This window comes from Nicotiana sylvestris, chromosome 6 (genome assembly GCF_000393655.2).
Source record: "Nicotiana sylvestris chromosome 6, ASM39365v2, whole genome shotgun sequence".
Classification (NCBI taxonomy): domain Eukaryota; kingdom Viridiplantae; phylum Streptophyta; class Magnoliopsida; order Solanales; family Solanaceae; genus Nicotiana; species Nicotiana sylvestris.
In genome coordinates, this window is record NC_091062.1 from 188,683,001 (window position 1) to 188,755,089 (window position 72,089).

The following is a 72,089-nucleotide window of genomic DNA, read 5'->3' on the forward strand; positions in this document are numbered from 1 at the left end:
TGGGTATACTGAGCCCGAGGGGGCTCCTAGCTGGCCATCCTCAATCCTGATCTTTGACTGATATCGGTTGTGGACGTCCGACCAGGTTACGGTGGGATACTCGATCAAATTCTTTTTTAGCTACCTCGAGGTCATTGAGCTTTGTTCATTCAGGCCTTGAGTGAAGGCCTGCACTGCCTAGTCGTTGGAGACCGGGGGTAGTTCCATTCATTTTGTTTGGAAGCGAGATATGAATTCTCGCAGCATTTCATTTTCCCTATGCTTAATCTTGAATACGTCGGACTTTCTGGTTGCTACTTTGATGGCACCGGCGTGCGCCTTTATAAAGAAGTTTGCTAGCGTGGCGAATGAATCTATGGAGTTGGGAGCTAGGTTGTGATACCACCTCACGACCCCCCTTCGAGAGTGTTTCTACGAACCTCTTCGGTAAGACGGACCCGATCTTGTCATCTTTCATGTTGTTGCCCTTTACTGCACACGTATAGGCAGTGACGTGTCCGTTGGGATCTGAGGTCCCGTTGCATTTTGGGAGTTCTAGCATTTTAAACTTCTTTGGAATGGGTTTCGGAGCCGCTTTGTCTAGGAACGGCCGTTGCACGAACTTCTTCGAATCTACACCTTTCAGGACCGAGGGTGCACCCGGGATTTGGTCGACCCTGAAGTTATAGGTTTCGACCTTCTTGTCATTAGAAGCTATCATTTTCTCGCCCGACTCGATCCCTTTGGTAAGGTCCTCGAGCATTTTTACGATAGTAGGATCGGCTACCGATCCGTTGTTGCTCAACCTCTCTAGTACATGTTCGGCCGGGGGAGTAGCTTCTGGTGCTACCGTGCTGCGAGTCTTCAGGTGGTTTTACAGCTGAGCGATAGCCAACTGTTGTGCCTGCAACATTTCGAAAATAACATGAAGGCTAACTTCCCGTTCTTCCTAAGCTGGGGTTTTTCGGGCTTCCTGTTGTTCGCCATGTTATATGCTCATGTCGGTGTGTGAGGTTTCGTCGACCTGCTGTGTGTCTTGTGAACCCACCTCCGCTAGAATCGGTCCAGGCGCGTTGTCGGGGTTCTGTGGTGGTGCGCCAATAATTGGAACAGCCACACCGTTTTTCTCTATGGTCTTCAAGGTTGTCGTTCTCAACTCTGTTCACTGAACCAAACATTTTGACCTAAAATTGAATATCTTGGACAAGAAAAAGTGTGAAAGATAACTTGCGTTGTGTGACGAAACCAACAAAAAAATAATCACTATTATTTTTAGCCCCACGGTGGGCGCCAAACTATTTACCGTAAAAATGGTAATAACAATTAAATTTGTTGATGGGACTCTAAAAATATATGACCTATTTTTATACTAGTTGTTAAAGCAGTTGATGCTAGATATGTGAAGATAAGAGATAAAATGCGAGCTAAAATGGAACTATAATCGAATCGAGGGGTTAGCTATCCTGGCCTCGTACTGACCGATGAGGGGCCTCGAGGTCGATGCTTGGACTTGGGCTCGAGCTATCGGGGGTAATCGGGAGAGGGCTAATAGTTAGAATATAATTAAAGGAGGCTCTTTATGGCCAATAACAAGCAATAAATGAAGAACAAGTATGAAAGTAGTAAGGAATAGCAATAGTGTTGGGAGAATATGCTAGAGAGAAAAAAAAAGAGTTCTTGTATATTTTGTGTAGAATAGTTGGAGCAACAACATCCCTTGACAAAGTGATAAGGATACCCTTTATATAGGAGGGGAAATCCAGCATAGTACAAAATACATTAATTGTAAAGGTATGGAGATGGGACGGCTAGATGCGACACCTTGATATAGGCTCCGGATAGGCCGGCTTTGTCAGACTTAGCCGCATGTCTTGGGTATCCCCATTTTTACTCTAACCTCGATTGGCATCCCCTTTAGGTCGAGCTTCGAGGGAGGGAACTCGGCCATAGCTTCACGTCCTCGAAGCCTTGAGGTATTCTTCTGAAATGAATTAATAGCAAGAAATCGGCCACCCTGATTTTGCCACATACAAACTGCTTTCCCCATGAGGAATATACTGCACAAACAGGAATTATCAGGTAGATTAGCTAAATGGGCAATAGAATTCAGTGAGTATTGTTATCATATATCAGCCTAGAACTTCAACAAAATCGCAGGTTTTAGCAGATTTTGTAGCGGATTTTAGCACGAATTTAGTTCCTGAAGTAGAGAAGGAACTACAGGTGTTTACTAGAGCTAATCCGGGGACTTGGACCCTGTTTACCGATAGTTCCTCAAACGTTAAAGGAGCAAGTTTAGGAATTGTTCTAATTTTACCTTCAGGTGAATTCATAAGACAAGCAATTAAATATTATCCAATCACTAACAATGAGGCAGAGTACGAAGCTGTGATTGCAGGTTTAGAATTGGCACGCGAACTTGGTATCGAGCAAATTGTGATCAAAAGTGACTCCCAGTTGGTGGTTAACCAAATGCAGGGAACTTACGTGGCAAGATAGACACGAATGCAGCAATACCTAGATAAGGTATGAGAATTACTTAGATAATTCCAGACATGGAAAGCCGTGCAGATACCCAGGGAGGAAAATGCAGAAGCAGACGTGTTTGCAAATCTCGCATCTGTCGCGGATGTAACAAATTGTTCTTTTGAATTTTACTAACCATTTTAGATGATAGGCAAAATGCTGACCTATACCAAATGATAATTTTAAACCCGAAAGACACGCAAAAAACTAAATTATTCCCGGTCTAGGTTACAACTTTTCTAATGGAAAAAGAATTATGCAGTCATCATCTAAAATATTATCTCTGAGTCCCATTTGTATTTTTCTATTATAGGGAAAGGACCAAAAGAAAAGAGTTGATCCAGTGTTCGAGATTTCATACTTCAATGCTCCAACACTAGGAGGACTATGCATATAGAAGGTTACACAAGGAAGAATAATGTATACCAAGGGCATAGTTTAGCCTAGATCAAAACTTTGAAGAGACCCTTGAAAAGCTTTTAAAGGAGTTCAAACTCGCAAAAAGGATGCAAGATATTCCAACGAGCTCCTAGGTTAAGGCTATAAATTTAGTCGCGGGAAAGTAGACCCGAATTTGTAAACCTGCTACAATGAAAGCAGTTATGAATGTGTTGTATGAACAATTATGAAAATGATGTGCGAAATTTATTTGAAAGTTCAAAGCATAAAACTTCCTCAAATTATTTCTCTTTTTATGTCTACTTCAAGTTTCATATATTTGCACCAATATGAAGATGAGACGTCATCTTTATCTGTGTCATTAATATAAAAGGGCCCTCTTTTATAAAAATCCGTGTGTATCGAAGTCACGATTTATTAAAGCATTTTTAATTGCAAGTGAAAGCTCAAATATTTAAAGGGCAAAAATCATAATATGCGGCAAAAGCAATAAAGACATTTATATATATTAACCCTAAAGAAAAAGAGTGATATTTTTGTCATCTAACCCCAAAATGATAGGGTCAGGCAAAAACAAACCTTCCAAAAAGTTGTTAAAAGAAAAAAACATAAGGGAGTTCCAAGTAAAAGACAACAAAAGAGTATGGAAAAGGAGAAAAGCTAAAGAGCATCATCAACAGGAGAAGAGGGATCAACTTGGGGAGAAGAGGCGTGAACATCAGCTCCGCCAGGAACAAGTCCATCTCCATCACCCTTAGAACCTTTGTCTTCAGGTGTGGAAAAGCTTTGACGTTGCTAAGTTTCATAAATGCCTAAGTACTGTCAAGGAGAACCTATGTCATGTTGCTTAAGTCGGTGGAATTTTAGATAACTTAAGTCATGTTCATCACGAATGATGTTTCAAAAAAGTCAATGAAATATATTCGAAATCAAAATTAGCATTAATTTGCTAAAATATAAATGAATTTCATTAATTCACAAACCTAACATATTTAAAATGTTGGGTATAACTTAACAACCGTTTAGTATATTTAGATTAGCTATGGCTATGTAACTGAAAGGTTGAATAGCCAAATAGATATCCACAAATGATGTGTCATTAAAATTTTGACGTGGATGCTGATTGGTCATCCCAATGACTGTATTTGCGCTTCAAGCGTTAAACGCTAATTTTGAACAGGTACGGATGTTTGAATACCATAATGGAATATTCGATCAATCAATATTTCTAGAATTTGAAAAAAACGTTAGAAAAAAATAATTCGATCTCTTATTTGATTCTCGAACAGAGAGATTCATGAATCAGAATCCTAATGGATAAAGATATGTATACGGTAAAAAACGGGTTAGCCCTTTGTGTGACTAATCGAGACTGGAATATGATAGGTCAAGGTTTGACCTCGTGCTATATCGAACTATTTGAGTTGTGTAACGGCTTTACTTGCAAATTATGTGATTCAACTATTTATTTGTTAATTGACTAATTCGTAAGTATAAGTTCGGTCAGGACCCACAGTTGTGGACCAAGCGGGGTGCCTAAAACCTTCCCCACGAGGTCATTTCGAGCCCTTACCCTAATCTATGGTAATCCAAACCAATCCAAGAGTTAATCTCTCTAGGTACCCTAACGTACCATAATCCGTTAGGTGGCGACTCTTCAAATACCGAAGTCCCAAAAGGAAGTGAGTTATTACCCCTCATGAATGTCGAAACCCGGACTTTCCCCGCGAGGGAAAAAAGGGGGTGCAACACTTAGCTTAAGGGATTAAGAGTCGTGTCCTATTTGCTACGTGTTAATTGTTGAGTACGACGTATAGGCATGGTGACGAGTATCTATACGTTGGTATCAATCATGCCCGTGAGTCTTATATGATGATTAATGTGATTCTATTTGTATTGTTCATGCTTTATGTGATGATTTCTATTGTTGAGCAAGACTTGTGGAAGTAATATTGGTATTTGAACATTGAAGAGCGTTGGCTCAAGTTATAAAGTGATTTGTGGAAGTATAATTAGCAATTGAACTTATAGAGCATTGGCTCAAATTGTGAATTGAGTGTGAAGTAAATGTGAAAAGAAAAGAGGATTATGAAATTGTCTCCCTTGCCGGGATGATTGTTGTTTAATGTTGTCTCCCTTGCCGGGATGCTATTATTGATATTGTTTCCCTTGCCGGGATATGACTGTTGTACTATTGTTCCCTTTCCGGGATTTAATTGTAAATTTGTTGATTCCCTTGCCCTTATTTCTTTGTGATTGTTGTTTGGGTGAGGAAGAGTGTTAAAACACGAAGGGTAATGCCATGCATTGTTTTGGTGAGAGAGTGTTAACGCACGAAGGGTGATGTCGTGTATGATTTTGTGAGGAAGAGTGTAAAAGCATGAAGGGTGATGTTGTGCCGCACGATGTACAATTTCGTGCTGATTATATTGATTTTATGGTGAGGACGAGAGTAAAAGCACGAAGGGTAATGTCGTGCAGATTATATTGATTCTTATGGTGAGGACGAGAGTAAAAGCACGAAGGGTGATGCCGTGCACTTGTTTGATTTCTGATTCTTGTTGATAATTGAGTTATGGTGTTCCTTATATTTACGTGTTGTCCTTCTGTTATCATTTGATGTTTCCCGTATCATGTTTCCCCCTCCCAGTCTTAACTGTACATTCCTGCTTTTATTTTCCGCTGTATATGATTTAACTGCACAGGTTTATTTGGTAGTCTGGTCATAGCCTTGTCACTACTTCGCCGAGGTTAGGCTAGGCACTTACCAGCACATGGGGTCGGTTGTGCTAATACTACACTCTGTACTTTATGCAGATCCCGGTGTAGCAGCTTTCAGACCTTAGCTTTGGGGTTGATGCCTTCAGTCTATTCGGAGATCCGAGGTAGTCCTGAAGGCGTACGCAGGCCCTGACGTCTCCTTCTATCCTTTTATTCTATTTTTTTATATATATCAGAGACAGTGTTGTAATAACTCTTTCGGACCTTTATTTGTAGTATTCCTAGACAGTCTGTAAAATTGTGACATCAGTCTTGGGTAGTTTATGTATGGATTGGTATTGGCATCTTTATTAATATATTCCATTTCAGTCTTCCGCTTTTAATTTCCGCTATTTTTATAACATTGGCTCTTAATTGTTAAAGGATTAAAAAAGGGGAAAAAGGTAAATAATTCAAATGGTTGGCTTGCCTAGCTTTCACTAGTAGGCTCCATCACGACTCTCGAGGGTGGAAAATCCGGGTCGTGACAAGTTGGGCACGCGGGTCGAGTTGAGCACAACATTTCATCCTCAGACAAATGGGCAGTCCGAGCGTACTATTCAGATTTTGGAGGATATGCTTTGAGCTTGTGTCATTGACTTTGGAGGCTCGTGGGATCAGTTTTTGCCTTTAGTAGAGTTTGCCTACAACAACAGCTACCAGTCGAGCATCCAGATGGCTCTTTATGAGGCTTTATATGGTAGGTGGTATCGGTCGCCGGTTGGATGGTTTGAGCCGAGAGAGGCTCGATTGTTAGGTAGGATCTAGTACAGGATGCCTTGGACAAGGTCAGGATCATTCAGGATAGGCTTCGTACAGCTCAGTCCAAGCAAAAGAGTTATGCCGACCGTAAGGTTCATGATTTGGCATTCATGGTCGGTGAGCGGGTATTACTTTGGGTGTCTCCTATGAAGGGCGTGATGAGATTTGGGAAGAGGGGCAAGCTTATCCCTAGGTTCATTGGCCCGTTTGAGATTCTTGATTGAGTGGGAAAGGTGGCTTACAGACTTGCGTTGCCGCCGAGCTTATCAGTCGTGCATCCACTGTTTTATGTGTTCATGCTTCGGAAGTATCACGGCGATCCATACCACGTTTTAGATTTCAACACTATCCAGTTAGACAAGGACTTGTCCTATGAGGAGGAGACAATAGCTATTCTAGACCATCAGGTTCGTCAATTGAGATCGAAGAGTTTCCCTTCTGTTTTTGTTCAGTGGAGAGGTCAGCCTGTTGAGGCATCGACCTGGGAGTCCGAGTGCGATAGGCGGAGCCGTTATCCCCATCTTTTCTCCGACTCACGTACTTTCTTCTTATGTCCGTTCGAGGACGAACGGTTGTTTTAGAGGTGGAGAATGTGATGATCCAACAGGTCATCACTTGTTTTAGAAATAAATTTTGTGTTTCGAGGCCTTAAAAACCTCTTTTTGTCTCACCTCGATTTTCTGCACAGTTCGGGTGCGTATCCGGAAAGCCATTATGTAAAAATCTGTGAAAAATGATAAATTTGCTTTTAAAATGAATTTAAGTTGACTTCGGGCAACATTTTGGGTAAACGAACCCAGACCCGTGATTGACGGTCCCAGAGGGTTTGTAGGAAAATATGAGACTTTGCCATATGCCCGGATCTGAATTCCAAGGTCCCAAGCTCGAGGAATGAATTTTTAAAGAAAATTATTTTCTGAAATATATATGAATTTTTCGAAATGAAATATGTTTGGAATTTGATGGTATCGGGCCCGTATTTTGGTTCCGGAGCCTGGTACAGGTCTTATATGTGATTTAAGTCGAGCCTATAAAATTTGGTAAGAAACGGAGGTCATATGACGTGATTTGGAGCCTTAGTTGTAAAATTTGAAACTTTGAAAGTTCTTGAGATTTTCTTTGATTTTGATGCTAAATTCATAGTTGTTGAGGTTATTTTGGTGATTTGATTGCACGATCAAGTCCATATGATGTTTTTGGGTTAGTGTGCATATTTGGTTTGGAGCCCCAAGGGCTCGGGGTGAGTTTTGGATAGGCCACGGAGTGAAATTTGGACTTAGGAAAATTCTGGTGTGTTGCAGGCTTCGCATCTGCGAAGCATAGCTCGCAAATGCGAACAATGTGTCATAAATGCGAATTTTGGCCTCGGCTGCCTTGGTCGCAAATGCGATGTATTTATCGCAAATGCGACATCAGCATCGCAAATGCGAAGAGGACTGGAATCCTCAGGGTTCACAAATGCGAGGTTAGCAGGTTCTGAATTGCGAACCCTGTCGCAATTGCGATATCTGCGACCTGCAAAATTCATGACTTAACCGAAAATATTTCATTTTTCAAACTCTTTCAAAACATAAACTCTCTTGGGCGATTTTCTAAAGAAACGTTCTTCTCCAAATCGATTGTAAGTCATTTTTAACTCGTTTTCTTCAATCTTTAACATCTTTTCACATTATTTCAACTCAAAATCAAGGGTTTTCATGGGAAGATTAGGTATTTTGGGTAGAACCTAGGTTTTTCAAATTTTGGGGATTTGGACCTTGATTGAAGGTCCGATTTCAAAACAAATTATATATTTGGGTTCGTGGGGGAATGGGTAATCGGGTTTTGGTTTGAACCTCGGGTTTTGACCATGTGGGCCCGGGGGCGATTTTTGACTTTTTAGGAAAAACTTTAGAAAACCTATTTTCATGCATTAGAATTGATTCATTAAGCATTTATTGATATAGTTAGGTAACTTGTGGCTAGATACGAGCGAGTTGGTGGTGGAATCAAGAGGTAAAGCGGTAGTTGAGGCTTGAATTGTGTTCGCGACATCGAGGTAAGTGTTTGGTCTAACCTTAGCTTGAGGGATTAGGAGTCATGTCCTATTTGCTACGTGTTAATTGTTGAGTACGACGTATAGGCATGGTGACGAGTATCTATTCGTTGGTGTCAAGCATGCCCGTTAGTCTTATATGATGATTAATGTGATTCCGTTTGTATTGTTCATGCTTTATGTGATGATTTCTATTATTAAGCAAGACTTGTGGAAGTAATATTGGTATTTGAACATTGAAGAGCGTTGGCTCAAGTTGTAAAGTGATTTGTGGAAGTATAATTGGCAATTGAACCTTATAGAGCATTGGCTCAAATTGTGAATTGAGTGTGAAGTAAATGTGAAAAAGAAAAGAGGATTATGAAATTGTCTCCCTTGCCGGGATGATTGTTGTTTAATGTTGTCTCCCTTGCCGGGATGCTATTTTTGATATTGTTTCCCTTGCCGGGATATGACTGTTGTACTATTGTTCCCTTGTCGGGATTTAATTGTAAATTTGTTGATTCCCTTGCCCTTATTGCTTTGTGATCGTTGTTTGGGTGAGGAAGAGTATTAAAGGATGAAGGGTGATGCCGTGCATTATTTGGTGAGAGAGTGTTAAAGCACGAAGGGTGATCCCGTGTATGATTTTGTGAGGAAGAGTGTAAAAGCATGAAGGGTGATGCCATGCTGCACGATGTACAATTCTGTGCCAATTATATTGATTTTATGGTGAGGAGAGTAAAAACACGAAGGATGATGCCGTGCAGATTATATTGATTATTATAGTGAGGACGAGAGTAAAAGCACGAAGAGTGATGCCGTGCACTTGTTTGATTTCTGATTCTTGTTGATGACTGAGTTATGGTGTTCCTTATATTTACCTGTTGTTCTATTATCATTTGATGTTTCCCCGCAGCATGTTTCCCTCTCCTAGTCTTAACTGTACATTCCTGCTTTTATTTTCCGTTGTATATGATTTAACTGCACAGGTTTATTTGGTAGTCTGGTCCTAGCCACGTCACTACTTCGCCGAAGTTAGGCTAGGCACTTACCAGTACATGGGGTCGGTTGTGCTAATACTACACTCTGCACTGTGTGCATATCCTGGTGCAGCAACTTTCAGACCTTAGCTTTGGGGTTGCTGCCTTCTGTCCATTCAGATATCCGAGGTAGTCCTGCAGGCGTCCGCAGGCCCTAGCGTCTCCTTCTATCCTTTTATTCTATTTCTTTTATGTATATCAGAGATAGTGTTGTAATAACTCTTTCGGACCTTTATTTGTAATATTCCTAGACAGTCTGTGAAATTGTGACACCAGTATTGAGTAGTTTATGTATGGATTGGTATTGGTATCTTTATTAATATATTATGTTTCAGTCTTCCGCTTTTAATTTCCGTTGTTTTTATAACGTTGACTCTTAATTGTTAAAGGATTAAAAAGGTGAAAAAGGTAAATTATTCAAATGATTGGCTTGCCTAGCTTTCACTAGTAGGCGCCATCACGACTCCCGAGAGTGAAAAATTTGGGTCGTGACAGGAAATTAGGAATAAGTACATGAGCGATTGGCTCTAGCGCAAGTGGGAGATTGTTAGGAATATATTAGGTATGCCCTAGATCCAATCTCATATTTGATGATTTGAACATATTTTTTGTAAATGTTATTTGATATAAAAATATATGGCATTTGATATTCGTTTATCATATTTATTATTAATTGCTTGATTAGCTTAATAAGGTCCTTGATCAAATTTTAAAACTTGTCATAATGATGGAGATCATGATAATGAGAGTAAAGTCTCTTATAATTTAATCTAAATTTATTCTTGATTGTAGGATTATTAATTTGGACACTAGTAATCTGGTTAGATAAGTATTTATTTGATCGTTTTTATGGGATAAATATTAATTGATCTTATTAACTAAATCAAATAAATAGATGATGCATATAGAGATATGATCATTGAACCGATTCATTGGATAATTTCTGATGGTTAAAATTACCATAAACTGTCAATAAGATATTTTCTTGAAAAATGTAATGTAAGAGTTTCCTTTGACCTGATATCATCATAGTAATTAATAAGTTATTTATTGTGCTTTGATACTAGACACTTATGGCCCTAGGGAGATAGTTGAAAGGATATTGGGTACGATTAAATACTTGTAGAATTAGTGCTTGATCAAGATAGAATCTATCAACTCTTGGTAATGAGTTTAAGCTTTATGTTGTCAAAAATTATAACCGACCAAATTAAGACCTTGGCCAAGGCGATTGAATGAAAGAAGAAAAGAGTTTCTTAGGTTAGTCAATGATCGATTATATTTGACATGAATACATAGTTGATCGCCTATTAGGATTTGACAGTTGAACCACATCCTAGGATGACCCAGAGCTATAAGGACTTAATATATTATTCTTCTACCGGTTCGTCAGAGTAAATTGTATAATTCATGATATCCGGTCATTAAGGAGTGTTGCTAGACGCCACTCTTGATTAGTATATTGATGTATTCAATTTACTACGGGCTTAGTATTGAACCTATGAGGTCGCACACTAACGAGTGTTCTGATCTGTGCTAAAGAATTAATTACTTTATTATTTAGATAATTAAATTAAAGAATTTAATTTAGTCAAATAAATTTAGTTATTAGTCCAAATAAAATATTATTATATTCTTTGCTAGCACAAAGGATAAATTAATATTGTGGACAAGTTGAAGTTTTCTATTTGAAATAGAAATTTAAATTATATCTCTTGGTTAAAATATTTATGTGATATATATAATTAATAGTTATTTATATAATGGATATATATATATATATATATATATATATATATATATATATATATATATATATATATATATATATATATTATTAAAGACTTGATTGTGAAAATTTAATTAGGAATTGAAATATTTCTAAAGCTAGAATCCAAGTTTGAATTGGATTAGGTATCTGAAAGCTCATAAAGGAGAATTCCAATTGGAATTGGATTTCATAAAGAGTTCGGCAAATTCAACTCATTGAGATGGGATTTGAATTTTATAATACTAATATATTTCTAAATCTAGAATCCAAGTTTGAATTAGATTAGGTATGTGAAAGCTCATAAAGGAGAATTCCAATTGGAATTGAATTCTATAAAGAGTTTGGCATTGAGATGTGATTTGAATTTTATAATTGAAAAATATTTCTAAAGATAGAATCCAAGTTTGAATTGGATTAGGTATGTGAAAGTTCATAAAGGAGATTTCCAATTGGAATTGGATTCCATAAAGAGTTCGGCATTGAGGTGGGATTTGAATTTTATAATTGGAAACTATTTCTAAAGCTAGAATCCAAGTTTGAATTGGATTAAGTATGTGAAAGCTCATAAAGGAGAATTCCAATTGGAATTGGATTTCATAAAGAGTCTGCTATGAAATTTCTAGCATGTGATTTGTACTTTCCAATGGAAATTATGTGTATATATATGTGTTCCTAATTTAGAATAAGAGAAATAGATCTTATACATATTGTAAAGTCACGCAGAAACCAAGAAAGTTATTCTTGAGAAGAAAATTACTTTGAGAAAGCAATAGTGCAAAACGAGACTCTCTTCACCAGGTACGTCTTAGATCCAATCTTTGACATGTAAATAAATTTTAAACACGAAAAGTTCTTCCGAGGATTATTATTGTCTTTCACGGCGTGTTATGAACACCTCCCTCAATCCAACAGTGGTATCAAAGTGTCACGACCCAAAAATCCCTCCAAAGAAGTCGTGATGACACCTAGTTTCTAAACTAGGTAAGCTTAACGTTTACTATAATAATATGGGTATTTACTAACTTTAAATTAAATTACTCTGAACAAAATACAATTCTCAAAACCAGTAGTACAAGTCATAAGCCTTTCTAGGAGTAGACATAAAACATAAATACATCACTGTTCCGAAACAAGGGAACATATGGAAATAAGCTCAATTGAAGGTGACTCCGAGGACTGCGAATGCTGTAGCAGGTTTACCTTGAGTTTTCACCGCAACGAATAGCTTCTATCGATCAAATACCTGGATCTGTACACAAAAATGTACAGAAGTGTAGTATCAGCACAACCGACCCCATGTGCTGGTAAGTGCCTAGCCTAACCTCGGCGAAGTAGTGACAAGGCTAGGACCAGACTACCAAATAAACCTGTGCAATATAGCGTACAAAAATAATAGGAAGCAAATAACAATGGTGGCAACAATGATCAACCAGTGATATAAATAGCAGGCAACAAGAACAACATAAATGTTTCTCAACAAATAATAAATACAAGTACAATCAATTAATCAAATCTTTCAAATAAGCATCTTTCGAATATAATTCTTTCGAGTAAAGGTCACCTTGTGACACTTCATTTTATAATCATAAATAATATAGGTCTCAGCCCACTTTCATATTTTTACGGCACCTCGTGCCCATGTTTATATATATCACAACCGCACGGACAACTCATGTTCTATTAAATAAAATCATAATATTTTCCCCGGCACCTTGTGCCCACATATTTCTGTCTCACATTCCACAACAATATTCTCATGTTACTCAGTTCATAGGTTCCATAACCCAATACAATTCAAGAATGTTCAAGGAGCCTCATTCATTTAACATAAAGTAGAGTACAACTTCCAACCCAATTAGGAAATCAACAAGAAAAGATAAAGTGTTCTTTTGAAATCATTTGATAAAGAAAATACCCTTTTCAATTAAATTACAATATCGAATGAGTCATTACCTTTAATACGAGATATTAATAACTCAAAACATTGCAGAAATTCCTTTTTAAGTAAAGTACGACCTCAAACGGTATAAGAAAACTTTAGGTGAGAAATCAATTGAGTTAAAAAATTGTAACAATTGTTGAAATTTGAAGTATTGAACATATAAAAAAAATAAGGCAAAGTATTGTTAACACTATGGATTCCAACACAATGGATCACAACAGTAAAGGGATCTAAACAATTGATACACTTGAATTGTTAATAACAAGTAAACACATCAAACAGAAAGTGCACGACATCACCCTTCGTGATTTAACACTCTCTCACCAAAATAATACATGGCATCACCCTTCATACTTTAACACTCTCACCAAAACAATACACGGCATCACCCTTCATGCTTTACACTCTTCCTCACCCAAGCAACAAACACAAAGCAAATAGGGTAAGGGAATCTATAACATCGAATAAAATCAAGTAACAACAGAAAATCAGTAAATAAACGTAAAGGACAACATAACTCAATTAGAATCAGGAAAAATCAAGGACAAGTGCACGACATCACCCTTCGTACTTTTACTCTCGTCCTCACCATAAGAATCGATATAAACTACACGACATCACCCTTCGTGCTTTTACTCTCATCCTCACTGTAAAATCAATGTAATTTGCACGGAATTGTACATTGTGCGATACGGCATCACCCTTCGTGCTTTATCACTCTTTCCTCACTATATGAATAATATAAATGTGCACGACATCACCCTTCGTACTTTATCACTCTTTCCTCACCATATGAATAATATAAATGTGCACGGTATCACCCTTCGTGCTTTATCACTCTTCCTCACCCAAGCAACAATTACAAAGCAATTTGGGCAAGGGAAAATCAAAAATATCACAATAAAACCCCAGCAAGGGAAACAATATCATGAATAATAACGTCTCGGCAAGGGAGATAATATCATCAACCTCTTCTCTTTTTCACATTTACTTCATAACTTGAGCCAATGTTCAACAATTCAATTCTAAATTTGAGCCAATGTTCAACAATTCAATTCTTAACTTGAGCCAACGCTCTACCATGTTCAACAATTAACCATAATACTTTCACAAGTTATATTCCCCAATAGAAATTATCATATAGAGCATAAACAGTACGAAACGGAATCACATTAATCATAGTATAAGACTTACGGGCATACTTGACAATAACGTATAGATACTCGTCACCATGCCTATACGTCGTACTCAACAATTAACACATAAAAAATAGGACACAACTCCTAATCCCTCAAGCTAAGGTTAGACCAAATACTTACCTCGCTTTGCAACCAATTTAAAATTTCCAATAAGCCTTTGCCTCGCGAATTCATGCCCGAAATCCTCAAATCTAGTCATAAGCAATTCAAAATACCCAACACAAATCGTAGAACTAATTCTATATGAATTTACAAATTTTTCGGATTAAAATCCGAAATTTAGCTCAAAAATTGCCCGTGGAGCCCACGTATCGGAATCCGACGAAACTCGTAAAATCCGATAACCCATTCCGATACGAGTTCAACCATACAAAAATATCAAATTCCGATGTCAAATGGACCTTTAACTCCTAAATTTTCATTTTTGAAAAGTTTTACAAAAACTACAATTTCTTTCATCCAAATCCGAAATAAACGATGAATATTGATATAGATTCATGAAATGTAATCACTTCCGGATATAGAACACTTACCCAAGTCGAAATCGTGAAAACCCCCCTTTAAAATCGCCCAAATCCGAGCTTGAATGACCAAAAATGGAAGAAATTTTGGACACCTTCTGGTTATACACTGTCCAGGGGTATTATAGAGATTTTTTACGAGCGCGGTCGCGCTCAGGCCGTGCTCACAGGCAGAAACTTTCGAATATGCGTGGTCGCGCACCTGGCCGCGCATATGACACATGTCCGGTAAAATGGTCATAACTTTCTGTATATACTTCCAAATGACATACGGTTTGATGTTCTGGAAACTAGACTCTTAGAGTTTTAATTTGATAGGTTGTACATCACACAACTCCTTATATATATGTATATATGCGCGTCCAAAGTAAGGTCTTGTGCGTACTCATTTGCAACTTTAGTCTATTATGAAATTTTCCCAACTTGGCTTAGACTTAGGACTTTCCTTAGACCCCATATACCTTGTAGTACACCTCGTACACTTGTATCATATCCAATTGGTATCCATCATAGTAATAGACCTCTTCCACATATAAAATAATATAATTAGAACACGTCAACTTTCTTACTTCGCCAAAACGCGTCGAATTGTCCTATGGACTTCCAAATCCAATTTCGGACACACATCTAAGTCCGAAATCATCAAATGAAGCTGTTAACATCATTAGAATTCCAATTTGGGGTCGTTTGCTCAAAAGTCAACTCTCCGGTCAACTTTTTCCATTTGAGCTTCAAAAATAAGATTTTTATTATTATTATTTTTAAATTTAACTCTGAATCTTACGAAAACCAAATTCGATCATACATGCCGGTCATGATGCATATTACGAAACTTCTCAAGGTCTTAAGACGCTAAACGGAAATACTAATTCTTAGAACCAAAATTCGGGTCATTACATTCGCCACCTCTTAAACAAATGTTCGTCCTCGAACGTACTAAGAATTATTCGGAGGTTACCAACTTGATGATTTTACTTTTACACCAATACTCGCGGTTGATCCCACATTACCGCATTCGAAATATGTACGACAATACCATCTCAATTGAGATTGTTTCTTTCCTCCATATTTTTTTTTCTTTTAAACTTTAAGACCAAATATCTTACACTCCGATCATTTTCAAAAGGTCCGATTTTCACATCATCACACGATATTAGTCTCACCTGGCTATAGCAACTCGTGCCTACGCAAGCATCAACTTTTTAATAGCGCTTAACGGTTGTTACATCCTCCCTCACTTAGGGTCATTCATCCTCAAATAAGAAGTAGAGTCCGCCCTCAAAGACATAGTGTAACTTTTTTTTCGCACATCTTAATGTCCCAAATTTTTCTAACTCTCAAATTTTTTAGAAATTTTGGCAGAGTCTCCCCTATAATTGGGCCTATCCACCTATCAGAGTAACACCAAAACAACTCCTAACAACACATCCACAACCCAACAAAGCACCACAATGTATATATCAATAACACAAATCTCTGCATTACAAGCGTGACATTATCATAAAGATATCGGGACATGAAACACATCATATGTATGACCATAACCACATCTCTGGTCTTAATACACTTGAATACACTTGAAAAGGGATCTATACAGTTAATACACTTGAATTGTTAATAACAAGTAAACACAACAAACAGAAAGTGTACGACATCACCCTTCGTGCTTTAACACTCTCTCACCAAAATAATACACGACATCACCCTTCGTGCTTTAACACTCTCTCACCAAAATAATACACGGCATCACCCTTCATGCTTTACACTCTTCCTCACCCAAGTAAAAAACACAAGGCAAATCGGGTAAGGGAATCTATAACATCGAAATAAAATCAAGTAACAACAGAAAATCAGTAAATAAACGTAAAGGAAAACATAACTCAATTAGAATCAGGAAAAATCAAGGACAAGTGCACGACATCACCCTTCGTACTTTTACTCTCGTCCTCACCATAAGAATCGATATAAACTACACGACATCACCCTTCGTGCTTTTACTTTCATCCTCACTGTAAAATCAATGTAATTGGCACGGAATTGTACATCGTGCGGCACGGAATCACCCTTCGTGCTTTATCACTCTTTCCTCACCATATGAATAATATAAATGTGCACGGCATCACCCTTCGTGCTTTATCACTCTTTCCTCACCATATGAATAATATAAATGTGCACGACATTACCCTTTGTGCTTTATCACTCTTTCCTCACCATATGAATAATATAAATGTGCACGGCATCACCCTTCGTGCTTTATCACTCTTCCTCACCCAAGCAACAATCACAAAGCAATTTGGGCAAGAAAAAATAAAAAATATCACAATAAAAAACCCGACAAGAAAAATAATATCATGAATAATAACGTCCCGACAAGGGAGATAATATCATCAACCTCTTCTCTTTTTCACATTTACTTCACAACTCGATTCACAACTTGAGCCAATGCTCTAAAATGTTCAACAATTCAATTCTTAATTTGAGCCAATGCTCAACAATTCAATTCTCAATTCTCAACTTGAGCCAACGCTCTACCATGTTCAACAATTAACCATAATACCTTCACAAGTTATATTCCTCAATAGAAATTATCATATAGAGCATAAACAATACGAAACGGAATCACATTAATCATAATATAAGACTCACGGGCATGCTTGACACTAACGTATAGATACTCGTCACCATGCCTATACGGCGTACTCAACAATTAACACATAGAAAATACGACACAACTCCTAATCCCTCTAGCTAAGGTTAGACCAAACACTTACCTCGCTTTGCAACCAATTCAAAATTTCCAATAAGCCTTTGCCTCGCGAATTCGTGCCCGAAATCCTCAAATCTAGTCATAACCAATTCAAAATACTCAACACGAATGATAGGAACTAATTCTATATGAATTTACAAATTTTCTAGATTAAAATCCGAATTTAGCTCAAAAATTGCCCGTGGGGCCCACGTATCGGAATTCGACGAAACTCATAAAATCCGACAACCCATTCCGATACGAGTTCAACCATACAAAAATTATCGAATTCCGATGTCAAATGGACCTTCAAATCCTAAATTTTCATTTTTGAAAAGTTTTACAAAAACCACAATTTCTTTCATCCAAATCCGAAATAAACGATGAATATTGATATAGATTCATGAAACGTAATCACTTCCGGATATAGAACACTTACCCAAGTCGAAATCGTGAAAAAAACATTTTGAAATCGCCCAAATCCGAGCTTGAATGACCAAAAATGGAAGAAATGTTGGACCCCTTCGGTTTATACACTATCCAGGGGTATTATAGCGATTTTTTACGAGCGCGGTCGCACTCAGGCCGTGCTCCAGCCACACTCATAGGCAGAAACTTTCGAATATGCGTGGTCGCGCACCTGGGCGCGCATATGACACATGTCCGGTAAAATGGTCATAACTTTCTGTATACACCTCCAAATGACATATAGTTTGATGTTCTGGAAACTAGACTCATAGAGCTTTAATTTGATAGGTTGTGCATCATACAAATTCTTATATATATGTAGATATTCCCATCCAAAGTGAGGTTTTGTGCGTACTCATTTGCAACTTTAGTCTATTATGAAATTTTCCCAACTTGGCTTAGACTTAGGACTTTCCTTAGACCCCATATACCTTGTAGTACACCTTGTACACTTGCTATCATATCCAATTGGTATCCATCATAGTAATAAACCTCTTCCACATATAAAATAATAAAATTAGAACACGTCAACTTTCTTACTTCGCCAAAACGTGGCGATTTGTCCTATGGACTTCCAAATCCAATTTCAGATATACGTCTAAGTCCGAAATCACCATACGGAGCTATTGACATCATTAGAATTCCAATTTGGGGTTGTTTGCTCAAAAGTCAACTCTCCGGTCAACTCTTTCTATTTAAGCTTCAAAAATAAGATTTTTTTATTATTATTTTTAAATTTAACTCCGAATCTTACGAAAACCAAACTCGGCCATACATGCGGGTCATGATGCATATTACAAAGCTTCTCAAGGTCTTAAGCCGCTGAACGAAAATGCTAATTCTTAGAACGAAAATTTAGGTCATTACACAGAGCCATGGTTTCTCGTGTCTAAAATTTATTTACAAAATATTTTAAGATTTATTTGAAGAGTTCAAACCATTATCCTTATGTCTTGTGCAATAGTCAAATTGTTTAAATGCATATGGATTGATATTATTTTATTCTGAATAAAATATGTATTCATATAAGTTAAACTACTGAGATAGTTCCTAACTTGAATTTGAAAATTCATATAAGATAGGACGGTAATCTATAATGGGTTATTATATTATATAGTTATCTTAATTGTTATTAGTTTATGAGATATTAAATAATAATAATGTCCTGGTATGAATTATTTTATGTAATATATAAGATAAACATGTTAGAAGTATGTTGAATTTCGTTTTTATGTCACGTGCTTGTTCGTTATATGATTTTGAATTATTATTGCATGTGATGTAAATTAATTTAGGACAAAGTATGTAGACAACTTGAACAAAATTCACCATAATTAATCTTTTTCAGAACCACTCACTGGAGGTTTGACCCTCTCCACAATATGCTGCATGCACAATATCCTCTGGTAAATAGTCCTTTAATTTGGTCAAGTTCCACTCATTTTCCTCGGCAAATTCATGAACATATTGTACATCTTCGTTGCCCTAAAAATCTGATGGTGTGACATCATATAGAGGCCCCAAACCTGTTCGATTATCATGCAAAAAATTAGAAGATCCTTCTTTTACTTGCGACCAAATTTGGTGGTCTATAAGCTCTCTACATTGTAACATTTTTCGCCGCACATGCAATCCATATTTCTATTGCACCATCGTTGGGCCATGTTTCTTGCAGTATTTAACCACCATAAATTCTTTCGAGAGAGTTTTTTTATGTCCTTTGCTCTAAAGTTCCACCACAGTTTACAAAACAAGGCCTTGAACACATCAAACATAGACCGAAATCCCACACCTCCTTCCTTTTTTTGATAAACATAAGTTTATCCATGCTGCCAAATGTCTACCCTTTCCGTCTGTGGAGTTATAGGGAAATAACACAGGAAAATAACAATAATACTACAATAAATTAGTTATAAGCAGATACACGAATTGACTTGAGTCATGTTGGGTACTGTCCTAAGAAACTATTTCAGCAGTGTTAAATATTTCTCCAGGATTAAACAAGCTTATCTCTACTTAAGAGGATACAAGAATCAGCAAAATATTAAATTACAAACCCAACTATTTAAAAAAGGGAAACAATAGAAAATAGACTACTAAATTTTGCAAAAGGAAATACAACAAAGGGAAGCTAGTGAAGAACGAAAAAGCAAAGGAAATTTGCTGATGGTTGATGCTTATGTTGAATGCCTATTTATAGGCTTTAAGAGAGGTTTGAAGGATGGCAAGTTATAACACTTGTCTTGAATTTTCTATGCAATTGCTACACTCACTTCTTCATTGCCAATTAAAAAGATATTTGTCCAATTTTGAAAATATCACAACATGAATTAGTCCAGAAAAACCTTGCAACATACGATGTATATGAGCAATCACATAATCTGGCAGATTTACTGCAGACAACAAATGAATAGGGATGCTTTGCAACACATGTTTGGTCAAGATTGCCCTTCCTCTTATTGAAAGTGATTTTCCTTTCCACGATTGCAGCTTATCACTCACCTTGGTGATTAATCCATCGTAGTATGCTTTCCTTTGACTATAGAAAATAGGGCATCAAAGTAAGTAAAAGGAAAAGCCTTTCGGCAAATACCTGTATGAATCTCCACCGTGATGACCATGTCCATAGGAGCAGATTCATGCAAATTAATGATTGCATTTGTGCTGCACGCGTCAAACACTAACTTTGAGTAGGTTCAGATGTTTGAATACCATAATGAAATATTCGACCAACTAATATTTTTTGAATTTGAAAAAGAGTCAGAAGAAATATTCGGATTTCTTATTTTTTATTTCTCACATCGAGAATTCCATGAATTGGAATCCTGATGTATATAGATATAAATGGTTCAACATGAGCAAGAATTTTCATGAACATTTGGAACAGTTTGTTTATGAGTATAAGAGTTGTTTTTAAATAGTGTTCGATTAATTACATATTAATTGTGGGGAATAAACTCCCCATAAAAAATAATATTTACAGTAATAATAGCATAGTAGCGAAATACGGTAATCAACAAGAACAAAAAGAACAACAAAAACACCAAGATTTTAATGTGAATAACTCTTTTGAATAAGGAAAAAACCTGCAGAACCGAGAGGAGCAAAATAATCTACTATAATGAGTAATTTTACACTTTATAGTCTCAAATAAAATATTTTAGGGACCACTATACACTTAAAAGAAATAACCCTCTTTTGAGATTCTCACCTCACTACCATGTCGCTCACACTCTTTACTTTTTTTCTCACAGAAACTATTTCCTACCTCACACTGTCTATGAGATTTCTCTTCTTTTGTGTGTCTAAAGAATAAAGCTCAATCAATGAGAAGGCTTGTCTCGTTGCAACTTGTTAGTGCAGCTTGAAAATTTGCATTATTTGCAAATTGATATCAATACCAAGTCTGACCAAAAGTTGTTTTGGTTATCTGACATCTTTTTTATTTTTTTCTTTTCTTTTAATGCGTATGGACCCATCATTAGTCAATACATAGAATTTCGTGAAGATGAGGGGTTCGGCACACATCCTATGCAAACTATAAGTATCTATTTGACCTAAGAACTAGCTGCTAGATTAAAACACTCCTGTTGACTATGGATTCTACAAGTTTGCTGGAAATTTCTATTAAATTTTAAAGCTTGTAAGTATTGTTTACTTATCTTTAACAACCATACTAGGTAGGACGTGAAACTAATCAAAAATGGAAATAAAATAAAAAAAATGGGAGCAACATTTATTAGGGAACTAACGATGTTAGAGATAAAAATAGTAAATACTCTAATTCTTTATTGAAAATGGTTATATATATACCTCAAAAACTTTCTTGAACAATATTATCTTGCAGCAAAGAAATTACTCAATGGCGAAGATTGAAGGATTTGCCAAGAGATGGTCTCTTACTGGTTTGACTGCTCTTGTCGATCACTGGTGGCACTTCTGGAATTGGGTGAGTTATATTTTAAATTTTCTTTTACTGTAGTGTTTGGTATTGATGGAAGTCATGTTTCAAGCAAATATTTTTTTTATAAAGTCATTTTGTTGATGTTTAATTACCAGATTTTTCTTTTGAAAGGAGAAATGACAAAGGACTTACCTCACTTACGCAGGGAAACTTTTAACTTCTTATTAGTTGTTCCAACTAACACTAATTAGACAATATCATTAATAAAAGCGATGCCTGAATTCTCCAGTGAAGAGGTGTGAGAGATTAACAATTGTGAGTATGAGAAGAGGTAGAGCTAGGCCGAAAAAGTATTGGAAATAAGGTGATTAGGCAAAACATGACATATCTTCAAGCTTAATGAGGACATGACCTTTAATAAGAGGGTGTGGATGTCGAGAATTAGGGTAGAAAGTTAGCTAGCAGTCGAGCGTCTTTCCTTTCATACCAATATTGGTAGTATTATTACGTATTTCCATATTCTTAGATTTCTATTACTACCTGATGTTGTTTATAATTCCTTTTTACTGTTATCTTGTTGTTGCTACTGCTTCTCTTTATGAATTCTACACTATTTCATGTCTTCATCTATACTATTGTGATTATACATGTTAGTTTTGAGCCGATAATCTATTGAAAACAACCTCTCTACTTGCTTAAAGGTAGTGATAAAGTTGTGTACTCACTACCTTCTTCTGACCCCACTTGTTGGATTCGTTGTTATTGCTGTACATATATGTACTTTAAAAAAAATCACTCACCAATCAAACACCGGAAAATATATGGCGACTGTGTGTTATTCTTTAGGCGTGCAGTTGTAGAGGAACTTGCGCATGGAAAAGGCTTCCTCTGCATTCGATGGAAAACTCAACATTCTTGTGAGAACTATATCCTAAGTGTTAATTATATTGTTGGTTAAAGTATTGTAACTCTTTAATTTTCAACCAAGTTTATCTTCTTGCTGTAGATTAATAATGTTGGAACAAGCATTACTGTCGAATATACCACCGAAGATTATGCACACATATTTGCTACAAATTATGAATCTTCATTCCATCTCTGTCAAATTGCTCATCCTCTTCTGAAAGCATCTGGAGCTGGAATTATTGTTTTCAATTCTTCTGCGTCCAGTCTTGTGCACGTGTCCGGTACTTCTATTTACAGACCAACAAAAGGTGACATACACTCATTTCTATCCTTTAAAACACTGAACAAATCAATGTCGTACTAAAGAATATAACTTTGTTTCTTCTTATTAACTGATTGCAGCGGCAATGAATCAGCTTACGAGACATTTGGCTTGTGAATGGGCTAAAGATGGTATTCGGGTTAATGGCGTTGTGCCCTGGTTCATAAATACGCCACTCGTGGAACATGTAATATTCTCTCGTCTTGCTTCAACGCTCCTGCATTTTACTATGGATTTAACTTATATACATCGATCACTATATAATTTTCTTATACATTTCCATGTATTTTAGCCAATCGTGACAGGTTATTAACTTCCTTTTTACTTTGTTAAATTAAGAGAATATTTTGATAATTTTAAAATTAAAAACTGGTTGAACCAACTTTTAAGATTACTATAGACAGTTTCCTGTTATTATAAGGCTATCGTGAACTGATGGTGCAAAAACTTGTATATTGTCTCCGTAAGAAGTTTTACACTTATATCCGTTACCAGTGTAATGAAACTTTTATACCATCTCTCCAATTTAACACGTTACAGGAGGAGAGTCTTGGAGCGACGTTAAAGTTGTGTCCGTGTGACCCATAGGTCGCAAGTTCGAGCAGTGGAATCATTAATTGATGCTTGCATCAGCAGGGGCGGATGTATAGCCCAAATCAGGGGGCACGTGAACCCATGGTCTTTCCGTCAAACTAGATATTTTATGTACGTATTTTCTAGAATTTGTCTAATATTATGTGTTGGAACCCATGCTCCAAAAAGACTGAATGGTACACTTGGTTGAGTATTGGGTTATTCACCCAGAGTAATAGCGATCAATTTTCACTTAATACTTTTCCCCCCCTACTTTTTTAATGGTGCACTCATGTTCAAGAAATCCTAGATCCGCCTCTGTGCATCAGGATAGACAGCCTACATCACATCCCCTTAGGATGCAGACTTCTGCGGACCCTACGTGAACGCATGATACTTTTTACACCAAGCTGCCTTTTTTTTTTTAAGAAGATTAGTTGACTTATTTTGAAGGTTACTAATTCAAAAAGTTATTCGTGTAATTACCTTTCAAGTGATCTAATAGTATTATTTTTCAAACGGTGGGTGTATAAAAGTTAAATAATAAAATGCATGATAACCTGATTTTGAATCAAAATGATGAATTTGATGGCTTTATTAACAGTTGGTCAAGGATAAAACATTTTTAGACGGATTAATGTCAAGAACTCCTCTTAAACGACCAGGAGAAGTTGAAGAAGTTTCATCTCTAGTGGCTTATCTGTGTCTTCCTGCTGCTTCCTACATCACTGGACAGGTTATTGTTGTTGACGGAGGCTTCACTATCTGTGGTTTCCAATTCCAACGGCCAGAATTTTAATTAGTTCTTGTTGAAAATTAATGGTGGCAGAGTTTCTACCTTAGTACCTTTGTAATAATGCTGTATTTGCTCATGTTATGTGTTTAATTTCTCAAGTGTGTTAATTCCAGTTGAAAGCATTAAGAATAAAACTTGTGATCATTTCAATTTGTTAAATATTAAGGAGGGCTTTTGTGCATTATAGCGCAGACCGTTTTACCTTGATTGATGTTGCATATCGTCCGCTTGTTCATAGAAATTAAGTGCCTATCAATTAATTTCAAGAAAGCAATCGGGGTCTAGTTAGAATTTTATTACAATCTCGCTATCGTTGGAATTGGTTTTAAGAAAGAAAGATAGACTTTTCTAGCAAAGCTGTGCTTTTGAACGTGCCACATATCTATGTTTACAAGGGCATTCCGTTAAAGATAAATGAGAATTTTAAAATAGGGGCGGAGGTAGAAGTTCAGGTATTGGGTTCGGTAGAACATAATTGCTTTTGCTCAAATAGTATATTTTTGTTAAATTAAAATTCTAGCTTTAAAATGAGTGAGTTTTTAAATATAAAAACATTAATGGGTATTATATTGTCCCCTTTCCGTTATTCAGGTCTACATAATACAACACTCCAAGCATGGTTTATGGAGTTTCCAAATATAAACTCATCAATATAATAACATAACATAAAAAGAAAAGCAGAATAATTAGTAATAGCTATTCCCTCTGTTTTATATTAGATAAGGTACTTTCCCTTTTTGTTTGTTCTAAAACAAATGATACATTTCTAAATTTAGAAATAATTCAAACTTCAAACTTTTCATTTTACACATTTACCTTTAATGAGAAGTTTTTATAGCCACACAAACGTCATGACCTCACAAACCTTTTACCCCTTAAGCTTTTAAGACCACAAGTTTCAAAAGTCTTCTTCTTTTTTCTTAAATTTCATGCCAAGTAAAAATACCTCATCTAATATGAAATGGAGGGAGTACTCCCTCCGGTCCAAAATAAGTGATTTTCTAGCTGTTTTCACATAGATTAAGAAACTCACCTTTTAACATTAATTAGCAATGAAATTGACCATATTAACCTTTACTATTTCTTTACATAAATATTCCAAACACATACTCCAACACTATTTACTCCAAGGGCAATATAGGAAAAAAAATAATTAATTCATTCTTGAAATCAGAAAAATCACTTATTTTGGATAGTCGGGAGTATCATTTTAAAAAACTTAAGCCGCTTTTATCACGTCAGAATTAAATTTTAGGGATTTTTTTCTAACTATACCATATATGAAACCTTATTACCCTAAATGTGCATAGTTTGTTAATTACCCGCCCAATCCACACTTTAACTACAATTTATATACCATTCGACTATTAGGCATTAAAATGGCAAAATATTCCCTAAAAACGCGCTAAAATTAAGGAGAGAATCTTGGTGTTAATTGATTCTACATTAAATTCAATTTTTAAAAAGGGAAAGGAGATTTCTCATTTGCGTATTTTTCTCCAGAACTACAATTCAAATTCTCGAAAAAAAAAGAACGAACAATTCAAATTTTCGAGTTTCAACAACTCAAAGTTGAAAAAATCTGTTCTTCCATATATTTTCCACCATTGATAGCCATTAAAAAGCTTGAAAGCTTTGAATTCAAATTTGGGTTTTCAAAAATCATTATTTGTTTGGATTGAGTGTTGTTGTAAATAATTCGGAATATGTTTAGGAGTTTATATCTCAATTTTGAGGGGTTTTGGTGAAGATTAGACTTGGTTTTGACTGAATTTCAGATTGAAACTCGAAGAAGAAGAAGAAGTAGAAGAAGAAGAAGAAGACATATTTCCAAAAATTGTAGATAAATTGTAGAATTGTAGATCAATTGTAGATAAATTGTAAATTGGGAAGACTAAAACTTCTACAAATCTTCTACAATTATGTCGAAAATGCCAATTATGCTACAATTGAAATGGGAATTGGGATATTAAAATTCAATGTATCCAGTTTGTAGATATCTTGTAGATAAATTGTAGATTATTTGTATTCTGATTGTAGATGCATTGTTTCATGTTTTCACAAATCCAAAACGACTAAAGCTTCTACAAAATCTTCTGCAAAAAACAGTCTACAATTTATCTACAATTTTTCTAATTTTTCTACAATTTATCTACAATTTCTACAAAATTACTACATTTATGCTACAATTAAACTACAATCTTATGTGAAAAAAAATATTGACAACAAAATTTGCTCTTCATCTACAAAAATCATCACCGTTTATTGGATTGGTACATTGAACTTTTCCGACTCCGGTAACTTTTCTGGCAATCGGACGACTACCTACAAGTCTACCACAAGCAACACACCTTCTGAAATCTCCAATAGCGATGGTAAAAAGGAGCAGCGACGGTGGTGCTGACCATGTACTCTTCGATATTTTTTTCCGGTAATTAAAGAACCACCCACAAGTGTACTGTGTACAGCTATCAAATCAACACAGCTTTCGTCAACTTATGCTGGCAAAATAACGTCATTTAGCTACTACAATTTTAGCAATTATTACATGAATTACTAGGTAAAATGAGATTCATCACCTCGCCAACAAATTATTTAGTACTTTTTTATGTTTATAAAAATGAATTAAAAAGCAAAACAGAGTAGAATAAGAAAGAAATGAGAAATAGAAACCGAGAAGAGAAAGAGAATGGGAGGGGGAAAATGGGTTGGTCAGATCTTAGTAATTAAGGGGAAAGAGAAACGTGGGATATATGGACACTTTTAATTAAGGAGTAAGAAACTGCCAATTAATTATACCTCTAAATTAATTATGGTATATAAATGGTAATTTGATATGCTGAAATGTAATAAACACAACCCTTAAATATTGAGAGTAATAAGGTTTCATATATGGTACAATAAAAATCCTAAATTTTAAGATATGGAAGATAGGGTGGATTACATTGTCCCTTCTGTGGTTTTGGTCCACCTAACATAATACTCCAAAATGTGCCTCTTGGAGTTTGCAAAGATCTGAAAATACAAAAGATTCTCGTACTACTATACTAAAATTTAGTGGCAAACAAGATAAGTACTCTCTTAACTATTTTATCGGTCTTAATTTACGTGACACATTTTTTCTTTTAATTTATGATAACAACAATAAATTTAATATAATTTTACAAATAAAATCTGAAAAATATAGTGGTATGTAATCTTATTCCTAACTTGTGAAGGTAACACGGCTATTTCTAATGAAAAATATAGTCACAACATTATTGAACTTTTCTTTCAATTTATCCAAAAATAATAATAATACATTTATATTATATTTATCTCTCAATGAGATTATTTATAATCACATCACATATTATGTATAACTTTTTAAACGTCATATTCAATCAAATAAGACCAAATAAATGGAACAGCCGGACTAAAGCTAAGAAAGAACTCAATGGCGAAGGTTGCAGCGTTTGCCAAAAGTTCCAGATGGTCTCTTAATGGTTTGGCCGCTCTTGTCACGCGGCACTTCTGGAATTGGGTGAAGATATTAATTTTCTTTCGTAAAAATTCATTATATTGTCACTCTGTGTAATTTTTTTTACAGACATGCAGTAGTAGAGGAGCTAGCTGGACTTGGTGCTAAAGTGTATACATGTTCGAAGACAGGAGCTAGCTGGACTTGGTTAGATCTCCCACAACCCCCCCCCCCCCCCCCACACACACACAAAAACGCATATATTTTTACAATCTATTGGCTAATGTTGACATAGTCCGTGAGCAGAGACAAATTCAGTATTTTAACTTGATAAGGTCGAACTCAGATCTAGTATTTATTGATATTTGTAGTGGTTTAATAAATTTATGCACATGTCGAGAATATCCGGTTTAGATGAATCCGTTGCCGAAGCAGTGATCGGCACCTGTTACTGAGGAAACATGTCAAGGACGGATCTAGTGAATAAGCTATGGGTCCATTTGAACCTCGTAGCTTTGTCTTAGACCTTCATGTTTAAAAAAACTCCACAAAAGAAGTTACAAAACAGTAGATTTCAAACCTGGTACATCAAATGGAATGTGGTAGAATTTCGAATATGAACCTGGTCAAATCCTGAATCCGCCTATGATTCATTAAGCAGATCGGCCTAACTTACTTGGATTGAGCGTAGTAATTGTTGTCTTCATAGAAAGATTCAATATCAATAAAAACACCAATCCGAGTTGCTCTTCTAGGCGGGCAAACGACTCCTGATTCTTGAGCATGTTGGAGGATTAAGGGGAAATTGAAAAAGCTGCTTTAGTTTCTTGGAGAAGAGTGAAATGAAGAGATCTAACACTGGAATTCTTACATTGCCTTAGATGTGCTGGTTACAAAAGCAACATTCAATTTTCAGACAGTATAGAACTTTTTAGTTTTGACTAAGTCGTTACCATATCTTTTTACTGTAGATAAATAATGTTGGAACAAATATTTGGAAGCCATCTATCGAATATACAGCAGAAGATTATTCCCATGTGATGGTGCTTGGTAATGAGTTTAAGCTTTATGTTGTCATGAATTATAAATGACCAAATTAAGACCTTGGCCAGGGCAATTGAATGAAAGAAGAAAAGAGTTTCTCAGGTCATTCAATGGTCGATTATATTTGACATGTACACATAGTTGGTCGCCTATTAGGATTTGATAGTTGAACCATATCCTAGGGTGATCCAGAGCTATAAGGACAGAAGGAATTACTACATTATTCTTCTACTGGTTCTTGAGAGTAAATTGTATACTTCATGCTATCCGGTCGTTAAGGAGTGCTGCTAGACGCCACCCTTGATTAGTATATTGATGTGGTCAATTTATTACCGGTTTAGTATTGAACCTATGGGGTCGCACACTAACGAGTATTATGATCTTTGCTAACGGATTGATTACTTTATTACTCTGTACACATACCATCTTCCTTTGAATAATTGAACAATGGGAAATAATGTGCCAAATGATTAGCTCTTTATTCTTACTACTATTTGACTGATGATGGCAGCTGGGATGATTCAGCTTACACGAAATTTGGCTTGTGAATGGGGAGAAGATGGTATTCGGGTTAATGCCGTTGCGCCATGGTACACAAAGACACCACTCGTGAAAGATGTAATATTCTCCTCCTGTTGCTTCTATGTCTGATTGTATGAGTCTTTTTACATCAGATCTAAGGAGAGTTATGGGGGTTCAAGAAACTCTTTGTTGAAATATGTGACCATCTCATCCAAAAGCGTAAGCTGTTAGAGAGAAAATACTTTTATTTACTTAATTATGTCTTCAACACACCCCTCACATGCGGGCTTGATTCTTTTTTGATGAGCCAAGCACGTGGACTTAATTCTGACTCGAACCCAGGCCTCTGCCTGCTCTGATACCATGTTGATCATATTTCAACAGTCATTGCATTCAGTCCGAACTAAGTAAATATATGTACATACATTAAAATCAATGTCTGCCGGAGTAAAATATACTTTGATGCTAACAGAAAGTCATACCCACATCCAAGCAGGGAGTTGCTACTGAAATTGAAACTTAACGTATAATCATTTAACAATTCTTCTAAGTTGGGTTTGGTGCATGTCAAAATTCCGAGAAGATTGCAAATACTTTGTCATTAAAAAACTGTTACTACTATCTAACTTATCACTAGAGTATACTATTAAATCAATGATGAATTTGATGGCTTTATATTCATCACAGGTGCTCAAAGATAAACCATTTTTGGATGAGTTAATAGCAAGAATGCCTCTTAGGCGTCCAGGCGAAGTTGAAGAAGCTTCATCCGTGGTGGCTTATCTTTGTCTTTCTGGCGCTTCCTACGTCACTGGCCAGGTTATAGCCGTTGACGGAGGATTCACTGTCTATGGGTTCAAATAGCTAGCCAGAGATATGGTATTTTCTCTTGTTCAGTGTTTTTTCAAGTGTGATGATTCAGTTGAAACCATCACAAATAAAAAGTTTTGATCATATCAACATGTTGGATGTGATGCTGCATTTGCTCAGCTTAAGTGTTTCTAGTGTTAGACAAACGCTATTGTACTGAAGATATAACTTCAGAACACGCATTATATCTTTTAAACGTCAATTTTCATAGAATCCATCTTGCTTAGTTCTTTCTTTCATTATACAGTAACATTACATCCGCTCGAACCCTATATCATGGTTCAGAATTATGGCTGTCAATCGGGCGGTTTGGCTTATTTTGGGCCCGGTCAAAATGGGTTGAATCAATAAATGAGTGTGTTAATGACCCGTCCAAAAATTATTTGGCTTGAGATGGACTGGGTCACTAAAATTTGGATCATAACCTAACCCTCCAACTCTTACCAAGCTTTAATTAATGTGTATTGTTTTCTTATGAATTGTTTAGTTACCAAATAAGACTTTTTTCTTTTGTTAAGGCCACATATAACAGATTAGACCAAAAAAAAACTATTTTAAAGATATATTAGCAAAGTTGTTTATGGATCAGTTTGGGTAAAAATCAGCCCGACATTAGATGAGCTAAGATGGGTTGGGTCAATATGGGCTAACTTCAACTATAGGCGGTGTCAATGAGCAGCCCAATCTTGGACAGGTTGAATAGGTTAGGGCTCAAATTACTGCCCCTTTTAGAATCATTAATTTATGAATAATATAGACCAATAATAGTATAGAACCTGTGTTTCCACGAAAGAACGATAATCTATGATTGAATAGCCTCAGCAACAGGAAAGTATGGAGCCCAAAATAGGTAATAACAGCAAAGATGAGAATATACAGTGTAAGTTTAGAGCATTTGATTTCTTTTACTGAATTTTCCTTCAGATATTACTTCTAACAGCAAGTGAGAGGCTCTGTGTGTATTTCAACAGCATTTTTTTTTATATTTTCGTTCTCTGTTGCTTTGTAACTATGAACAAATAATAACTTCATGTCAAATTATGCTAACCCCCATAAATAAAAATTAAGTTAACATTAGATAACTAATCCATGTATTTAACCTTGATTACTGCACTAAAGATGCAAGTAACACAGATTTTCCAAGATTGCATATAAATAACTCACACATTAAACAAGATTAACTGTACCTTAGCCAATACTAACAGTGAACTTCTTTGCAAACTCCTGATAGTCCAATTAATTCAAGTTTTCTTAGGCAGAGAGTACTAAACACAAGAGTCGAGCCTGAAAAATGACCATGAAAATCATAATCAAGAAAAGAACAAGCCGGTGCACTAAGCTCCCTCTATGCGCGGGATTCGAGGAAGGACCGGACCAAAAACAAGTAACAAAACATGCCATACTAATCAAAGATGCAGAAATTTCTTAAAGCAAATAATATAATTCACTATTCAGTCAGATATCAAATCAAGGATACAGTTTATAAATACGTCAATCAACTATCCTTAATGCTATTTTTTAAATGTAAGCGTGAAGTAAAGAAAAAGAATGTACGTCACTTACTTGCGAAGAGGAAATTTCTTCTCTTTTGGCTTCGGCAGCAAAATAGAAGCTGTAAAAATTGACCAATTGTCACAGAAATTCAGATTCTTTTATAGCTACACCCGAAGATTGCCAGATTCGAATCGAACACCAGTCTTCTATTGACTTTTCAGAAAGCACCATTTACTATTATGTCGACACGTGTTCGAATCTTAGAAAAGATGGGGAGAATTAATTAAAACTTTGTACTTTATGTAAGTTTCGTTCCAAAAAGAATCCATTCAAGCTCTTCCAGTCATTTTTTATTATTATTTTAATCGAATTTTATGGCTTTCAAGCTTCTTAGCCAGAATGGGAACCTTGACGTAACTGTTAAAGTACGTTGTTGCCATATGATCAAGAGACGGGTTCGAGCCGTTAAAAAAAAAAAATCTTTTACAAAAATGTAGGCTAAGGCTGCGTACAATATACTTTTTTGATCCAGTCCTTCCCTGGACCCCAAACATAGCGAGAGCTTAGTACACCCTGGGATGTCCTTTTTAAGCTTCTTAGTCTGGGTTTGTGTGAAGTAAATATGAGCAAGCTTAGATCTAAACTTTTTTCATCGCCCCACCCATGGCAGATCTAATAAAAAATCTTCCCACTAATGCTTTAATTATCTGGCTATGATACTGATGAAGAGGGCCGGGAACTTTGATATATTTGGAACAATTTAACTTTGACCTAATTATTTTTGCCCTTGTGACATGTTTGTTACATTAATTTTATGACATATTTAATACTACACGTTTAAAAGAAAATTATTTTTTATTTTAGAAATTCCATGTGCAATCAAACAATGAGGCATAAATTGAAACAGTTAGAATATTTTTTACAGAAATAAATTGTTCATCAAACATCTTAAAATAATATGTACTCTAAATGCAGTACATACATTACTACAACACAATTTCTGTACATCACCACATACGACTATTTTATATCATACAAGTTTAAATTCGAATAATGCTTTCGATCAATTTTAAAAACAATGTTGGAATAACTGAAACATGTCGTATTATTTCTAAAATTTTCGAATATAAATCAAAAGCGAAAGTCTTAGCACGCATAATCTCATCTCTTGGTACTTAAAACTAGAATATAGAAGACAATATAGTAAAAAAAATATAAAATATTTTAAAATTGTTTCATACTATATAATATAAAATATATTTGATTTTTAGCATCTTTGAATAAATTATATTTTGCATATCGTGAACTTGTAAAGTTGTAATCAAGTCGTATAAACAATATGTCAAAATCGAATCCATGCAATGTGTTCGTGAAAGTGACAACTGTTTGCTCGCATGTCATTATTGTCAAAACAGTTTATTATGAAACATATGTCATGCCAATGACCTTTTCGTTTTCCTCCCTTTTATTTAATAAAAAAACTAGGTGTTGATAACAAACATAACATCTAAAGTTTGTCCTACATGATTGCATGTGTGTCTTTCTTTGTGCGAGTTAGAAGAGAAACAATCATTGTGCCTTTTGTTTACTCATAGCGCGTTGAAAGTGATGTTTATTTTTTGGTCTTATAAAATAATTAGGAATAGAGGGATGAAATTGAAAAATAGATTTTTTTTCTAATAAATTCATTTTCTTTATGCAGGTTTTGTTGGTTTTAGAAAGGGAAACGTTCTTTGAACCTCTTCCATATTTTGTTACGCTCGAGGAACATTTCTAACATTGACCAAATTAAAACAGTCGCAATTTGCTTGCTAGACATCCCAATATATAGTGAAATAGACCATGAAGAAGTCAACAAATTCTTCGCTAGTACATGTATGAGTCAAAATCTATTTCTAGAATATAAAATAAAATGATATCGGTAAAATATCCCTAGGTCGCCACGGATGCTCCCTTATTATCTGCTCACAATTTTTGCATGTCACCTACAGAGATGGTCTATGCTCCGGAAAAGCTTGGAACAAAGGTAAAGTGGCCGCCAAATATGAGGTCCGACCTGAACACCAGAAAGTCTAACGCCCTCTATGAGTTCCACCAGGAACGCGAGCACAATACAGAAGATTGCATCACCCTCAGTCAAGAAGTCGTAAACATATTGCGGCAAGGACACCTCAAAGAGTTGTTAAGCGACATGGAGAGGAGCAACTTCGCCAAAGGACGTGAACATCAAGGCCCACCAAAGCCACCATTACCAGCTCGTACTATCAACATGATCATCGGCGGCAACGATGATAGGTCTATCAACAGCGTGAAGTTCACCACCACTCACAAGCTCAAGCGGTCTATCACCCGCAAAAGGTACGACGGACTCGAATAAAGTATCATCTTCAACGAGTCGGGTGACGACGGTTTGATATTCCTTCATAATGATGCCCTTGTCATTACTTTACGCATTTTATATATCAATGTCAAACGTATCATGGTGGATGATGGAAGCGGAGCGTGCATTATCCATCCCCGAGTCCTTACCAAAATGAGACTCAAGGACAAGATAGTGTCGCACTGAATCACGCTAATCGATTTTAATAATGCAGTTGAGCAGACTTCGGGGGAAATCACACTCCCCGTCTTGGCCGATGGCGTGACTCTGGAGACAACATTTCACATCATGAACTAGGCCACTGCGAACAATGCCATAGTAGGACGACCGTGGATACACCCCATGAGAGTCGTTCCCTCCAGCCTATATGAAGAATTAAATTCCCAACACCATGGGGTATGTTCATCATACGCGGAGAACAACGCAGTTCCCGGGAATGCTACCACATTGCCTTAAACAGCACGACAACCCAACAGAAAAAAGACAAAGAAAAAGACGCATATCAATCAACAGGGCCAAGGTCGACGCAATGAGAGATTAGGGATGCCATTATGGATCCCGAAGCAGTCGAAGCTACGGACTCGACCATAGAAGACCTCGACCCCATTCAATTGGACCTCAACGACCATAGCAAAAAGGCCTACATCGACAACAAACTTCGGGAACCAAGTAAATTCTATCAATTTTTAATAACTAATGCAGATTTGTTTGCCTTCAGCCATATAGATATGCCGGATATCCCAAAGGAAATTGTCACACACAAACTAAATGTCGGCTCGTTCCACCCCCTTCCCCCCCCCACCCACCAGTAAGACAGGTCAGGCATAATTCAACCCTGTCATCAACGATGCGGTCCGCAAGGAGGTAGAAAAACTATTAGAGAACGGCTCCATCAAGGAGTCAAAGTACCCTAAGTAGATTGCCAATGTAGTGATGGTCAAAAAGAAAAATGAAAAATGGCGGATGTACGTGGATTTCATAGACTTGAACAAAGCATATCCGAAGGATTAGTTCCCATTCCCCTCATCGACGCAACAGGCGGGCACGAGCTATTGAGTTTCTTGGACGTATACTCAAGCTACAACCAAATACTTATGGCGGAAGAAGACCAGGAGGAAACCATGTTCATCACCCACCAAGGAACATATTGTTGTAGGGTCATGCCATTTGGGCTAAAAAATACGGGGGATACATATCAAAGATTAGTCACGAAAATGTTCAAAGACCAACTCGACAGGACCATGAAAGTATATATAGACGACATGTTGGTCAAATCCATAAAGGCAAAGGATCACATCGATCATTTAAATAAAGCCTTTGACATACTAAGATGGTACGGAATGAAATTGAACGCGGAGAAGTGCACGTTTGGTGTAGCCTCGAGAAAGTTCTAGGGTTTTTTTGTGTCACAACGGGGAATCAAGGTCAACCTAACCAAATCAAAGCTATCGAGGGGATACTAGAACTCTTGACTACCAAGAAGCAAGTCCAAAGGTTGACTAGTTAAATCGCCGCTCTATCAAGATTCATCTCACGATCGTCTAATAGATGTCACAAATTTTTTGGCGTACTCAAAAAGGACAGTGGCCTTGAATGAACTCCCGAGTGCGTCCAGGCTCTACGAGAACTGAAGTCATATCTATCATCACCACCCCTGCTTTCAAAACCCGAAGCTATGAAGCAGCTCATCGTCTATCTAGATGTCTCCGAAGTAGTGGTAAGTGCAGTCCTGATCCGCGAAAAAAGGTATATCCCATCTATTATATTAGCAGAACACTCATCGACGATGAGATCAGGTACCCGTACCTCGAAAAATTTGCTCTGGCATTGGTCGTAGCTTCACGAAAGCTCAAACCTTATTTCTAGTGCCACCCCATCTCGGTCATTACAACTTTTCCCCATGAGGAGCATTTTGCATAAACCTGAGCTATTGGGGAGGCTGGCTAAGTAGGACATCGAGCTAAGTGAGCACGATATCACATACCAGCCACGAACAACGATAAAGTCATCAGTGCTTGCCGACTTCGTCGTTGACTTTATTGCACCTATATTTCCTAAAGTCGAAAAGGAAGCCATCTAGACTTCTTCCAAATACGAGACCTCAGGGTCCTATACACTGATGGTGCATCTAATGCATCAAGGTATGGACTAGGACTCGTACTCGAGGTCCCCATCGACGAAGTAATTTGCCAGTCCATAAGGTTCCCGGATATGACTAATAACGAGGCCGAGTATGAAGTCGTAATTTCAGGAATGAGGCTAGCACTTAAGTATAGGGCGAAGCGGTTGAAACTCCGTTGTGATTCCCAGCTCATAGTCAACAAAGTCACAGGGACTTTCTAATTCAAGGAACAAAGGTTACAATAACTATCAGATCGAGATCTGCAAGCTACTACCTAAGTTTGATGAATGCCAGCTCGACTAGATCCCTCATGTGCAGAACGCCAAATCGGAAAGCCTTTCTGTAGCCACCAAAAGCATCACGACTGGGGATAAATGCGTAGTCCACCTCCTCAACTCATCACTAGACCAAGAGGTAAGAACCATAAACTTAACTTAGGATTGGCGGCCCAAAAAATGTCAAGAATCTAAGAATGCAAGCGGCCAAATACAGTATCCTTCAGAGTGATTTGTACAAGGGAATTTATGGAGGCCCTATGGTGAAGTTTCTTGGCCAAAACCAGACCCAGCGCATCCTCGAAGAAGTCCATAAAGGACATTGTGATGCTTACTCCAGTAATCGAGCACTAGTCAGATGCCTCATATGAGCGAGATATTATTGGCCTACCATGAAAAAGGACGTCGTATACCTCATGAGGAAATGGGAACAGTGCCAAAAGTATGCCCCAATGATTCACCAAGCAGGCAAACACCTCCACTCGGTCACCTCCCCATGGCCATTCATCAAATGGGGAATGAAAATCGTAGGCCTCCGCCCAGCGGGGCGAGGTAATGTACAATTCCTTTTAGTTTTAACTGACTATTTACCTAAATGGGTGGAAGTAGGAGTATTCACCTAAATATGGGAACAAGAAGTAATCATCTTTATATAGAGAAACATCATCTGCCGATTCGGCCTACCTTAGGAAATTAGCTGTGACAATGGACCCTAGTTCACGGGAAAGAAAACTGTCAAATTCTTCGAGAAATGGCATATCAAGAGGATACTTTCAAACTTGTACCACCCAGCGGGTAACAAACAAGCAGAGTCCTCTAACAAGTCCATACTAAACATCATGAAGAAAAAGCTCGAGGATGCCAAGGGACTGTGGCCAGAAATAATATCCGAAGTATTATGGGCCTACCGAACAACTCCAAAGACGATCACATGATAGGCTCCCTACTCTTTGGTATATGGGACCGAGGCAATAATACCGGTCGAAGTTGGAGAACTCAATCTAAGGTACTCCTACAAAAGCGGTACAAGTAACGATGAGAGCAGAAGACAGGAACTCGACGAAATCGACGAACGAAAAGATATGGCGTACACAAGAATGGTCGTTCAAAAACAACAAACAGAACACTATTACAACAAAAAAGCAAAGTTCTGGCTGCTTAAAGTTGGGGACTACGTGCTAAAATCTAAAACTCAAGCGAGCAAAGAACCCAGGAAGGCCAGCTGGGAACATACTGGGATGGTCCATACAAAACCACTGCCAAAGCAAACAAGGGTTCATTCCAACTAAAAAAATTTGAAGGAAATCAAATACCAAACAATTAGAACACCACCTCAAATACTTCAACTTCTAAGAGAAAGTGTCCCCCAAGTCGTACTCATTTTCCCTTTCTTGAGTTTTGTCCCATTTGGGTTTTCTCAAGGAGGATTTTAATGAGGCGGCGAAAGGAACACAATGACTCGAAGTATGCGAGGGAGGGAATTGTTATTTTAATTGCTCGACTTCTCAATACTCTCTAAGTCAAACAATGAAGGGACTAGGTAGACTAGGACTGGAACACCAGCCAACACCCAAAATAAGTAACTCTCCAATAATGTAACCAAAGAAACAACGTCAAAGTAATAAGAAACTTACATTTATCACAAATTTTTTGTATCAAGGTTATGTTCGACTTTGCTCGAACAAACACCTACTGGCCCTCGGTCGTGATTTAACGAAAGGTTATGTTCGACATTTCTCGAACAAAAAATTACCGGCCCTCGACCGCAGTTTAATGAAAAGTCTATGTTCAACCTCACTCGAACAAACACCTAATGGACCTTGGCCGCAGTTTAACAAAAAGATGTTCGACCTCACTCGAACAAACACCTATACCCTCGACCGCAATTTAACGAAAAGGTTATGTTCGACCTTGCTCGAACAGACACCTACCGGTCTCGACCACAGTCTAACGAAAAGGTTATGTTCTACCTCGCTCGAACAGACACCTACCAACCCTCGATCGCAGTTTAACGAAAAGGTTATGTTCGACCTTGCTCGAACAAACACCTACCGGCCCTCGACCGCAATTTAACGAAAAGGCTATATTCGACCTCGCTCGAACAAATACCTACCGACCCTCGCCTGCGGTTTAACTAAAATGTTGTGTTCAACCTCGCTCGAACAAAAACCTACCAGCCCTCGACCCCGATTTAACAAAAGGTTATGTTTGACCTCACTCGAACAAATACCTATCGGCCCTCGTGCGACAACTTAACAAAAGGTCAAAATTGACTAAGTCCAAACAACACCTATCGACCCTTAGCCAAAACTCAACAAAGAAATACACTCGACTTATATAAACAAAGGGATGATATGAACCACAAATATTTGGATCCAAGGCCACGACCAGCTGAAAGACAACAACAATGAGGAATAAAGGGAAATAAGCAAACAACAAAAGTAAAAAATACACAAGTACATAAAAGTAAACCATAGGATTAGAATGGGATGCAAGGAATGACTTTGATAATTCATACTTAAAAAGTTTTTTACAAAAGGCTATTGAAGTCGCCGACAAAAATACACAAAAAATCAAACAAAACTACTAGCCATCGTCACTACGGGCTTCAGTTCCCTCGCCCGCTCGGTCTCCAATAAAATCACCACCTTGACCACCGGTACCCTCATCGTCTCGGACCTTAGCGCCCTCTCCATCCTCACCCTAAAGGTATATGGAATCATACCAAGCCTCGTCCTTGAGGAAATCCACAACATCCTTATTGCCCTCTTCTTCACCAGGAGGAGTAGTCGGATCATAACTGCAAGCAACCTGATCCTCGCGAGCCTTGACACAAGCACCCTTGAAGTTCGTAGTAGAAATAGAGCCCGCTGTATACAACTTGTGAAGCACGTCTAGTCGGGCTTCAGCGTGAATCTATTATTTGTACAAATCACAGGGAATGTTGAGGAATCCAGAAGCCACAGATGAAGAAGTCCATTCAAGTATTTTAGCGTTCTCGGCCTCTAGAGCAACAACCCGATCATAAATAGCACAGGTCTCTTTCTCCAGCCCCCAATCCTTTCATCGAGTCGCTCTTCTTTAATCCTTTCCATGGACAAGTCATTTTCTCGCTCGAAAAAGAGAGTTCGAACACCACCTCAAGGGACTCCATCTTCCTCAAAGCCTCTAACCCGATGGACTCCGTCGTCTCTAGCTCCTCCATCTTCTCGGTGACCTCGCCACTAAGAGCCTCCTTCTTGAATTGACAATTCTCAAGCTGGCCTCGCAGCAAGACTACCTAAGCTTGGAGGTCACTGCACTGGGCTTCTACCCCTTGCTAAGCTTGAGCTCTTCTTCTTTACTCCTCAACGTCCCCTCCAGGATTCTACATTTCCCAACTACTCCCACCAGCTCCTCGTCTCTTTCACTCAAGTCCTTCCATAATTGGATCACATTGCCACTTTCGCGGAGGCGGCACCAGAGCTCTTGGTACTTCTCGAGGCATTTGAAGTACTTATCCTTCAACTTCACATAAATATCTTTACATATATGCTCCCTACGAGCGCTTTCAATCTCCAAGATGACCATCTATAAAATGAACAAAGGGAGTTAGAGCCTACGAAAGAGCAAAACGTAAAGAAAATAACGGAAAGCAAATGTACTCACCCGAAGGGCGAGACCAGCAATGTTATTTAACATGTCGCTATTACTCATGGTACCAGGGGTCGTACCCTCAATTTAGAATGAAGTGGACAGAGGGAGGGGACTATCTCCTCGGTATTCACAAGAAGGTTACGATCCATCAGGATCGCAATAGTCCTTGAACCCCTTTCTAACCTCACTTAGATACAGCTGACCATGGCACACTGCTGCCAGTCTTTTCTCGTCTATCAAGCTCAACTGTTCCAATCGAGCTTTGACCCATTCATCATCATCAATCTCGGCTTCAGCGACAATCCGGAGGGACGGAATTTTGACCTCTGCTGGTATTACGGCCTCAGTTCCGTACACCAACAAATAAGGGGTTGCACCTATGGAAGTCCGAACGGTAGTGAGATAGCCCAACAAAGCAAAGGGTAATCTCTCGTGCCATTGTCTGGATCCTTCCACCATCTTCCGCAGTATCTTCTTGATGTTCTTATTGGCTGCTTCGACCGCTCCATTCGCTTTGGGACGATATGGGGTGGAATTGCGGTGTGTAATCTTGAATTGTTGGCATACCTCTCTCATCAAGCTGCTGTTAAGATTTGCACCGTTGTCCGTAATGATTACTTTTGGGATCCCAAATCTGCATATGATATGGGAGTGAACAAAATCTACCACTGACTTTTTAGTTACCGACTTGAAGGTTTTAGCCTCGACCCATTTGGTGAAGTAGTCAATGGTCACCAGAATGAACCTATGGTCGTTGGATGCTGCCGGCTCGATAGGCCCAATGACATCCATGCCCCATGCAACAAACGGCCAGGGTGCTGACATCGTATGTAACTCTGTTGGCGGAGAATGTATCAGATCTCCATGTATCTGACACTGATGGCATTTCCTCACGAAAGTGATACAGTCATGCTCCATGGTGAGCCAATAATACCCTGCTCGAAGGATCTTTCTTGCCAACACATATCCGCTCATATGTGGCCCACAAACTCCAGCATGCACTTCTGCCATAACCGTCAAGGCTTGACCGGCGTCTATGCATCTTAACAATCCCAAGTCCGGGGTTCTCCTGTACAACACTCCTCCACTGAGGAAGAAACCATTCGCCAAACGCCGAAGGGCTCTTTTTTGGTCTCCAGTGGCCTGTTCTGGATATATCCTCATTCTGAGGTATTCCTTGATATCATGAAACCAGGGCTCGCCATCTACTTCCTCTTCCACCGCGTTGCAATAAGCGTGCTGATCACGAACCTGGATGTGCAAAGGGTCTACATACATTTTGTCAGGGTGGTGTAGCATTGATGCTAAGGTGGCCAATGCATCCGCAACCTCGTTATGAACTCTCGGGATATGCTTGAATTCCACTGATCGAAATCGCTTGCTCAGATCGTGCAAACATTGTCGATATGGTATGAGTTTCAAATCCCGTGTTTCCCATTCACCCTGAATCTGATGTACCAATAGGTCCGAGTCTCCCAAGACCAAAACTTCTTGGACATCCATGTCCGCAGCTAATCGCAGACCCAAAATGCAAGCTTCATACTCGGCCATATTATTGGTGCAATAGAAGCGTAGTTGAGCCGTAACAGGATAGTGACGTCCTGTTTCAGAGATGAGTACCGCTCCTATTCCAACCCCTTTCGCGTTCGCGGCTCCATCGAAAAAAAGCTTCTAACCCGGTTCCTCAGGTAATTCCAGCTCACTCGTATGCATCACCTCTTCGTCGGGAAAATACGTTCTTAAAGGCTCGTATTTTTCATCAACGGGATTCTCTACCAAATGGTCGGCCAGCGCTTCGGCTTTCATGGCTGTCCTCGTCACATAGACGATATCGAACTCTGTGAGCAGAATTTGCCATTTTGCCAACCTCCCTGTGGGCATAGGTTTCTGAAAGATGTACTTCAATGGGTCCAAATGGGATATGAGATAAGTAGTATACGAGGACAGGTAGTGCTTCAACTTCTGAGCCACCCAGGTTAGGGCGCATCACGTTTTCTCGAGTTGAGTGTACTTGACCTCATATACTGTGAACTTCTTGCTAAGATAATAAATGGCCTGCTCTTTCCTTCCTGTGACATCATGTTGCCCCAGTACACAGCCAAATGAATTTTCCAGGACCGTCAGATAAAGAATTAAGGGCTTCCCTGGCTTAGGTGGAACCAACACGGGTGGATTAGACAGATACCCTTTGATTTGGTCGAAAGCCTCTTGACACTCTGCCGTCCAGCTTACCGCAACATCTTTTTTCAGCAACCGAAATATGGGTTCACAAGTCGCCGTGAGTTGAGCGATGAACCTGCTGATGTAATTGAGTCTCCCCAATAGACTCATTACCTCTGTTATGTTCCTCGGCGGCGGCAAATCTCGGATGGATTTGATCTTGGATGGGTCTAACTCAATACCCCGTCGACTGACGATGGATCCTAACAGCTTTCCTGATGAAACCCCGAACGCGCATCTGGCCGGGTTGAGCTTGATATCATACCTTCGGAGTCTTTGGAAAAATCTCCTCAGGTCTGCTACATGGTTTTCCTGACGCCAAGACTTTATGATCACATCATCTACGTACACCTCAATTTCTTTGTGTATCATGTCGTGAAACACTGTAGTCATTGCTCGCATGTACGTTGCCCCGACATTCTTCAATCCGAACAACATTACCCGATAGCAGTAAGTTCCCCATGGCGTAATAAAAGTTTTCTTTTTCGCATCTTCCTCGTCCATTAGGATCTGATGATATCCCGCATAGCAATCCACAAAGGATCCGATCTCGCGCCCAACGCAATTATCGATCAGGATATGGATGTTGGGCAATGGAAAATTGTCCTTGGGACTTGCTTTGTTGAGGTTGCGGTAGTCGATGCATACCCTGATTTTCCCATCCTTCTTCGGAACTGGTACCACATTGGCCAACCACTCGGGATATCGAGTGACCCGAATGACCTTCGCTTGCAACTGCTTAATCACCTCTTCTTTGATCTTTACACTCATTTCTGTTTTAAATTTCCTTAGCTTTTGCTTGACCGGAGGGTATGCCGGGTTAGTGGGCAATTTGTGAACCACTAAATTGGTGCTTAATCCCGGCATATCATCATATGATCATGCAAAGACATCTTTGAATTCCACGAGGGTTTTGATCAATTCTTCCCTGACATTCGGCTCAATGTGGATGCTGATTTTGGTTTCTCGGACATTATCAGCGTCTCCTAGATTCACAGCCTCAGTGTCATTTAGGTTAGGCTTGGGTTTCTCTTCAAATTGGCACAATTCTCGGTTTATCTCTTCGAAGGCTTCATCTTCGTCATATTCACACTCCTTATCACAAACGACCTCTTGTAGCATTAAGTTGGGCTCAGATTGATTTATTGGACTAGGTCGAAGATCCGCTGTGTATGCCATGTCATTAGAACCAGTAAAAAAAGAACTATTCAGAAAGAAAAAAAAAAGAACAAAAACAAAATTAAAACGAGACAAAAGAAGAGAACTTTATTAAACTTGCGGATAGCAGGGTTCACACTTTTACAAAACAAAATAAAAAATTGGGATTACACCTTGGAATAATCCGAACAAGAAAAGCATAAATCAAAGCCTACTACCAAGACTCCCCCCGGATAGGAAGATGAGTAACTGCCCAATTGTTGGTTTTGGCCTCAGGCCCCACAAACTATATCTCCGCTCTGCTGGAACTCTCTCCAACTTCTACCATATTGACATCAGCAAATAGCCTCTCGAAACTCTGATTTAGGTCCCCGTCCATCCCGATCAATGGTCTGAGAATCTTTGGGACCGGTGGCCCCTTGGCACTTGCTTTGACAAAAGATCTTGAGAGTCGTGGCACCGGCTTGGGCAGAAACCAAACTTTCTTCTTCATTTTTCGCGCTCGCTTCACATCTGCTGCAGTAGGTTTGAACCCCAACCCAAAAGTTTCCAAATTTTTAGGCAGGGAGACAGGTTGGACAATCCCCTGAAGCTCAACACCCAAGCCTTTTCCCGGCACAAACCCGTTGCCCAGCATTTCCGAGACCATCATGACTGTTGCGGAGGCTACCCTAGGGTACGGGAGGATCTCACCCTCAAAAATCTTGTTTGCCGCCATCGTATCGAAAATCTGGTAGACCCAAGGACCTTTGTCATCATCGGTCTCTATGAAGGGCACAATGGCGCCACCCATGGTGCACGCCGTGTCCTCGCCGTGCAGTACGACCTCCTGCCTATCCCACTCGAACTTGACCATCTGATGTAGGGTGGAAGGCAATGCTTTGGCAGCGTGAATCCACGGTCGTCCTAACAGAAGGTTATAAGATACTGTGGCATCTAACACCTGGAACTCCATGGTAAACAGGACTGGACTGATGGTCAATTCAAGTACAATATCCCCCACAGTGGCTATTCCATTTCCTTCAAACTCTCGGACGCAAATGCTATTCTTGTGGATTCTTCCGTGGTCGATCTTTAACTGGTTCAGAGTGGATAATGGACAAATGTTGGCACTTGAACCGTTATCCACCAATACCCGAGTAACTACCGAGTTTTCACATTTGACAGTTAGGTAATAGAGCTTTATTATGCTCCGTACCTTCCACCGGCAGATCATCATCTGAGAATGTTACCCTGTTCACCTCGAAAATCTTGTTGGCAATGGTTTCCAGGTGGTTTACAGAAATCTCGTTGGGCACATGAGCTTCGTTCAATATCTTCATCAGGGCCCGACGATGTTCCTCAGAATGGATTAGTAACGATAGCAGCGAGATCTGGGCTGGTGTTTTCCTCAGCTGTTCGACCACAGAGTAGTCTTGCACTTTCATCTTCCTCAAGAATTCCTCAGCCTCTTCTTCGGACACAGGTTTCTTGGTTGCAGCTGGGTTGGGTCTTCTCAGCTCCACCGGAGCAAAACACCGTCCTGATCGAGTCAGCCCTTGCGCTTCACAACTAACTTCCTCCACTTGTTTTCCTTTGTACATCACCACTGCCTTCTCGTATTTCCAAGGCACGACCTTGCTATCAATCATAGGCAGCTGGACTACATGCTTTATGGTGACCAGTTCCCTGTATACCCCTTTCAACGCTACTGCAGGTGTGGGTGGAGTCCCTGATATTACCAACTTGTTTGGCTCGGGTTTGCTTGTTATGGCGGACGGGCTCTTTCCCAATATCACTACTATCTTGACGCCTTCTCCCTGCGACTGTACCCCCGTTCCTCCACTGGTCGATCCTCATTTCGGTGCGGCCTGGATCATCATCACTGTTTGTGAGGGCTTTCTCAGCTTTCCTCCCTCTTACACCACCTCAAATCATGTGAGTCTCGTGGTGTGCTGGCAATGGGTTCTGGTTGATGTTAGGTGCCTCCGGTGTTTGGACCTCGATCTTATTGGTATCAATAAGATCCTGTATGGCATGCCTCAACTTCCAACACTTTTCGGTATCATGCCCCAGCATCCCTGAGCAGTACTCACAGCTTATTGATCGTTCCAAATTTTGGGGTGGGGGATTTGGCTCTCGAGTCTCGACAGGACTAACCAAACCCAATTGCCTCAATTTGTGGAACAACGCGGTGTAGGTTTCTCCCAACTCAGTGAAAGTTCTATGTTTCTGTAGCCTGTCATTCCTGGCAGCTTGATTTCCCCGAAAACCTGCCCCTGGAGGGTTTCTATATGCCCTTGGTGGAGGATAGGTGTTTTGTGGTAGTGCATATGTGTTCTGGGGAGCCGGTGTGCGCCATTGCGGGCGAGCCGGAGGCTGAGTGTATGTCTTGGCTTGGTGTACGGAGAAATGTGGTTCTCGAGGCGGATAGCAGTACTGTGGTGGGTTGTATGGGTAGTTTGGCCTGTGAGGTCTGGGTTGGTTGTAGTGGGGTTTGCCAGACCTAGACCAACTGCTTGCCTCAATCATGGCAATTTCTTCTTTCTTCCTTCTTCCCAGCGCACCTCCCGTGCCGCTATGAATAGCCTGGGTCATGGCCTTGAGTGCCGAGTAATTCAGGATTTTGTCAAACCTCAGACCCTCTTCTATCATGACCCCTATCTCCACTACCTCGTTGAAGGATTTTCCAACCGTCGTCACCAAGTAACCAAAGTAGGTTGGATCCAGTGTTTACAAGAAGTAGTCCACCATTTCTCCCTCTCTCATGGGAGGATCAACTCTGGCTGCTTGCTCTCTCCAGCGGAACCCAAACTCGCGAAAACTTTCCCCGGGCTTCTTCCTGGTCCTCAGCAATGTGAGACGGTCAGGGACTATCTCGAGATTGTATTGAAAATGACCTGCGAAAGCCTGTGCCAGATCATCCCAGGTGTACCATCTGCTGGAATCCTGCCTGGTATACCATTCTAGTGCCAATCCGCTCAGACTTTGGCCAAAATAAGCTATCAACAGCTCATCTTTGCCGCCTGCCCCTCTCATTTTGCTACAGAATCCCCGCAAATGTGCCATGGGATCACCGTGACCTTCATATAAATCAAACTTAGGCATCTTGAACCCATCCGGGAGTTGGACGTCCGGGAAAGGGCATAGATCCTTGTAGGCCACGCTGACCTGGTTGCCCAATCCGTGCAGGTTCCTGAAGGACTGCTCCAGGCTTTTGAACTTTCTCAATACCTCATCTTGTTCTGGGGCTTTAACCGGCTTTTCAATCTCTGCCGGTACCTCCAAGTGCGGATTGTAGGCATGTGGCTCGGGGGCATGGAATGTGGGCTCAGGGGGATAGTATTGCGTATCGTGAGCCTCAAACAATGGCTTGCTAGTCGTTCTTTGCAGGGTGGCTGATGTGGGTCCCACAAAAGTGGGCACATTTGGTGTTGGGAGAGGTTGATGGGGTGGTGGAGCTTGGGAATCATGGGGGCTTCTCTCCTGATGATAACGGTGATTCGGGAGGCTTGTTGAAGGGCCGGAGTGAGGGTATTCTGGCATGTGCCCTAGTGGCTCAGGGCTCTTTTGTGCTTTGGCTAGAGCTAACTGCATTGCATTCATCTCTAGTCTCATCCTTTCTATCTTTTCCATCGCTTCCTTTAACAACTAGCTCATCGGCCTTTCTTCCTCGGTACTATTCTCTGAAGTAGTCATGCTTGTTGCTACCGGTCCTTTGGATCTGGTTTGGTAAGGGTGTGTTGCCAAAATTCTTTAACAACTAACTGTCTGGATTCATACAACAACAAACTTTGCTAGCGTTAGAGTTTAACAGATTTGATAACAACACATAGAGGATGCAATGCTCCTAGGCAGTTAACCGTTTCTACATGCTTTACTTCAAACAACACGCGTCATCCCGGCTTGCTCATTTGTCCTTTTAAAGCACTTGGGGAAACCCTGTATTTTTTTTTGTATTTTCTTTTCTCTCTCTTCTTTTTTTCTTTTTTCTTTCTTTATTAAAGGCGGTCGAATCTTATGTGGATTACCTACGTATCACGCCCCCACGTGAATCAGACCGGCGTAGTTCTGCCATAATGTAAAGACACACGAAAATTCTTTTGGAATCAATTAATTCATCACCAAAATTTGCTATTACAGACTTAAACCAAGAACAGCAATAGTACAGACTCCAAAGTTCTTAACCCTATTTGATTAAAAGAAAAGAAAACAACATATGGGAAAGCAACAAAGCCAAATACACAGGATTCGACTAAAGATTAATTTTCTAACTTAGGGGCCCGCGAGGCATCATTCGGCCTTTCCGCGGCCCTTGGTGTAAGGTCTCTCTGTAAGCTTTTCAACTTATTCATGATCCGGTGGACGCAGCCCATGATGGAAACAAGAAGGGTTTTCCGAGGCATTTGCTCACATGCGAGGCATCTCATGTAGATGTAGTGCCCAATCTCGTCGATTCTTCCTCGAATGTTGTCCCTTTCAATGAACAATTGCCTTATTTGTCGGTTCTTTAATCCTAGTGCTTGCGCATTGTCGGAAAGTTGATCCTGGAACATCTCCATTTGTCTTTCCATGTAGGCCATTGCATCGTAACAATGTCTTCTGTCGGCCTGGGCATCTCGTGCTTGTTTGATGATCCGATCATGAAGAGTGGAGTTCGTTTTCCTTAATATCCCGATGCTCATTTCATAATCCCTTATGACCTGTTGCAGACGCTGCCTCCGGGCCATTGTACCTTTTGCCCATCTGACCTTCATCCTTGCTATGCAAGCTTCTGATTGTTCTAATTCTTCTTGGCTTTGGATGACCTGATTTCTCAAACTTGCTATCAATCTTTCGTCGGAGCGACGTTTCTGTCGGTCAATGTTACTTTTGCTGGCTTGGCGTAGGCGGGCCTTTAGTGTCTGGTTCTCTTGGGCTAGCTTGTTCTTTTTGCCCTGCTCCGAGGTGACTTGCACGTTGTTCTCAAATATAAGCCTTTCAACTTGTTGCTTTAGCTTCCCGATTTCAGCACGGTAACCTTCCTCCCTTTTTAACCATCCCCATTGCTCCTGTGAATCATCCGTGAATTGTTGGACGTGGGCTCTTTTAGCAGGTCTCTGCCGAATCTGGAACCTTCTTTCGAACCAAGCATCGTACTTTGGGTCTACCTCACCTTTAGCTAGTTCTCGCACCATGGTCTTGGGTTCCAAGAATCTACATTCGTGCCACAACTTTCTAATCTTTCCTTCGGGAAATATGACTCCCGGTCTCAGCTCAATGGCGTGCTTGCTCAGATCTTCATCAGTAGGTATTACTTGAAACCTGCCCAGCTGGCGCAATACCCGATGAGGAGCATATGGCTGGATGCTGCGAAGTCCCATTAAGAGAACATGACATTCTTCAACTGCCATGTATATCACCTCAGTATCAATCAACCAACCGAATGCCCATTCAATTTGGTCAGCTGTCATTGACCTTAATCGTGTAAACCATGCTTCGACACCTTCAGGAAATCTGACGCCTGTCATGCGCTTCTCGAAGCCGCTGATACAATTCCTCTCGGTCAACCCGTGGTTCATGTATCCTACTCGGTGATGGAGGTGTTCTTGCATCCATAGCTGAAGTAACAGATTGCAACCCTGGAAGAACTTGCCTCCTTCTCGGCATATAGTTAAAGCTCGGTAGATTTCGGACAAAATCAAAGGAACCACAGTGCTGTCGGTTCTTTTGATTGCAACATCGGCCATCCCTACAAGGCCTATCTCTATCTTTTTATCCTTCCGTGGACAGACCACGACTCCCAAGAACGCTGTGATGAAAGCCAAAGTACGTCTTGCTTCCCATTTGTTTCTTTTCCCGCCATGAGTTAGTCCAAGGTTTGGTTCCTCGAAACCTTGCGGAGTTCCGTACCGTTGATACAAGAATTGGAGAGCACAACATCCTCTCGATAAATCGGCATGTTGTACCTTCCGATTGATGCTTAGCAAATCCAGAAATGCGTGCGGAGATACCGGCCTTGGCGAAAGTAGGTATTGCCCTCTTAACCTCCCACTCAATCCCGCATATCCGGCGACTTCCTCCAGTGTTGGTGAAAGTTCAAAGTCAACGAAACGGAATACATTGCGGGTTGGGTCCCAAAATGGTATTAGAGCTTCAAGAATATCTGTCCTTGGCCTTACACTCAGCAAATCGACAAAACCTCCCAATACTCTTCCCACTATCTCTTTGCTATTGGCTTCCAAGTCATTCCACCACATGTGGAGTTGTAGAGGGACCTCGCTGAGGGCCGAGAACGGTTCATTTTGATTCATGCTCATCCTGCACATTTATTAAGGTAATTAAAGAAAACTCTTACTAAACTCAAAACAGAACTATCTATACTTGTTTTTTGAAGACGAAGGACTTGGTTTCTCGAATAGGGCCTTTCAGCACTTCAGGGATGAAGATTTTGGAGGTTGTGTGGGTCAATTGGACCGAAAAAAAAATGACCCAAAGGTGGCTGTTTATGCAAAGTCAGCCTTCCGGCGTCCCCTTCGGGAACATTCGGCTATGTCTTGATAAAACAACGGCACCCGACTTCTTTATGACAGAATCAAAATTTCGACATGTTTTTTTTATTTGTTTTCGATTATTTTAGCAAAAACGGGGGATTGGACCCGATGAGGGTTGCCTACGTATCTCGCATCCGGTGAGAATCAAACCCGCGTAGTTCGGGTAATAAACTAACTAACCTTTGGAAAATAAAGTAAATTAAAATAAAAGACTCATTCCTACGCATTCCTGCTCTTTTTTTTGCCAACAAACGATTTTAAAAGTAGAATATTTTCAAACTTTCGGTAGTGCTCTGACAGTACTTGGACATTGTGGTTAATCATCTAACTCTCCGCTTGCCATTTTCTCCTTTTCTCTCTTTCTTTGTTTTTAGTAAAACAAACTAATAAAATATACAAATTTTCTCTTCTTTTCTTTTTCGACACTATTTGAACATTGTCATTTTTTTTAATTTTTTATTTTAAATTTTCCCAACATTCAAAACCGGTCATCATGCAAGTCCCAAGCAAATAAATGCACAAGCAGTGAGCAGATGCATCAGGATGGTCTTTTCTGTTTCAGGTTGCTATTCCTAGACGGACCCAACCCCTGTGTTGAGTCCCCTAAGTCAAAAATGCACATGATGCAGATAAGCGTTCCTACTAGGGATCCGACATGAAGTTGAGTTATTCTAGGTTCAGAACCTGGGTGTTTGTTCTAGACCTGGCTTACCCGAGCGGACAGCTCGAGCCGGGGGGGGGGGCAGCGTACCGGGAATACAGAAGCTTCACCGGCTTAACAACTTGTCCGAACCTCGTTCTAAATTGGGATTTGACATTATACAGAAAAGAAGTCGTACGAAGTACACCCTTCTTCATGATTTAGAAGACTCAGAAAGGTTCGGCACAGTTTATATACAGTTCACGTAATATCAAAGTGGTAAAAGGCAACCAATTAGCACATTAAGCACAGATCATGTAACAAAATCAGACAAAGCTGAACATAACAGTTTATTCTAAGCTTGATTTCTAACCCTGAACCAGTGGTTCTAGGTCAAAGGTTCCCCAGCAGAGTCGCCAGAGCTATCACACCTCCTTTTTCCGTACCCGCGAGGGTGCAAGGGAGTTTTTTCCAATTAAAGGACAATCGAAACGGGATTTATTTGTTTATTTCAGAGTCGCCACTTGGGAGATTTAGGGTGTCCCAAGTCACCAATTTAATCCCGAATCGAGGAAAAGAGTGACTCCATATTACAGTCTGCATATTAGAAATCCGGATAAAGAATTTTGTTAACTCGGGAGAAGGTGTTAGGCATTCCTGAGTTCCGTGGTTCTAGCACGGTCGCTCAACTGTCATATTCGGCTTATTTATCTGATTTTAAATACAATTATGAACCGATGTGCCAATTTCAACTTTTTACCACTTTATTATTATTATTTTAAAGGAATGTGAACATAGTTTAAAACATGTCTTTGGATTGCGTCACATGAAATGCACCCGCGATCCGGAACATATTTTTATTCAATGTTTTGGGATTTGGATTTGGGTCGCATGAAATGCACACCCGAGCTTAAGAAGGTAGATTATTAAACACGCGCCTAAAAAGACTATCGTGTTATTATTCTGGGAAGGCCGTGAGATTTGCTAAACGGCCCGCCCTGGAAACTAAGTACTTTGATATATACATTTAATGAGGGCCCCGCAGCTTGTGCATTATTTGTTTGTCGAGGCTCGTCTCATCTTTATTTTAAAAGGATATCATGTAGTGGCTACATTTCTTGTTACGTTTGTCTCTACTAATAAAAGCAAAAATGATCCTACTTAATTACATGCTTGCAGGTTATTTATAGAGGGATTCCGAATGCTTTCGCAAAATCAGAAACACGGCCACGCACACGGGCAACTGATTGAATATTATGGGCCCAAGCCCAGCTCATGCAGGATTGGCCAGGCCTGGGCCACTGTTTGTCCGATGAAAGCCTGCTTAGTTCGTTTCGACTTGGGCTCGACCTTCGTGAGGTTGAGACCGTAAACTTGTGTTCTTTGTTCTAAAGGTGTGGTTTTCCAGTTATAACGAGGCAGTTTATCAAAAGGGAAGGAAATTAACTAATAATGGATAGTTTTCATACTTAACATGCATTAAAGGACATGCTAATCACTAACATAGCTAATTTCTAAGATATAGCCTACTACACTGTCAATCCTTTTTTTTTCTATCAGCCTACATACACAATATGATATCAAGTTACCATACATTGACATTTACTATGTATGAAGGCTACCTCCAGTATCCAAACAAAAATGTAAACTATTATACACCACATGATATTCAATATACGGGCTATGTATGAAAATAAACATCTTCAACTCTTCTCTTTTGAATTCATGCTAAACTTTTAAGTTACATTGACAGTATTAGTCGTGTACCTGGTATAGAAAAGCAAAAGAAGAAGGAGAATGATCAGCTGAGTAGTATGCAACAAACACAGCAACAGCAGCAAACAGAAGCACACTCAGTCGAACAACAACAAAAATCCCAGCCACAGATATTTATAACCCAGGTAAGAAAATCCAGTTGCAACCAATGATACCAAACAAATGCAGGCAAAGCAATGAGGAACAGATGCAAGAAATGGTATCCTCTGGTTGCTATGATGCAAAACCAGCACAATCCTAACTCTATCACTCTGCAAACTAGACTGCCATCCTAAGATTGAAAGACCAGCCCTTTTTCTTTTTCTCTGGAGACTAAAAAATGTCCAGCCCTTTAATTGCTCTGAAACAGCTTATTTATAAGCCAATGCAGGTCAGTCCAGCTGGCCAGACCCCTCCAGTTTTTTTTTTAAACCTGCCCATACCCCTTCATTCCCCATGCCTAAGTGCATTTTCTTGAAGTAAACCCATCTGCTCCCCATGCTTGTCCTATTGCTCTAATCATGAATTATGGGTGCATTAAAGTATTCATTTTTGAACCCATGCCCTTATGTTTTGTTCCCCATTGTCATTAGGTTAATAGTATTTTAATTAACACTTGACATATTCTTAAATTAATCCCTAATCAGACTCTGTCATATGCCAAAACTACCCTTAACCCTTGCATATTACTGTATTGCCCTAACTCCTAATGGTCAGTATATAAACCTCTCTGAATTCAACTAATCGCTGACTACTCACTAATTAACTTAAACTCTATGCTGACTTCAGGTTGATCTGTTAGCTTTCTTCAGCTAATAACCAATTTTTCAGCCTAAATTCAGTCAATGATTCAGATCAAACAGGGGTGCCAATTAAAGGGTATGAGTTGGTCATATTGATCCTATAGGCAGTTGAGGATGCAAACTATGATTGAAGTGCTACTACAACAGGCCTATTGATACAAGTATCACCATAAATAAAAGAACAGGCATAGTAATCACACTGAAATGCGGACTCCTGATTTTCTAATCTTTTAAGTGAATTCAGTTGACAACACTTATTTAAATGATTACACAAACTATAATATACATCAAACAATCAGTAAAACCATAAAACAAACTAAACATTAACTCAAAATTCACACACATGGGCAGAATAAGTCAGAAACAAACCAAAACAGACACGGAAGACAGATAGAATTCACAGGAGGACAAAGAAAAGGGAAAATTACCTCAGGGATATGAAATTAAGACTGACTCAAGCTCGAACTCGGACCAGGTCATTTTGGGGTCGAATGGACTTTAATCGAAGTGTTCTCAACTAAGAACACCTCGGTAAAAGTCTATTAGACCCTGATCATGTTGCTGATTCGGAAAGACGCCCATAGATCTGAGTTCTAGGGTTCTTGAGGTTCGAGTTAGGGGTTCGAGCCTCTTTGGTTAGATTCGAACGGAACCAAAGCCATTCAGGGGGTGAGGGAGGTCAGGAAGTGCTGTGGTGTGAGTTTGGGGTCGGTAGGTGTAGATCTGGTTTTTGCTCGAATCTTCGTTTGAAGATTCGAGGAGCTACGGGGTGATTCGAGGTGAACGGTTAATGGATTCGTGTTCAGGGTGGTTGGGTGCATCGGGGGTGTTATTTTGGTGGTCATCGGAGTCCGGGTGGCCAGGTTTACGGTGGGGAAACCTAAGGTTGCTAGGGTTTGAGAGGAGGGGGGTTCTGGGACGAAGGGTGAACAGTGGGCTAGGGGGGGTTTGGTTTGGGGCGTGGGGTAAGAGGTTAGGTTTATATACGGGTTAAGGGTTTAGATCCTGGCCGTTGGATCAAGTGAGATCGATGGCCAGGATCTATTCATTTAGGAGGGACGGTGTCGTTTGGGTGTGATGGTGGGTGAGACCAGGTAGGGGAATGGATCGGGTCAGATTTGACGGGTCTAGGGGAGGGCCTGGATCCGTTGGATCAATGGGTTTGGACGGCTCAGATCAACTTCGCCTAAAACGACGTCGTTTGGACTTAGCAGGGGCTGCATTGGGCCGTTTGATTGCAATGAATCAACGGCTCAGATTGAGGCGCTGATACGACGTCGTTTGGGACGTGCCCGGGCAGCCTGTGTTCGGGTTGGGTCTTTGTTTTGGTTTTGGGCCTCATTTTGGGGCCCAATCTGATTTTCCACAACTTTTTCCCTTTCTTCAATTACCAAAATTAAACTAAACTCCTAAATAGATTGTAAAAATTAAAATACAATTACACACATATCGGTTAACACCTATAATAATTAACACACAATTTTAACGTTAAATAAAAATCACTCAATGACAAAAACACCCGTGCATAATTTTTGATTTTCTTTTCTTTTGGAGTAATTTCCGCGGAGCAAAAAATCACGTGCTTACACGAGGTAAGCCTACGATGAAATCCATATTGATTACTTCCTATTTTAAAGTCAGAATGTCTATAGTCTACAATAATCCACCATGTTTTTGATGCTCAATCTTAAACTGCTGACAGTTAGGACACTAAGCAACAAACCCCACATATCCTTTTTCATTCTGTCCCACCAATATCCTTGGAATGAGGGTTGTGTGGGATTATTTTCTCCACCGACGGAAAATCTTCATCCTCAACGGAGGTGGAAACGCTCTCCTCGCAGGAGGGGAATGCCACTACCAAGGGAGCAACACGACCCCTTTCACCAGCATTAGAAGATATGTCAGACCTAATTCAATGTAGTGAAGTAACAAACAAGAGGAGATGAAGAACAGTATAGGTCACTAAAAGTAGAGAAGAAAATTGGAAAAGAAGAGAGCAGGAAAAATATAGGGTGTTTAGAAACGCTAGAAAGCTTAAACTTTATAATCGGATTCAAAGATCTCTATTTATAGAGGTCATGACACACCCAAAAAATTCGAAGCATTTGAAATGTGCGGCTCACAGAGGACCAGTCACCTACTCACCATAATAACCACGACTCATGTAGTCTACTTGATTAGTTCCACCAACAACAACATGATCCGCTCATCGAACACGCCCTCAAAACCGGTCTCAATAAGCGGAAGGACTAACTATATGGGTCAAAATCTATCTCTATAATATAAGACAAAATAAAATTGGTGAAACATCTCCAGGTCGCCACAGATCTAAGTGATCTAATCAACAATGAAATTCATTGTCACGACCCAAACTGATGAGCCGCGACAGGTGCCCCAATCCTACATGTCGAATATCCTTAAGCATGCGTTTAAGATATAAACATGAATAACATACGTGAGGGAAACCTATCCAAAAGACGTAGGTACATATATATACGAAATACAGTGGGCGAGCCTTCAAGGCTGCTATAGACAACTATATACCCAAAATCGAAAGCCGACAAGGCCGCTATAGACAAATATATACCCAAAACCGAAAGCCGACAAGGCTACATACTATCCAACTATACATAACTGTCTACATGCCTCTAATAGAAAATACAACTATTCAAGGACGGGACTGGGCCACGTCATACCCGTATATGTATACAAGCATATCGTACCAAAATCAAAAGTAGATCTGAATCAAGTGGAGCACGTTAACTCTTGCTGATCAAGAATCCTAAGTAGGGGACCGTCAGCTTGCCTACCTGCACCTGCAGGCATGAAATGAAGGCCCCGAGAAATAGGGCGTCAGTACAAATAATATACTGAGTATGTAAGGCATGAAAATCAGTACATAAGAGACATAGATGAAATATAGAATAAGGAATTTTGCTTGTAAGTCTAAATAACTTTACAAATCCTGAAATGGTTATAATATCATGCACGTACGTGTAAATGTCGTGTCATGCATAGGTATAGGTGTACATAACATCATCAAGCCTTTGAGGGCATCCCATTATAACATCTAGGCCACTGTGGGCAAAATTATCAACATATACCAACTGATCAGGTGGTGGTATGTATATAACACCGTAACCTTTTATCCATATCCCATATACATACATACATATATATATATATATATACAAATAAATATGCGTATATAATGCCATCAGGTCATACGTCAATGTACATGTTTAAATGAATGAAATGCATGAAAATATGTCAATAATCTCAACATTCCTTTCGGATAAACTTTATCAACTGCGTATTATTCTGAGATCCATGAATAGAAGATATAATAATATGTCACATGGGGAATCAAGAACATAGAGACCCCTTATATTTCTATGAATAGAGTCATTTATGAAAGCTGTGCGTTTGCTTGTTTCTTTTTGTATCATTTGGATCATGCCAAAAAGAAAGAAGGTATAGCCTTAACATACCCGGAGTAGGGGAAAATTCGTATGACGTTCTTAGAGAAGGTTGCACCGTACTCCTTTAGAACCGCAAAATTTCCTGTTACTAAAGTTCTAATAATTCTCGTTGGAATCGCTTGGTTGCAAGAAGGTTTGTTGAAAGCTTGTAAGAATGGATAATGTTTTGATTGTAGTACTTTTTTATTATCAATTAATGGCTAACATTCTGATTGTAAGAATGGCTAACGTTTTGATTGTAGTGATTGTATACAAAATATAAGAATGAAGTGTCTTGAAATTATTATGTTATGTTGCCAACTAATCATAAATGACCAAGAGTCATTTGTTTGGTTAGTGTCTTGCTGCCACGTGGGGGTTGGGGGATTTTAATATTTATCCAACTTATTAGTTAATCAGGTAATGTCTTGTTACCCGGTAATTAACTAATTACACGCATAATTAAGAATTGTCACAAATTACTTAAAATGCTACTCATTTTTAATACACTTTATACATCATACTATCACGTTCATATGGTACTAGTCCATAAATATCGGGTATTATAGCTTGGACCGTATTTTATCCCAAATCGACAACCTTCAATGAAACTCATTTTCTTTAATTTGTGTACCATTTATCCTTCATGGCACTTACTTATCGCTTGTTATAAATAGCATAAATACGTTAACCTCAAGATAATCTCATCCCCGAGTCTATGTCGATTAATTGAAGATAAAACTTTAACGTACGAAAACGCGAGATGTAACATCCTTCCTTCCTTAGAAACATTCGTCCTCGAATGTTTAACTCCCCAGGATCTATATAACTTTGGCAGAGTCGCCTTTGTAACAATACTAGAACCAGCTCTTCCTGTAGAACTCAATAATTCAACGCCACATAGGACCACAATCATCAATAATGACAATGGCCTCACACAACCAATGCCAATAACTAACACAAGAATCCCTACACGTACCTTAAGGTTGTGATGTCTTAGTTGGACCATTCTCTGGAGGAGGAAATAAGTAGGGATATCTAGACTTCATGTATTCCTTAGCCTCCCAAGTCATTTATTCCACATTGTTGTTTCTCCAAAATACTTTCACCGAAGCTACATCTTTAGTACTCAATCTCCGAACCTGTATGTCTAATATAGCAATGGGAGTTTCTTCATATGATAGCTGCTCTGTGTCCTGAACGTCATCAACTGACACAATTCTGGAAGGATCCCCAATATATTTACGGAGCATAGACACATGAAGACTGGATATACATACTCCAAGTCCGAAGGCAAGTCTAACTCATATGCTACCTGGCCTACCTTGCGTTCCTATATGGTCCAATGTATCAAGGGCTAAGTTTTCCTTTCTTACCGAACCTCATAACACCTTTCATCGGTGATACCTTTAGGAATACCCAGTCATCAACCTAAAACTCCAAGTCTCGCTTTATCCGCATAAGACCTCTAACGGCTTTGAGCTGTTAATAGCCTTTCCTATATAAGATTAATTTTCTCGATTGCCTGTTGTACCAATTCTGGTCCTACTAACGTAGTTTCCCCAACATCGAACCACCTTATGGGCGTCCTACACTTCCGTCCGTAAAGAGCTTCGTATGGAGCCATATGAATACTGGAATGGTAGCTATTATAATATGTGAACTCAATAAGTAGTAGATGATCATCCCTGCTACATTTGAAATCTATCACACAAGCTCGTAACATATCCTCAAGTGTCTGAATAATATGCTCAGCATGTCCATATGTCTGGGGATGAAATGATGTACTAAGACTTACCTGAGTCCCCAATACTTTTTGGATGGACCTATAGAAGTTAGCTGTAAATTGAGCTTCTCTATCCGATATAATAGCTACAGGGACACCATGCAGTCATACTATCTCTTTAATATAAAGCCTTGCATAATCCTCTGCGGAATATGTAGTCGTAACGGCAGAAAATGGGCTAACTTTGTAAGCCTATCAACAATTACCCATATCGAATCGAACTTACGCTGGGTACGAGGTAAGCCTACGATGAAATCCATATTGATTACTTCCTATTTTAAAGTTGGAATGTCTATAGTCTGCAATTATCCACCGGGTTTTTGATGCTCAATCTTAAACTGTTGACAGTTAGGACACTAAGCAACAAACCCCACATATCCTTTTTCGTTATGTCCCACCAATATACTTCCCTGATATCAATGGTACATTTTTGTCGCTCCTAGATGGATAGAATAATGAGAATAGTGAGTTTCTCCCATAACTTGCTGACGCAACCCTGCAACATTAGGGACACATAATCGTCCTCAATATCTGAGGACCCCATCTTCTATAATTTCAAATGGTGTCCTCTCCTTCTGAGGGATGGTATCCCTATAATCAACTAACACAGGATCCTCGTATTGGCGTTCCTTTACTTCAGTTACTAAGAGGATATTGTCGTATCCTGAATAGTAATTTCAATATCACCTGAGTCCAGTAACTGAACTCCAAGACTAGCTAGTTGATGAACCTCATGGGCTATTCCCCTCTTTTTTCACTATAAATATGATAGGCTACCCATATATCTACGGTTGAGGGCGTCAGCTACTATGTTCGCCTTTCCCGGATGGTATAAAATATCAACATCATAGTCTTTAGGTAGCTCCAACCATCTCCTTTGACGTAAATTCAATTCCTTTTGCTTGAAGATATACTGGAAGCTCTTATGATCCATATAGATATCAACATGAATGCCATACAAGTAGTGCCTTCACATCTTTAGTGCATGAATCACCGTGGCTAACTCAAAATCGTAGGTTGGGTAGTTTTTCTCGTGCTTTCTTAGTTGTCTAGAAGCATAAGCTACAACCTTACCGTGCTACATTAGCACACAACCCAATCCAACGCCTGAAGCGTCACAATAGCTAACATAACCATCGGTCCCTTCTGGAAGCGTTAGAACCGATGCTGAAGTTAATGTCCTTTAATGCATGGAAACTCCGTTTGCAAGCATCAGTCCATTGAAACTTTTCTCCCTTCTGAGTCAACTTTGTCAAAGGTGCTGAAAAGGGAGAAAATCCCTTTATAAATCTCCTGTAATAGCCTACCAAACCGAGAAAGCTACAAACCTCCGTCGGTGTTGTGGGTCTAGGCCAAGTCTTTACTGCCTCAATCTTTTGTGTATCCACCCGGAGGCCTTCACCTGAAATGATATGCCCAAGGAAAGCTACAGAGTTCAACCAGAATTCACATTTAGAGAATTTTGCATACAACTTCCCTTTTTCGTAGAATTTGAGCACAGTACGCAAATGATCTGCATGCTCAGGCTCTGAACGAGAATACACCAATATATCATCGATAAATACAACTACAAACAAATATGAAAAGGGCCTGAACATATGGTTCATCAAATCCATGAATACTGGGGTATTGGTCAAACCGAACGACATAACACGAAACTCAAAGTGCATGTATTTTGTCCTGAATGCTGTCTTCGAAACATCTTCCTCCTTAACCCTTACCTGATGGTACCTGAACCTCAAGTCTATCTTTGAAAAATACTTGGCACCTTGCAACTGATCAAATAAATCATCAATCCTCGAGAGTGGGTACTTATTCTTGATTGTCACCTTATTCAACTGTCTATAATCAATACACATCCGTAAGGAACCATCTTTCTTCCTTAAAATAACACATGTGCTCCCCACGATGATATACTAGGTCTGATAAAGCCTTTTTCAAGCAAGTCCTTTAGTTGTTCCTTTAACTCTTTCAGCTCTGCGGGGGCCATTCTATAGGGAGGAATAGATATTGGATGAGTATCTGGTAGTATGTCAATAGCAAACTCAATTTCTCGCTCTGACAAAAGACCTTGAAGCTCATTGGGAAAAACATTAGGAAACTCATTAACCATAGGGATGGACTGAATGGTTGGTGACTCTACTTCCTCATATTGAACCCGAACTAAGTGATAAATACAACCATTTCTGATCATCTTCCTTGCCTTGAGATAGGAAATAAATCTACCTCTCAATGATGCTGCACTACCTTTCCATTCTAAAACAGGCTCCTCTGGAAATTGAAATCGGACTATCTTTGATCTGCAATCAATGTTGGCATGACAAGAAGCCAACCAATCCATACCTATTATAACATCAAATTCTACCATATCTAACTCGATTAGGTCTGCTATGGTAGATCGACTATGAACTACTATTATACAACCCTTGTATACTTGCTTAGCTATCATAGAGTCCCCAACAGGTGTAGACACCTCAAAAGGTTTAACCAATTCAGGTTTTATTCCATACTTACTAGCAACCAACGGAGTAACATATGATAAGGTGGAACCTGGTTCAATCAGTGCATATACATCATATGAGAAGACTGATAATATACATGTAACAACATCAGGCGATGACTCCTGATCCTGTCATCCTACCAGCGCATAAATGCGGTTCTGAGGACCGCTCGAGCTAGATGCTCCGCCTCTGCCTCTACCACGACTTATTGGTGCTTGTGAACCTTGCCCAGGATGGCTTACCAATGATGATGAACCAGCTACAGATCCTGCTAGTTGAGCTATGCTTGCATTACCTCTCATCGGATAATCCCTCATAACGTGGACCGGATAACCACAAGTATAACAAGCACCCAATCCCACATGGCACTACCCCGCATGCTGCTTATCACACTGAGCACATTGTGGCAAGGGCAGCCTCATCTGAATTGACTCACCCTTATACTGAGAACTTGAGGCCCTGGAATTCTGACCAGGACCTAAATATGTGGAATGATCAAATCTCTTACCGCCAAACTGAGGGGTGTGCTAGCCGATGGCTGGGCTGGATACCTCGGGTACTGTTGTCTTTTCCCACCTCAAAACTCACCAAAAGGACCCAAAGACCTCGCTCTCTTATTCTGGGCCCTATCATGCTTACGATCGGCCCTCTATTTCTGCTTACTCTCCTCTACACCCTAAGCGTATGCCTGAATATAAGTAATATCCATGTCTGGCTGAAGTGAGATCGACATACAATCATTAAGCAAGTGCGGCTCTAATCCCATCACGAACCGATGGACCCGATCCTCCATCTTAGATACAATAGTGGGAGCATACCTAGCCAATGAATCAAACTGAAGACTGTACTCCCGAACACTCATGTTACCTTGTCGAAGGGTCAAGAACCTATCAGCTCTGGCCCGCCTAAGCTCTGGTGGAAGATAATGATGAAGAAAAGCTTCTGTAAAATCCTGCCATACTGCTGGAGAGGCATTCTCACCTATGGACAACTCCCAAGACTCGTACCAATTAACTACAACATCCTGAAGTCCATAGGAAGCTAGCTCAACTAACTCAGTCATAGTGGCCTTTATTACCCTCAAAGTCCTCTGCATTATATTGATAAATACTTGAGAGTCTTCGTTTGGATCTGCCCCCGTGAATACCTGAGGGTCCAAATTAATGAAATCACGAACCCTAGCACTAATGGACCTATCTGCATAACCAATACATACTTCCTAATACCGAGCCTACGTGGTTACTAATCGAGTTAATAACTGAATAACATCTCTCATCTCCTGACCCGATGTATCTGGCTGAGGAGCTGAATGTACAGGGGCGAGCGTTGGAGCTGGTGCCCCTCAGATTTCTTCTAGAGAGGGCGGGGTATGTGAAGTCTAAGATTGAATCTCACTATGAGACTCTCTCCGAGCCTTGATAACTCGTGGCGCTCAACTAGTAGTCTCACCAGCCATGGACTTTCCTTTCTGGGCGGTTGTTTTCTTCGGAAGCATCGCTGAAAATGTAACATATTGTTAGGTACATAAATTCTTATATCGCACGATCTAAGATAAAAAGAGAAGATAACATCCTATATGTCCTGTAGCCTCTTGTCTATAAGTGTGGTGCACAACACACCCATAAACAAGACTCTACTAGATACGGTCTGTAGACAACCCTAGGACAGAACTACTCTTATACTACTTTTGTCACGACCCAAACTGATGGGCCGCGATGAGTGCCCGAATCCTACATGTCGAACATCCTTAAGCATGCGTTTAAGATACAAACATGAATAACATACCTGAGGGAAACCTATCCAAAAGAAATATGGACATATACATGCAAAATACAGTGGGCGAGCCGACAAAGATTCTATAGACAACTATATACCCAAAACTAAAAGCCGACAAGGCCACATACTATCCATTTATACATAACTGTCTACAGACCTCTAATAGAAAATACAACTATGCAAGGACGAGACTGGGCCATGTCATACCCATATATGTGTACAAGCATATCGTACCAAAATCAAAAGCAGCTCCGGATCAAGTGGAGCACGCTAACTCTCGCTGATCAAGGATCCTAAGTAGGAGGACCGTCAGCTTGCCTTCCTGCACCTACGGGCATGAAACACAGGCCTCGAGAAATAGGGCGTCAGTATGAAAAATGTATTGAATATGTAAGGCATGAAAATCAGTATATAAGAGACATGGATGAATCATGGAATAAAGAATTCTACCTGTAAGTCTAAATAACTTTGCAAATCCTAAAACAGTTATAATATCATGCACGTGCATGGAAATGTCGTGTCATGCATAGATATAGGTGAACATAACATCATCAAGACTCTGAAGGCATCCTATCATATCATCTCGGCCACTGTGGGCAAAATCATCAACATATACCAATTGATCAGGTGGTGATACGTATATAACATCGTAACCTTCTGATTATAGATATATGCATATATATATATATATATATATATATGTAGCCATCTGGTCATGGGTCAATGTACATGTATAAATGAATGAAATGCATGAAAATATGTCAATAATCTCAACATTCCTTTCGGATAAACTTTATCAACTGCATATTATTCTGACACCCATGAACAGAAGATATAATAATATGTCACATGGGGAATCAAGAACATAGAGACCCCTACTATTTCTATGAATAGAGTCGTTTATGAAAGTTGTGCGTTTGCTCGTTTCTTTTTGTATCATTTGGATCATGCTAAAAAGAAAAAAGGGATAACCTTAACATATCTGGAGTAGGGAAAAATCCGTATGATGTTCTTGGAGAAGGTTGCACCATACTCCTTTAGAACCACAAAATTTCACGTTACTAATGTTCTAATAATTCTCGTTGGAATCGCTTGGTTCAAGAAGGTTTGTTGAAAACTTGTAAGAATGACTAATGTTCTGATTGTAGTGCTTTTTAATTATCAATTAATGGCTAACGTTCTGATTGTAAGAATGACTAACGTTTTGATTGTAGTGAATGTATACAAAATATAAGAATGAAGTGTCTTGAAATTATTATGTTATGTTGCCACCTAATCACAAATGACCAAGAGTCATTTATTTGGTTAGTGTCTTGCTGACACGTGGGGGTGGGGGGAGGAGATAATTTTAATTTTTATCCAACTTATTAGGTAATTAGGTAATGTCCTGTTACCCGGTAACTAACCAATTACCTGTATAATTAAGAATTGACTCAAATTACTTAAAATACTACTCATTTCTAATATACTTTATACATCATGCTATCATGGTCATATGATACCTTGTATGGTACTAGTCCATAAATATCGGGTATTATAGCTCGGATTGTATTTTATCCCAAATCAACTACCTTCAATGAAACTCATTTTCTTTAATTCATGTATCTTTTATCCTTCATGGCACTTACTTATAGCTTGTTATAAATAGCATAGATACATTAACCTCAAGATAATCTCATCCCCGAGTCTACGTCGATTAACTAAAGACGAAACATTAACGTACGAAAGTGCGAGATGTAACATTCGTGGTCAAAGAGTCAACAAATATCGAAGTCGAGGAGAATGATTGATGTCGAGGTCGCGTACCCTTGACAGATTTATAATAGCTAGTTTCAATATAGGACATGAAAGAGAATATTCTAGTGGATATTCTCTACAATTGTACTATTAGGATTTCTAGGAACATGTTCCCTGTAAATAGAAAGAGGCGCAATGATATGAGGGGGATTATTCATTTTTGTAGAAGACACTTTGACTCAAGAGAGAGAAAAATCAGGTCTGATCACAAACACACAAAAATAACCTTTTCACTAAGATTTCTGCTTACGCTTTTTTCACTATATTCGAGAATATCTCGGACATTCAAAGGGTTATCCATCATTCTTGATTGTTAGAAGGAATATTCATTTCTTTCACCCTTTCTCGGGTGACTCCTTTGCATTTATTTACATAAATATCATTTATTGTTGTTCATCACTATTTAATGTCATATTGCTTTTGTTGGGATCTTAAATACTCAATTATTGCATGTATTCATAGCTTTTGGGACAAATCTGCATGTTATTTGTCTTAGTTCCGAGAATTTCATCTTTGAGATATTATTATTAACTAAGATTAGCCCTCATTTCCTATAAATTTAATTAGTTGAACCAAGATAAATATTTTTTGGGTCAAACAATACACATCGTCAAAAAATTTTACTAGACCTCCGAATAGTATGGTGAAATAATAAATAAATACTTTCTTTTACCATAACCAATTAGCTATAATTTTGAGTTCTAAGGATAAAGCTTTATTCAATAGAGAGAGTTAATATTTTTCATAGCGTTACGATGCAAATAATTAGGATATTAAATTTCAAAATCATATTGGTTGCTTGAAGAAAAAGAAATATTCACTAGAAGTCCATACTAAAATTTTGATGGCACAAATCTAAATTAGCTAGGATTGTAATCTGAATTAGCTAGAATTGTAAATTTCGAAGAAACGAAAAGAGTCAATAAGGTATTAGGAGAGTGTAAAATAGGGTTAAAGTGGTAAGGTGACATGCTACGTGAAGTCCAACTCATCCAAATAACAGGTTGATAAGAGGCTAAATTGTTTAATATAGCCTATGTTTTAGCTCAATTAAGAATGATTTACTATTGTAAATGTTCAAATAATGCAAAAATTGGCTCTAATCATGACTTTAATGTCTCACAGGAGTTCAATAAACAAATGAGGATTTATGATGGTAATCAAGTGAAAAATGGAGTCAAATTACGAAAAGTTGAGCAACAACATCTTAACAAGAGAAAACCCCACTAGCGCGGGTCATGCGCTAGTCATGCGCTCCCGCACTAGTCCTGTCCGGAAAATCAATTATTTGAGGGTAAAATTGGAATTCTTCCTTAATCCCACTCAATTTACAAAAAGCAAAGTCTCCATTATTGGAAGATCAAATTTTGAGGGAGTAAGTGCAAAAATACTATTCATCCTAGAGAGAGAAAGTGAAGAAAAGGGAGCTTCATCTTGGAGCTAAGAAAGGAGAAGAAGAACAACATCTTGGAGCAAGGATTCAAAGAGTTCTTTCAAACTTTCTTCTTGTTGCTTGTTAATATTATGTTTAAAACTTTTATTGTTGATTTTTTTATGATTATGAGTAGCTAAAAACTCTAGTATTCTTGGGTCATGGATGTTAGATGATCTTGTTGTTTGAAGCTTAGATTGAAGATCTTGAATCTATCGTTATGGGTTGTTTATTTGATTCTGCTTCTAATTATTTTACTGCGTAGCTAACAGTGAAATATTATTTACGAATCTTGAATTAAACTTGAAAAAGGAAATTCTTGGTTGCATATAGAATCAAATAGAACAAGTTTTGAATCTCGGGCATCGGGTGAAGAATTCGCAATTAAGATAGACATATACTTAATTGCCTTGTTTGGTTGAAAAATAGGAGTTGTAAATGCATTCTTGCTAATATTAATACCATAGACATATAGGTATTAGTTTAACTTGAATAGATGCATAAGAACTCGAAAGATTCTTATGAATATTATTAACCCTATAATCAATAACCCGGATAATTCAATAAATCAATCTTAAGCTAAAATAGTAGCATGACCTCTAGCAAGTCCATGACCCTGGAATATCTTTACCCAAATTGTTATCAAAATATTGTGAAATTGGTGTAGTAATTTTGTATTGAATTATTGTTTAATTACTAAGTAAATTGTAAATTGGTTCTTTATATATTGTGTGATAATTTAGCTTGAATTGATAATTGTTTGAGTCTACATCAGTCGATAAGTTGATCACAATTCCTCGTGGGAATGATACTCTACTTACTACAATATTACTTGTCGATCGCGTGCACTTGCGTGAGTGTTTTGGTAGCAACAAGTTTTTGGCGCAGTTGCCGGGGAATTTAAATTAGCTACTTGACTGTTTTAAGATTTTATTAGCTGTTAATAAAAACCTAAATTTTCCATCTACTTTGTTTGTGTGCGCAGGCTCTTCTCTTGAATGCGGAGGAGTAGAAGCACAAACAACCTCTTCCCTTTTGATCCTGAAATTGAACGAACAATTCATAGAACAAGGAAGGAGTGGGAAGCTAGAAACAAAACAGAAAGAGAGTTGGACACTCAAGTTCAACCACAGCCAACAGTGATGGCAGGTAATCAAGAACGTGCGGTGATGGAAGCAGCAAGGCAAAACCTTGCTAATATGACTCAGGCCATTGTGAAGCCTGAAATCACCGGTCACTTTAAGCTTAAAAAATACATGGTGCAGCTGATACAGTCCACTGGGCAATATGTTGGTCTATCTCATGAAGACCCACAAAGGCACATTCAAATTTTTTTGGAAATAACGGATACTTACAATTATCCAAATGTTTCCAAGGATTATGTCAGGCTCACCTTATTTCCCTTTTCATTATTAGGGGATGCTAGAGAATGGTTGCAAAAAGAGCCAGCTGATTCAATCCACAATTGGGATGATTTAGCAAAGAAATTCCTAATCAAGTTTTTCCCCACTAAAAAGACAAAGTTTTGCGGAGTCAGATTCTTGGGTTTCAACAGCGTGATGGTGAAACTCTTCGCCAAGATTGGGAAAGATACAAGAAACTACTTCGGGATTGTCCTCATCATTGTCAAACTGATGAAGTATTGGGCCATATTTTTGTTGATGGATTAGACGAAACTTCCAAAATAAATCTTGATTCAGCTTGTGGAGGTAGTTGCATGGCAAAACCATACAGTGAAATATAACTTTTGCTGAATAACTTTACTGCTAATGATCATAATTGGCAAGGTGAAGGATAACCAAGGAGAGCAATGAAACATAAAGCAGGGTTACTTGAACTGGATGACATTTTCGCTATGAGAGCAAATTTAGCAAAATTGGCAAATCAAATGACCAGAATGACAATGGGACCATCATCACCAATGCAACAGGTTCAACAAATGTCAGTTTGTTGTGAAATGTGTGGCGATAATCACACAAGTGACATGTTCCCAACGAATCCTGAATCTTTTTACTATGTGCGACAACAAAGCAGAGGGCCGATGAACCAACAGGCACAGTATGGGAACACTTACAATGCAAATTGGAGGAATCATCCTAATTTCTCTTGGGGTGGAAATCAATCAAATCAGAATCAATATAGACCCCAAGGAAATTTTAATCAACCACAAAGGCCACCTCAGCAGGTAGAAGAAAATACAAATGATTTGTTGAAGAAATTGTTGCAAGACAACCAACAACTCAGAACTGATTTCAGAAATCTTGAAAGACAATTGGGACAACTAGCTGCAAATCAAAATACTAGGCATGCAGGTGCTCTTCCAAGTGATACAGAGAAAAATCCGCAAGTTAGTGCAATTACACTTAGAACTGGAAGGGAATTAGAAGAAGTTCTAAAGAAGAGAAAAGACAAGCCTATACCTGAGGGTGAATTGATTCCCAAAGCAACACAGGAAGTAAGGAAAGATGATACAATTTTATCACCTATGAATGTTCCAAGGCCACCACCACCTTTTCCACAAAGATTGCAGAAAAAGAATGACGATCGCATGTTCAACAAATTTCTCTCTATGTTGAGTCAGATTCAGTTGAATATTCCATTGGTAGATGCGATTCGTGATATTCCAAAATATGTCAAATACATAAAAGACATTGTGGCTAACAAGAGGAGACTGACTGAATTTGAAACAGTGCACTTACTGAAGAGTGCACTTCAAGGGTCCAAAATAAGCTTCCTCAAAAGCTTAAGGACCCTGGCAGCTTTACTATCCCTGTGGGAATAGGCAATGTTGATGTAGGTCATGCACTTTGTGATTTGAGAGCAAGCATAAATTTGATGCCATTGTATTTGTACAAACAATTGGGTTTGGGGGCTCCAAAACCCACCACTGTGATGTTGCAACTAGCAGACAGGTCCATAGCTTACCCGGAAGGGGTGATAGAGGATGTGCTACTGAAAATTGGGAAATTTATTTTCCCGACTGATTTCATTATCTTGGATTTTCAGGCCGATGAAAAAGTTCCTATTATATTGGGAAGACCTCTCTTGGCTACAGGTGATGCTATAATTAAAGTAAGAGAAGGAAAAATGATCATGAGAGTTGACAACGAGGAAGCTGTTTTTAATGTATATAAAGCAATTCAACTTCCTCGGCAGTATGAAGAATTGTCTATGATATCTGTCATGGAGATTGATGAACAACTTGTTACCTCAAGTGTATATTTGCAGGATTCTTTAGAAAAAGCAATTGTGTTGTTTGAAAGTTTGGATATTAATGATGAGGTTGAGGAGATGAAACATACTTTGAATGCAACATGTGAATATATAAAAGGTTTTAATCCCTTTGAACCTTTGAACAGGCCAGATGGTCCTCTTCTGAAGCCCTCAGTTGAAGAAGCTCCCAAATTGGAATTAAAGCCTTTACCTTCTCATCTTCATTATGCTTATTTGGGTAGTTTTGAAACGTTACCTGTTATTATTTCTGCTGACTTGTCTGAATTGTATGAGGAGAAATTGTTAAGAGTACTACGTGAGCATAAAAGAGCAATTGGGTGGACAATGTCCGACATAAGAGGTATTAGTCCAGCTTTTTACATGCATAAAATTCTCATGGAGGAAGGGCACAAGCCAAGCATAGAACAACAACGCCGCTTAAACCCGAACATGAAAGAGGTGGTAAGAAAAGAAGTGATTAAATGGCTTGATGTAGGTATTGTATTTCCAATATCTGATAGCAAATGGGTAAGTCCAGTCCAATGTGTTCCAAAGAGAGGAGGAATGACCGTAGTGACAAATGAAAATAATGATTTGATTCCCATTAGAACTGTTACTGGGTGGAGGATTTGCATAGATTATAGAAAATTGAATAATGCCACCCGAAAAGACCATTTTCCCCTTCCCTTTATTGACCAAATGCTTGATAGATTAGCCGGGCAGGAATACTACTTGTTTTTTGGATGGCTACTCGGGATATAATCAAATTGTTATAGCCCCAGAAGACCAAGAAAAGACCACATTTACATGCCCCTATGGGACATATGCATTTAAAAGAATGTCATTTGGTCTTTGCAGTTAACCTGCGACTTTTCAAAGGTGTATGATGGCTATTTTCACTGATATGGTTGAAAGATTTGTGGAAGTATTTATGGATGATTTTTCTGTATTTGGATGTTCTTTTGATGAATGTTTAATGAATCTTGATAAGGTCCTTGCTAGGTGTAAAGAAACAAATTTGGTACTAAATTGGGAAAAATGCCATTTCATGGTACGTGAAGGCATAGTCTTAGGGCATAAAGTGTCCAAGAATGGATTGCAGGTGGATAAAGCAAAGGTGGAAGCAATTGAAAAATTACCTCCACCAACATTAGTTAGAGGCATTCGCAGTTTCTTAGGCCATGCGGGTTTTTACCATCGTTTCATCAAGGATATTTCAAAAATCTCATCTCCTTTGTGCAGGCTTCTTGAGAAAGATACATCTTTCAAGTTCGATGATGCTTGTCTGAAAGCATTTGATGAGCTGAAACGAAGATTAGTTACTGCACCGATTATCATTTCTCCATATTGGAAACTTCCATTTGAATTGATGTGTGATGCAAGTGATATAGCCATTGGAGCTGTTTTGGGGCAGCGGAAAGAGAAAATATTTTATTCCATTCACTATGCGAGTAGAACTCTTAATCCATCTCAAATGAATTACATTGTTATTGAAAAAGAGTTGTTCGCAGTAGTATGCACATTTGATAAGTTTAGATCCTATCTAGTGGGGACAAAAGTCACAGTTTACACAGATCACTCTGCTATAAGGTATTTATTTGCAAAGAAAGATGCCAAGCCAAGGTTAATTCGATGGGTTCTTCTTTTGCAGGAATTTGATTTGGAGATTCGAGATTGAAAGGGAACAGAGAATCAGGTTGCAGATCATTTATCCAGGATGGAAAATAGAGGCCATGTCACTGAATTCATCAATCAAAGAAACATTCCCTGACGAACATTTGCTAGCCATCACTTCGGATGAAACCCTGTGGTATGCTGATTATGTGAATTTCATTGCAAGTGGGGTGACTCCACCAGAATTCACAACTGACCATAGAAGAAGGTTCTTACATGATGTGAGATTCTACATGTGGGACGAGCCTTTTCTATACAAGCAATGCGCAGATCAATTGGTAAGAAAGTGTGTCCCTGAGGAAGAGATGAATGCAATATTGCATGACTGTCATTCTTCTCTTTATGGAGGTCATCATGGTGGAGCCAGAACTGCACAAAAGGTTTTGTAATCAGGTTTTTACTGGCCAAAATTATTTAAAGATGCACATGTTTTTGTTAAAAATTGTGACAGGTGACAAAGAACCGGAACGATCACGAAGAAGCACGAGATGCCTTTACAAAATATTTTGGCAGTAGAACTCTTTGATGTCTGGGGAATAGATTTCATGGGACCATTTCCGTATTCTAATGGGCACAGATATATTTTGGTTGCAGTGGATTATGTATCTAAGTGAGTTGAGGCCATTGCTCTTCCTACTAATGATGCGAAGGTAGTGGTAAGTTTTGTGAAGAAACACATTTTCACACGCTTTGGAACTCCAAGGGTGTTGATAAGTGATGGAGGAACACACTTTTGCAACAAATTGTTGAAAAATGTTCTAGCAAAATATGGTGTAAGACACAAGGTTGCTACTGCATATCACCCTCAAACGAGTGGTCAAGTTGAAGTGTCAAACAGGGAGGTAAAACAGATTTTGGAGAAAACTGTGAGCGCAAATAGGAAAGATTGGTCCGGTAAGTTAGAAGATGCATTGTGGGCTTACC

The 72,089-nt window shown here is 38.9% G+C and overlaps 1 protein-coding gene, 1 long non-coding RNA gene and 1 pseudogene across 4 annotated transcripts; 2 read left to right on the forward strand and 1 right to left on the reverse strand.

The window, feature by feature from the left end:
• Positions 1–11,621: 11,621 nt before the first annotated feature.
• Positions 11,622–24,838, forward strand: LOC104217771 (tropinone reductase homolog At5g06060-like). Of its 3 annotated transcripts, none has more exons than XM_070147715.1 (5): positions 11,622–12,052; positions 21,978–22,079; positions 23,041–23,248; positions 23,343–23,449; positions 23,803–23,966. In XM_070147715.1, the coding sequence occupies exons 2-5, from the start codon at positions 21,993–21,995 to the stop codon at positions 23,848–23,850; spliced, it is 450 nt and encodes a 149-aa protein (XP_070003816.1). In that variant the 5' UTR covers positions 11,622–12,052; positions 21,978–21,992; the 3' UTR covers positions 23,851–23,966. The 3 variants fall into 3 exon arrangements, with proteins under 3 accessions (XP_070003816.1, XP_070003815.1, XP_009766392.2); XM_070147714.1 differs by lacking the exon at positions 23,803–23,966 and adding an exon at positions 24,440–24,838 and having other exon boundaries at positions 11,624–12,052; XM_009768090.2 differs by lacking the exons at positions 11,622–12,052; positions 23,803–23,966 and adding exons at positions 22,881–22,951; positions 24,440–24,838 and having other exon boundaries at positions 21,989–22,079.
• A 1,893-nt stretch (positions 24,839–26,731) lies between these two features.
• On the reverse strand, positions 26,732–32,180 carry LOC138870102 (uncharacterized). Its single transcript, XR_011400338.1, has 3 exons — positions 32,091–32,180; positions 31,715–31,811; positions 26,732–27,099 (listed from the first exon to the last, which is right to left on the reverse strand). It is a non-coding gene; the product is annotated as an uncharacterized lncRNA (long non-coding RNA).
• On the forward strand, positions 28,068–30,769 carry LOC104217770 (tropinone reductase homolog At5g06060-like; annotated as a pseudogene).
• Positions 32,181–72,089: the final 39,909 nt, after the last annotated feature.

Excerpts from the sequence above, each read along its gene's own strand:
- LOC104217771 (XM_070147714.1), top strand. The coding sequence starts at position 21,993 with ATGGCGAAGATTGAAGGATTTGCCAAGAGATGGTCTCTTACTGGTTTG. Across the intron at positions 22,080-23,040 it reads GGTGGCACTTCTGGAATTGG|ATTAATAATGTTGGAACAAG; the intron begins GTGAGTTATATT and ends TTCTTGCTGTAG. Across the intron at positions 23,450-24,439 it reads ATACGCCACTCGTGGAACAT|TTGGTCAAGGATAAAACATT; the intron begins GTAATATTCTCT and ends CTTTATTAACAG.